Source organism: Pinus tabuliformis, chromosome 4_2, assembly GCF_031772625.1.
Source record: "Pinus tabuliformis cultivar Carrire ecotype Pingquan chromosome 4_2, CPIR1, whole genome shotgun sequence".
NCBI classification, from domain to species: Eukaryota; Viridiplantae; Streptophyta; class Pinopsida; order Pinales; family Pinaceae; genus Pinus; species Pinus tabuliformis.
Genome location: NC_142304.1, coordinates 803,144,750 through 803,216,838, shown reverse-complemented (window position 1 = coordinate 803,216,838; position 72,089 = coordinate 803,144,750). Strand labels below are relative to the sequence as shown.

General features: G+C 38.7%; 2 long non-coding RNA genes across 2 annotated transcripts; both read left to right on the top strand.

Moving 5' to 3' along the window:
* Positions 1-13,291: 13,291 nt before the first annotated feature.
* On the top strand, positions 13,292-51,547 carry LOC149172111 (uncharacterized). The gene is made up of 3 exons (XR_016259605.1): positions 13,292-13,590; positions 13,677-13,767; positions 50,351-51,547. It is a non-coding gene; the product is annotated as an uncharacterized LOC149172111 (long non-coding RNA).
* Positions 51,548-52,662: 1,115 nt separating this feature from the next.
* Positions 52,663-56,387, top strand: LOC149172110 (uncharacterized). The gene is made up of 2 exons (XR_016259069.1): positions 52,663-54,823; positions 55,452-56,387. It is a non-coding gene; the product is annotated as an uncharacterized LOC149172110 (long non-coding RNA).
* Positions 56,388-72,089: the final 15,702 nt, after the last annotated feature.

The window sequence follows — 72,089 nt, the reverse complement described above, 5'->3', positions numbered from 1 at the left end:
ATGTGTTTACTCTGTCATCGTGATGTGTTTGTGGAGCGCCCTCAGTGATGTATTTGTGTTTGTTAATGTGATGTGTTTGTGTTTGTGTAGCGTAGTGTGTCAATGTGATGTGTTTGTGATTGTGATGTTCATGTCTGTGAGTCTGAGAGAGAGAGCAGACTCTGTGGCAGAGAAGAATATGGAGTGACTGTTGATGGTTAAATGATGCCTTTATAGTGAGTGTTAAACACATGTCTTCCATTATTTTTAATTCATCCCCTTTTTGTCATGTTTTTTGATGGTTTAAATTTTTGTAAACAGGAAGGAACAGCTAAATCTACCGCCCCGGGAGCTATCATCCAATGAATTTCAGAGCTGCTGCAAGGAGGACTTTTCATACGTTCGCCGGAAGGTATCTACATACTGGTTTTTTGGTCTTCTACTATAAGGAAGTTAAGTTAGATTGAATGAAAAACAAACTTGTTTGTGTTTAGAGTTTTATAGGAAATTTAACTTGAATTTTGATCTTTAGGACCTAAATTCTGAAATATTCCCCTTACTCTAATTTTAGAATCTTTTCAGTGCAGTTCCATAACTATATTATATCTAGAAATAGAGACCCAACTCGTACTTAGAAGAAATGACCAGATGACCTAGTGGTTTGTTTTCCAGCCCTGTGATAGTGTTCGGATGACCCTGTGGTTTGTTTTCTAGGGCTGGGTTAGTGGTTACGATCCCATTGTATCTGCGGAGTAACAAATTTGTGATCTGTATTTTATTGATTGCACGGTCTGTCTTCGTTAATGATGCAGGTTGTTTAATTACGGAACATGCATTTATGCATTCATCTTTTGCAATTTGCAGACACAAAGGAAACTGAAATCAGTCCAAGAGATAATCATAGATAATCACATTTCCTTTCAGGTATATTATTAGTTATTCAAATGTGTCGCCTCGGTACATTCACATATAGTTGCAGCTTCAGATTTATTTATAACCACATTGTGGTTATAAATGGTACTGATCATGTATATAATGTTGATGTTTTCCACTTGTTGGGAATTGCAGTGCGATGATGATTGGGTCAACTATTGGGTTCTAGCAGAGAATGCTACAAGAGAGGCTCTCTCTTTCATTACTCTGTTATTGTGATGTGTTTACTCTGTCATCGTGATGTGTTTGTGGAGCGCGCTCAGTGATGTATTTGTGTTTGTTAATGTGATGTGTTTGTGTTTGTCTAGCGTAGTGTGTCAATGTGATGTGCTTGTGATTGTGATGTTCATGTCTGTGAGTCTGAGAGAGAGAGAAGACTCTGTGGCAGAGAAGAATATGGAGTGACTGTTGATGGTTAAGTGATGCCTTTACAGTGAGTGTTAAACACATGTCTTCCATTATTTTTAATTCATACGCTTTTTGTTATGTTTTTTGATGGTTTAAATTTTTGTAAACAGGAAGGAACAGCCAAATCTACTGCCCCGGGAGCTATCATCCAATGAATTTCAAGGCTGCTGCAACGAGGAGTTTCCATACGTTCGGCAGCAAGGTATTTACATACTGGTTTATGTATTTACATACTGATTTTTTGGATTTCTACTACAAGGAAGTTAAGTTAGATTGAATGAAAAACAAACTTGTTTGTGTTTAGAGTTTTGTAAGAAATTCGACTTGAATTTTGATACTTAGGACCTAAATTTTGAAATATTCTCCTTACTCTAATTTTAAAATCTTTTCAGTGCAGTTCCATAACTATATTGCATCTAGAAATAGAGACCCAAATCGTACTTACAACAAATGAGCAGATGACCTAGCGGTTTGTTTTCCAGCCCTGTGATAGTGATAAGATGAGCTTGCGGTTTGTTTTCCAGGGCTGGGTTAGTGATTACGATCCCATTGTATCTGCGGAGTAACAAATTTGGAGTAACAAATCTGTGATCCATTTTTAGTTGAATTTAATTGATTGCATGGTTTGTCTTTGTTAACGATGCAGTTGTTTAATTACGAAAGATGCATTTATGCACTCATCTTTTGCAATTTGCAGACACAAAGGAAATTGAAATCAGTCCAAGAGATAATCATATATAGTTGCAGCTTCAGATGTATTTATAACCACATTGTGGCTATAAATGGTACTGATCATGTATATAATGCTTATGTTTTCCACTTGTTTGGAATTGCAGTGCGATGATGATTGGTTCAACTATTGGGTTCTAGCAGAGAATGCTACAAGAGAGGCTCTCTCTTTCACTACTCGGTTATTGTGATGTGTTTACTCTGTCATTGTGATGTGTTTGTGGAGGGCGCTCAGTGATATATTTGTGTTTGTTAATGTGATGTGATTGTATTTGTGTAGTGTAGTGTGTCAATGTGATGTGTTTGTGATGTGATGTTCATGTCTGTGAGTCTGAGAGAGAGAGCAGATTCTGTGGCAGAGAAGAATATGGAGTGACTGTTAATGGTTAAATGATGCCTTTACAGTGAGTGCTAAACACATGTCTTCCATTATTTTTAATTCATCCCCTTTTTGTAATGCTTTTTGATGGTTTAAATTTTTGTAAACAGGAAGGAACAGCCAAATCTATCGGCCCAGGAGCTATCATCCAATGAATTTCAGGGCTGCTGCAACGAGGACTTTCCATACGTTCGGCAGCAAGGTATTTACATATTGTTTTTTTGGTCTTCTACTATAAGGAAGTTAAGTTAGATTGAATGAAAAACAAACTTGTTTGTGTTTAGAGTTTTATAGGAAATTCGACTTGAATTTTGATATTTAGGACCTAAATTATGAAATTTTCTCCTTACTCTAATTTTAAAATCTTTTCAGTGCAATTCCATAACTATATTACATCTAGAAATAGAGACCCAACTCGTACTTAGAACAAATGACTAGATGATCTAGCGGTTTGTTTTCCAGCCCTGTGATAGTGTTTAGATGACCCTTTGGTTTGTTTTCCAGGGCTGTTTAGTGGTTACGATCCCATTATATATGCGGAGTAACAAATTTGTGATCCATATTTAATTGATTGCACGGTCTGTCTTCGTTAACGATGCATGTTGTAGGTTTGCTTTCCAGCCCTGTGATAGTGTTTAGATGACCCTGTGGTTTGTTTTCCACGGCTGGGTTAGTGGTTACGATCCCATTGTATCTGTAGAGTAACAAATTTGTGATCCATATTTAATTGAATTTAATTGATTGCACGGTCTCTCTTGGTTAACGATGCAGGTTGTTTAATTACGGAACAGGCATTTATGCATTCATCTTTTGCAATCTGCAGACACAAAGGAAACTGAAATCAGTCCAAGAGAAATCACAGATAATCACATCTCCTTTCAGGTATATTATTAGTTATTCAAATGTGTCCCATCGGTCACATTCATATATAGTTGTAGCTTCAGATGTATTTATAACCACATTGTGGTTATAAGTGGTACTGATCATGTATATAATGCTGATGTTTTCTAATTGTTTGGAATTGCAGTGCGATGACGATTGGTTCAACTATTGGGTTCTACCAGAGAATGCTACAAGCGAGGCTCTCTCTTTCACTACTCTGTTATTGTGATGTGTTTACTTTGTCATCGTGATGTGTTTGTGGAGCGCGCTCAGTGATGTATTTGTGTTTGTTAATGTGATGTGTTTGTGTTTGTGTAGCGTAGTGTGTCAATGTGATGTGTTTGTGATTGTTATGTTCATGTCTGTGAGTCTGAGAGAGAGAGCAGACTCTGTGGCAGAGAAGAATATGGAGTGACTGTTGATGGTTAAATGATGCCTTTACAGTGAGTGTTAAACACATGTCTTCCATTATTTTTAATTCATGCCCTTTTTGTAATGTTTTTTGATGGTTTAAATTTTTGTAAACAGGAAGGAACTGCCAAATCTACCGCCCCGGGAGCTATCATCCAATGAATTTCAAGGCTGCTGCAACGAGGACTTTCCATACGTTCGGCAGCTATCATCCAGTGAATTTCAGGGCTGCTGCAACGAGGACTTTCCATACGTTCGGCAGAAAGGTATTGACATACTAGTTTTTTGGTCTTCTACTATAATGAAGTTAAGTTAGATTGAATGAAAAACAAGCTTGTTTGTGTTTAGAGTTTTATAGGAAATTCGACTTGAGTTTTGATATTTAGGACCTAAATTCTAAAATATACTCCTTACTGTAATTTAAAAATCTTTTTAGTGCAGTTCCATAACTATATTGCATCTAGAAATAGAGCCCAACTCGTACTTAGAGCAAGTGAGCAGATGACCTAGCGGTTTGTTTTCCAGCCCTGTGATAGTGTTCAGATGACCCTGCGGTTTGTTTTCCAGGGTTGGGTTAGTGATTACGATCCCATTGTATCTGCGGAGTAACAAATTTGGAGTAACAAATCTGTGATCCATATTTAATTGAATTTAATTGATTGCACGGTCTGTCTTTGTTAACGATGCAGGTTGTTTAATTACGGAACAGGCATTTATGCATTCATCTTTTGCGATCTGCAGACACAAAGGAAACTGAAATCAGTCCAAGAGATAATCACAGATAATCACATCTCCTTTCATGTATATTATTAGTTATTCGAATGTGTCCCATTGGTCACGTTCATATATAGTTGCAGCTTCAGATGTATTTATAACCACATTGTGGTTATAAATGGTACTGATCATGTATATAATGCTGATGTTTTCCACTTGTTTGGAATTGCAGTGTGATGACGATTGGTTCAACTATTGGGTTGTAGTAGAGAATGCTACAAGAGGGGCTCTGTCTTTCACTACTTTGTTATTGTGATTTGTTTACTTTGTCATTGTGATGTGTTTATGGAGCGCGCTTAGTGATATATTTGTTTTTGATGTATTTCTGTTTGTTAATGTGATGTGTTTGTGCTTGTGTAGCGTAGTGTGTCAATGTGATGTGTTTGTGATTGTGATGTTCATGTCTGTGAGTCTGAGAGAGAGATCAGATTCTGTGGTAGAGAAGAATATGGAGTCACTGTTGATGGTAAATGATGCATTTACAGTGAGTTTTAAACACTTGTCTTCCATTATTTTTAATTCATCCCCTTTTTGTAATGTTTTTTAATGGTTTAAATTTTTGTAAACAGGAAGGAACAGTGAAATCTACCGCCCTGGGAGCTATCATCCAATGAATTTCACGGCTGCTGCAACGAGGACTTTCGATATGTACGACAACTATCATCCAATGAATTTCAGGGCTGCTGCAACGAGGACTTTCCATACTTTCGACAGCAAGGTATTTACATACTGGTTTTTTGGTCTTATACTATAAGGAAGTTTAGTTAGATTGAATGGAAAACAAACTTGTTTGTGCTTAGAGTTTTATAGGAAATTCGAGTTGAATTTTGATATTTAGGACCTAAATTCTGAAATATTCTCCTTTCTCTAATTCTAAAATCTTTTCAGTGAAGTTCCATAACTATATTGCATCTAGAAATAGAGACCCAACTCGTACTTAGAGCAAATGACCAGATGACCTAGCGGTTTGTTTTCTAGCCCTGTGATAGTGTTTAGATGACCCTGTGGTTTGTTTTCCAAGGCTATTTAGTGGTTACGATCCCATTATATCTGCGGAGTAACAAATTTGTGATCCATATTTAATTGATTGCACTGTCTGTCTTCGTTAACGATGCAGGTTGTAGGTTTGTTTTCCAGCCTTGTGATAGTGTTTAGATGACCCTGTGGTTTGTTTTCCAGAGCTGGGTTAGTGGTTATGATCCCATTGTATTTGTAGAGTAACAAATTTGTGATCCATATTTAATTGAATTTAGTTGATTGCACGGTCTGTCTTCATTAACGATGCAGGTTGTTTAATTACGGAACGGGCATTTATGCATTCATCTTTTGCAATCTGCAGACACAAAGGAAACTGAAATCAGTCCAAGAGATAATCACAGATAATCACATCTCCTTTCAGGTATATTATTAGTTATTCAAATGTGTCCCATTGGTCACATTCATATATAGTTGCAGCCTCAGATATATTTATAACCACATTGTGGTTATAAATGGTACTGATCATGTATATAATGCTGATGTTTTCCACTTGTTTGGAATTGCAGTGCGATGACGATTGGTTCAACTATTGGGTTCTAGTAGAGAATGCTACAAGAGAGGCTCTCTCTTTCACTACTCTGTTATTGTGATGTGTTTACTCTGTCATCGTGATGTGTTTGTGGAGCGCGCTCAGTGATTGATTTGTGTTTGTTAATGTGATGTGTTTGTGTTTGTGTAGCGTAGTGTGTCAATGTGATGTGTTTGTGATTGTGATGTTCATGTCTGTGAGTCTGAGAGAGAGAGCAGACTCTGTGGCAGAGAAGAATATGGAGTGACTGTTGATGGTTAAATGATGCCTTTATAGTGAGTTTTAAACACATGTCTTCCATTATTTTTAATTCATCCCCTTTTTGTCATGTTTTTTGATGGTTTAAATTTTTGTAAATAGGAAGGAACAGCTAAATCTACCGCCCCGGGAGCTATCATCCAATGAATTTCAGCACTGCTGCAAGGATGATTTTTCATACGTTCGCCGGCAAGGTATCTACATACTGGTTTTTTGGTCTTCTACATAAATTGAATGAAAAACAAACTTGTTTGTGTTTAGAGTTTTATAGGAAATTCAACTTGAATTTTGATCTTTAGGACCTAAATTCTGAAATATTCCACTTACTCTAATTTTAGAATCTTTTCAGTGCAGTTCCATAACTATATTGTATTTAGAAATAGAGACCCAACTCGTGCTTAGAAGAAATGATTAGATGACCTAGTGGTGTGTTTTCCAGCCCTGTGATAGTGTTCGGATGACCCTGTGGTTTGTTTTCTAGGGCTGGGTTAGTGGTTACGATTCCATTATATCTGCGGAGTAACAAATTTGTGATCTGTATTTTATTGATTGCACGGTCTGTCTTCGTTAATGATGTAGGTTGTTTAATTACGGAACATGCATTTATGCATTCATCTTTTGCAATATGCAGACACAGGGAACTGAAATCAGTTCAAGAGATAATCACAAATAATCACATTTCCTTTCAGGTATATTATTAGTTATTCAAATGTGTTGCCTCGGTCACATTCACATATAGTTGGAGCTTCAGATGTATTTATAACCACATTGTGGTTATAAATGGTATTGATCATGTATATAATGCTGATGTTTTCCACTTGTTTGGAATTGCAGTGCGATGACGATTGGTTCACCTATTGGGTTCTAGCAGAGAATGCTACAAGAGAGGCTCTCTCTTTCACTACTCTGTTATTGTGATGTGTTTACTCTGTCATCGTGATGTGTTTGTGGAGCGCGCTCAGTGATGTATTTGTGTTTGTTAATGTGATGTATTTGTGTTTGTTAATGTGATGGTCTTTTCAGTGAAGTTCCATAACTATATTGCATCTAGAAATAGAGACCCAACTCGTACTTAGAACAAATGACCAGATAACCTAGCGGTTTGTTTTCTAGCCCTGTGATAGTGTTTAGATGACCCTGTGGTTTGTTTCCAAGGCTGTTTAGTGGTTACGATCCCATTATATCTGCGGAGTAACAAATTTGTGATCCATATTTAATTGATTGCACGGTCTGTCTTCGTTAACAATGGTTGTTGTAGGTTTGTTTTCCAGCCCTGTGATAGTGTTTAGATGACCCTGTGGTTTGTTTTCCATGGCTGGGTTAGTGGTTACGTTCCCATTGTATCTGTAGAGTAACAAATTTGTGATCCATATTTAATTGAATTTAATTGATTGCACGGTCTGTCTTCGTTAACAATGTAGGTTGTTTAATTACGGAACAGGCATTTATGCATTCATCTTTTGCAATCTGCGGACACAAAGGAAACTGAAATCAGTCCAAGAGATAATCACAGATAATCACATCTCCTTTTAGGTATATTATTAGTTATTCAAATGTGTCCCATCGGTCACATTCATATATAGTTGTAGCTTCAGATGTATTTATAACCACATTGTGGTTATAAATGGTACTGATCATGTATATAATGATGATGTTTTCCACTTGTTAACCACATTGTGGTTATAAATGGTATTGATCATGTATATAATGCTGATGTTTTCCACTTGTTTGGAATTGCAGTGCGATGACAATTGGTTCAAATATTGGGTTCTAGCAGAGAATGCTACAAGAGAGGCTCTCTCTTTCACTACTCTGTTATTGTGATGTGTTTACTCTGTCATCGTGATGTGTTTGTGGAGCGCGCTCAGTGATGTATTTGTGTTTGTTAATGTGATGTGTTTGTGTTTGTGTAGCGTAGTGTGTCAATGTGATGTGTTTGTGATTGTGATGTTCATGTCTGTGAGTCTCAGAGAGAGAGCAGACTCTGTGGCAGAGAAGAATATGGAGTGACTGTTGATGGTTAAATGATGCCTTTATAGTGAGTGTTAACACATGGTTTCCATTATTTTTAATTCATGCCCTTTTTGTAATGTTTTTTTGATGGTTTAAATTTTTGTAAACAGGAAGGAACATCCAAATCTACCGCCCCGGGAGCTATCATCCAATGAATTTTAGGGCTGCTGCAACGAGGACTTTCCATACGTTCGACATCTATCATCCAATGAATTTCAGGGCTGCTGCAACGAGGACTTTCCATACGTTCGGCAGCAAGGTATTGACATACTAGTTTCTTGGTCTTCTACTATAGGGAAGTTAAGTTAGATTGAATGAAAAACAAGCTTGTTTGTGTTTAGAGTTTTATAGGAAATTCGAGTTGAATTTTGATATTTAGGACCTAAATTCTGAAATATTCTCCTTACTCTAATTTTAAAATCTTTTCTGTGCAGTTCCATAACTATATTGCATCTAGAAATAGAGACCCAACTCGTACTTAGAGCAAGTGACCAGATGACCTAGCGGTTTGTTTTCCAGCCCTGTGATAGTGTTTAGATGACCCTGCGGTTTGTTTTCCAAGGCTTGGTTAGTGATTACGATCCCATTGTATCTGCGGAGTAACAAATTTGGAGTAACAAATCTGTGATCCATATTTAATTGAATTTAATTGATTGCACGGTTTGTCTTTGTTAACGATGGAGGTTGTTTAATTACGGAACAGGCATTTATGCATTCATCTTTTGCAATCTGCAGACACAAAGGAAACTGAAATTAGTCCAAGAGATAATCATAGATAATCACATCTCCTTTCATGTATATTATTAGTTATTCAAAGGGTGTCCCATTGGTCACGTTCATATATAGTTGCAGCTTCAGATGTATTTATAACCACATTGTGGTTATAAATGGTACTGATCATGTATATAATGCTGATGTTTTCCACTTGTTTGGAATTGCAGTGTGATGACGATTGGTTCAAATATTGGGTTCTAGCAGAGAATGCTACAAGAGGGGCTCTGTCTTTCACTACTCTGTTATTGTGATGTGTTTACTCTGTCATTGTTGTGTTTGTGGAGCGCGCTCAGTGATATATTTGTGTTTGTTAATGTGATGTGTTTGTGTTTGTGTAGCGTAGTGTGTCAATGTGATGTGTTTGTGATTGTGATGTTCATGTCTGTGAGTCTGAGAGAGAGAGCAGATTCTGTGGTAGAGAAGAATATGGAGTGACTATTGATGGTTAAATGATGCCTTTACAGTGAGTTTTAAACACATGTCTTCCATTATTTTCAATTCATCCCCTTTTTGTAATGTTTTTTGATGGTTTAAATTTTTGTAAACAGGAAGGAACAACCAATTCTACCGCCCCAAGAGCTATCATCCAATGAATTTCAGGGATGCTGCAACGACGACTTTCCATACGTACGACAGCTATCATCCAATGAATTTCAGGGCTGCTGCAACGAGGACTTTCCATACGTTCGACAGCAAGGTATTTACATGCCTTTACAGTGAGTGTTAAACACATGGCTTCCATTATTTTTAATTCATGCCCTTTTTGTAATGTTTTTTGATGGTTTAAATTTTTGTAAACAGGAAGGAACATCCAAATCTACCGCCCCGGGAGCTATCATCCAATGAATTTCAGGGCTGCTGCAACGAGGACTTTCCATACGTTCGACAACTATCATCCAATGAATTTCAGGGCTGCTGCAATGAGGACTTTCCATACGTTCGACATCTATCATCCAATGAATTTCAGGGCTGTTGCAACGAGGACTTTCCATACGTTCGGCAACAAGGTATTGACATACTAGTTTCTTGGTCTTCTACTATAAGGAAGTTAAGTTAGATTTAATGAAAAACAAGCTTGTTTGTGTTTAGAGTTTTATAGGAAATTCGACTTGAATTTTGATATTTAGGACCTAAATTCTGAAATATTCTCCTTACTCTAATTTTAAAATCTTTTCAGTGCAGTTCCATAACTATATCGCATCTAGAAATAGAGACCCAACTCGTACTTAGAGCAAGTGACCAGATGACCTAGCGGTTTGTTTTCCAGCCCTGTAATAGTGTTCAGATGACGCTGTGGTTTGTTTTCCAGGGCTGGGTTAGTGATTACGATCCCATTGTATATGCGGAGTAACAAATTTGGAGTAACAAATCTGTGATCCATATTTAATGGAATTTAATTGATTGCACGATCTATCTTTGTTAACGATGCAGGTTGTTTAATTACGGAACAGGCATTTATGCATTCATCTTTTGCAATCTGCAGACACAAAGGAAACTGAAATCAGTCCAAGAGATAATCACAGATAATCACATCTCCTTTCATGTATATTATTAGTTATTCAAATGTGTCCCATTGGTCACGTTCATATATAGTTGTAGCTTCAGATGTATTTATAACCACATTGTGGTTATAAATGGTACTGATCATGTATATAATGCTGATGTTTTCCACTTGTTTGGAATTGCAGTGCGATGACGATTGGTTCAACTATTGGGTTCTAGCAGAGAATGCTACAAGAGGGGCTCTGTCTTTCACTACTCTGTTATTTTGATGTGTTTAGTCTGTCATTGTGATGTGTTTGTGGAGCGCGCTCAGTGATATATTTGTGTTTGTTAATGTGATGTGTTTGTGTTTGTGTAGCGTAGTCTGTCAATGTGATGTGTTTGTGATTGTGATGTTCATGTCTGTGAGTTTGAGAGAGAGAGCAGATTCTGTGGTAGAGAAGAATATGGAGTGACTGTTGATGGTTAAATGATGCCTTTACAGTGAGTTTTAAACACATGTCTTCCATTATTTTCAATTCATCCCCGTTTTGTAATGTTTTTTGATGGTTTAAATTTTTGTAAGCAAGAAGGAACAGCCAAATCTGCCGCCCCGGAGCTATCATCCAATGAATTTCAGGGCTGTTGCGATGACGACTTTCCATTCGTACGACAGCTATCATCCAATGAATTTCAGGGCTGTTGCAACGAGGACTTTCCATACGTTCGACAACAAGGTATTTACATACTGGTTTTTTGGTCTTATACTATAAGGAAGTTAAGTTAGATTGAATGAAAAACAAACTTGTTTGTGTTTAGAGTTTTATAGGAAATTCGAGTTGAATTTTGATATTTAGGACCTAAATTCTGAAATATTCTCCTTTCTATAATTTTAAAATCTTTTCAGTGCAGTTCCATAACTATATTGCATCTAGAAATAGAGACCCAACTTGTACTTAGAACAAATGACTAGATGACCTAGCGGTTTGTTTTCTAGCCCTGTGATAGTGTTTAGATGACCCTGTGGTTTGTTTTCCAGTGTTGTTTAGTGGTTACGATCCCATTGTATCTGCGGAGTAACAAATTTGTGTTCCATATTTAATTGATTGAACTGTCTGTCTTCGTTAACGATGTAGGTTGTAGGTTTGTTTTCCAGCCTTGTGATAGTGTTTAGATGACCTTGTGGTTTGTTTTCCAGGGCTGGGTTAGTGGTTACGATCCCATTGTATCTGTAGAGTAACAAATTTGTGATCCATATTTAATTGAATTTAGTTGATTGCACGGTCTGTCTTCGTTAACGATGCAGGTTGTTTAATTACGGAACGGGCATTTATGCATTCATCTTTTGCAATCTGTAGACACAAAGGAAACTGAAATCAGTCCAAGAGATAATCACAGATAATCACATCTCCTTTCAGGTATATTATTAGTTATTCAAATGTGTCCGATCAGTCACATTCATATATAGTTGCAGCCTCCGATATATGTACTGATCATGTATATATTGTTGATGTTTTCCACTTGTTTGAAATTGCAGTGCAATGACGATTGGTTCAACTATTGGGTTCTAGTAGAGAATGCTACAAGAGAGGCTCTCTTTCACTACTCTGTTATTGTGATGTGTTTACTCCGTCATTGTGATGTGTTTGTGGAGTGCGCTCAGTGATGTATTTGTGTTTGTTAATGTGATGTGTTTGTGTTGGTGTAGCGTAGTGTGTCAATGTGATGTGTTTGTGATTGTGATGTTCATGTCTGTGAGTCTGAGAGAGAGAGAGTAGACTCTGTGGCAGAGAAGAATATGGAGTGACTATTGATGGTTAAATGATGCCTTTACAGTGAGTGTTAAACACATGTCTTCCATTATTTTTAATTCATGCCCTTTTTGTAATGTTTTTTGATGGATTAAATTTTTGTAAACAGGAAGGAACAACTAAATCTACCGCCTCGGGAGCTATCATCCAATGAATTTCAGGGCTGCTGCAAGGAGGACTTTTCATACGTTCGGCGGCAAGGTATCTACATACTGGTTTTTTGGTCTTCTACTTTAAGGAAGTTAAGTTAGATTGAATGAAAAACAAACTTGTTTGTGTTTAGAGTTTTATAGGAAATTCAACTTGAATTTTGATCTTTAGGACCTAAATTCTGAAATATTCCCCTTACTCTAATTTTAGAATCTTTTCAGTGCAGTTCCATAACTATATTGTATCTAGAAATAGAGACCCAACTCGTACTTAGAAGAAATGACCAGATGACCTAGTGGTTTGTTTTCCAGCCCTGTGATAGTGTTCGGATGACCCTGTGGTTTGTTTTCTAGGGCTGGGTTAGTGGTCACGATCCCATTGTATCTGTGGAGTAACAAATTTGTGTTCCATATTTAATTGATTGAACTGTCTGTCTTCGTTAATGATGCAGGTTGTTTAATTACGGAACATGCATTTATGCATTCATCTTTTGCAATCTGCAGACACAAAGGAAACTGAAATCAGTCCAAGAGATAATCACAGATAATCACATTTCCTTTCAGGTATATTATTAGTTATTCAAATGTGTCGCCTCGGTCACATTCACATATAGTTGCAGCTTCACATGTATTTATAACCGCATTGTGGTTATAAATGGTACTGATCATGTATATAATGCTGATGTTTTCCACTTGTTTGGAATTGCAGTGTGATGATGATTGGTTCAACTATTGGTTCTAGCAGAGAATGCTATAAGAGAGAGTCTCTCTTTCACTACTCTGTTATTGTGATGTGTTTACTCTGTCATTGTGATGTGTTTGTGGAGCGCCCTCAGTGATGTATTTGTGTTTGTTAATGTGATGTGTTTGTGTTTGTGTAGCGTAGTGTGTCAATGTGATGTGTTTGTGATTGTGATGTTTGTGTCTGTGAGTCTGGGAGAGAGAGCAGACTCTGCGGCAGAGGAGAATATGGAGTGACTGTTGATGGTTAAATGATGCCAGTTATGGAGTGACTGTTGATGGTTAAATGATGCCTTTACAGTGAGTGTTAAACACATGTCTTCCATTATTTTTTAATTCATCCCCTTTTTGTAATATTTTTTGATGGTTTAAATTTTTGTAAATAGGAAGGAACAACCAATATTCCTCCCCGGCAGCTATCATGCAATGAATTTCAGGGCTACTGCAACAAGGACTTTCCATACATTTGGCAGCAAGGTATTTACATACTGGTTTTTTTGGTCTTCGACTATAAGGAAGTTAAGTTAGATTGAATGAAAAGGAACCTTGTTTGTGTTTAGAGTTTTATAGGAAATTCGACTTGAATTTTGATATTTAGGACCTAAATTTTGAAATATTCTCCTTACTCTAATTTTAAAATCTTTTCAGTGCAGTTCCATAAGTATATTGCATCTAGAAATAGAGACCCAACTCGGACTTAGAACAAATGACCAGATGACCTAGCGGTTTGTTTTCCATCCTTGTGATAGTGTTCAGATGACCCTGCGGTGTTCAGATCTTGTGCAGTGTCTCGACTCTCTCTTATCCTTGTAAGAAGGTTAGGTATAGTTAACATTCACCCCCTACTCGGAACTAGCTTCTTTATTCATATGTAGATCCACAAATGACAGTTGCACAAGGGAGGCTTGGTAATGCAAGGAACCTCCAGGAACAAATTTATGCTAAGTTGCAGACATATCATATGACAACATAGCTAATACAGGGAAATACCAGGAACTGGGCTATAATAGACCGCAGTTATTAGTATGTATCAATTTGTGCATAACACAAGTGGAGTCACTTTAGATGGCTTGGAAGCAATAAATTACGTTTGAAGCAACTAGGGAAGCTTCACCCTGACATTGCGAGGTCTTTCAAAGTGCTAGACACCTAGAGATCCAGTCTTAAGGAGGCCTTCCCTGCCTATTGAAAAGGCAGTATCTTGTAGCAACTTTTGATTAATGTTATGAGTGGTTCATGACAGTCATACCCGGCTCAGGATCTATTATGCCCATGTCCTATGGCGATATTAAAGCATGACAACACCTACATCACCCTCGAGGAAAGGGCAGCTCCTAAAGCGTTGACCATTTTAAGCATTTTAAAATCAGGTTAATTGAGCTGAGCAGTGTCACTTTAGATGGCTTGGAAGCAATACATTATGTTTGAAGCAACTAGGGAAGCTTCACCCGGACATTGCGAGGTCTTTCAAAGTGCTAGACACCTAGAGATCCGGTCCTTGGAAGCAATAAAGTATGTCTGAAGCAACCAGGGAAGCTTCACCCTGACATTGCGAGGTTTTTCAAAGTGCTAGACACTTAGAGATCCGGTCTTAAGGAGGTCTTGCCTGCCTATTGAAAAGGCAGTAGCTTGTAGCAACTTTTGATTAATGTTATGAGTGGTTCATGACAGTCATACCTGGCTCAGGATCTATTATGCCCATGTCCTATGGCAATATTAGAGCATGACAGCACCTACATCACCCTCGAGGAAAGGGCAGCTTCTAAAGCGTTGACCATTTTAAGCATTTTAAAATCAGGTTAATTGAGCTGTCATACGAATTTATCCTAATCAACAGGAAACCAACATTGGTACAGATTGATATTAACTTCACAGCCTTGCACTCACCATCATATATTTGTGGGCTTAGGAAAGTTGGGGAAACTATGCTAGGGTTTGTACTTCACCATCTTAAAGTGAAGGAAGAAGTGAAGGAAGAAGTACCTGAGCAGCAATGGTGATTCTTCCTAATTCCACTTGGCATTTTACCTAGTGGAGAACTTGCACACACTGTGAGAGATCCAGTGGCTATACTTCCAACCTGCTGTTTCCTGCAAATCTGAGTCAAAGCCTCTAACCGTTCTGGGTGCTTAAACTGGTACAACGTGGAGTATTACTGCAAGGTCTTCATGGTCCAAACTCTCTCTGTTTCATAAGGGTTCGTTGATCTTGGAGTCTAGAACTGCTTCTGCCTCTAACATCTAACCTTTTGGGGGTTACTTGACATTCTCCAGCATCACCTCACCAGTTTCTATCCACCCAAACCATAATCCATGTAATGTCCATAGGGACATGTTTGGAGATCATTTCTAGGTCTCTACAGTAAACCCTACTTCTGTTGTTGAGGTCTACTAGAACCTTTTGGTCCTTGATCTCTAAGTCACATTCCAGATTTGAGAGAAGATGGCTGAAATTCAGAAGCCAGTGTGGTCATCCAATTACTCCAATGATTGTACCTTTATGTTTGGACAATTAGTAGAGTTTCCAGAGAGCTGCAATGGGGTAGCACTCTTCACATTAACTCAACTTTGTGGTCTTCTGGAAAGAAGGTTTATTACCTTTGTGGATGAACTCTACAACCACTATTGTTGCCTTATATGAATTGCAGCTTCATCTATTAATGATCTATTTCTGGGAGCAAATGAAGGAACACTAATACTTGGAGAACTTTTAGTTTTCAGAGACATCGCACATTTAGAGGCTTTCTTCAACATGAAGAAGCATGGCAGCCAGCACATATTTCAAGAGCCATTTTTTTTTGGAGATATTTAAGGATTTAAGGATGTCAAAGGGTCACTAGTCCAAGACGAGGACTCCCAATTTTCTTTGATTTGATCCTCCCTCAATTTATGGATTTTTAAATTGCCAGGCATATTTTATTATTATTAATTGCAGCAGAAAGTATATCTAAATCTACTTTTGTCTGTTTCTGGGAAAATTAGTTGAGGAGATTGAGGAGTGATATATTTAATTGCTTTACCTTGGTGCAAATTGTGGATATGGAAGTCAACATGAAGAAGCATAGCAGTCAGCACAAGCTCAGAAAGAAAGCTTGCTCAAATAGCAATTAATGCCACCATAGTGTGCATCTTGTCTTTCAAGAAGCTATGAATATTTACACAAGATGCCACATGTTTTTGTGTCCATGAAACCATATGAACAATCCGTTTAGATTAACTTAATTCAAACAGCTGTTTAAGGTGAAGTCATTGTAGAGTGTAATGACATTGGAAATTTTTGTTTTTCCTTAATTTAATGAGCCTATTTTAAACACGTACCAGGTTCTCAAGATTCATGGAGATAAGGGACTTTACCCTTATTTCTGACTCAACCTACAACTGCTATTTGCATATGCAATATTTTGATAACGCATTGGACATATTTCTCCATAGCTTGTCAAAACTGGAATAAGATGTATCTTGGCATTGGACCTATTTCTCCATAGCTTGTCAAAACTGGAATAAGATGTATCTTGGTATTGGCATTGCATGCTACCAACCAGGGAAAATTGTAATGATCAAGCCGCACTATCCAAAGGCAATGGTATGGATCCTTTGAAATACAAGGTTGTGGCTTCTTATACACTGGTTGGTTTAGCCACCAAGAGGACATGTGAAGTCTGTATTGCATTGGACCTATTTCTCCATAGCTTGTCAAAACTGGAATAAGATGTATCTTGGTATTGGCATTGCATGCTACCAACCAGGGAAAATTGTAATGATCAAGCCGCACTATCCAAAGGCAATGGTATGGATCCTTTGAAATACAAGGTTGTGGCTTCTTATACACTGGTTGGTTTAGCCACCAAGAGGACATGTGAAGTCTGTATTACATTCCAGCATGCATTGAAGACTTATGCCAGCTAGTACTTAAAGGATTTACAATTCCTCTGCACCAAAGGGGTGATGTAAGACCCCTCTCATTTCCTTCCATCCTGAGTTATCACTTTCTGATTGCAGTCCTGCTTGATTGATGATACATAAACACACCCAGTCATATTGACATATGTGTTTGAGTGTTCTTAGAGTTCTACCCGTGGTACTATCTTTTCGTTTCGGTTCCATACCTTTCCTACATAAGTTATTTCTCAGCTTATATCATTGCCCTTGAGAAATATTTCTCTCTTTAACAGAAATGCACAAAGAAGCCAAACCACCAAATCTTGGCAGCGTTTCACATGCAGGGCTGAATGTTAGTTTTGTGACTAGTTCCTCACATGGATTTTGTCTCACACACATCATTTTACATGACATCATCTAGGTATTACAAAAGCATAATACTGATGGCCATGTCTCAACTGTAAGAGCAACCCCATTGCATACCATACCTCATTAGCATCAATTCAACTCCAATAGAACAGACATGAAATTCATTATACATGTCAATGTAGGGCTAAGGATGTCATACTTAGTGACTCCAACTTGGATAAATCCCTGAAGCTCCTTTACATCTCTTTATTCAGTTTGAAATTTGTAATCTATCATTGGTGACTCAGACCATGATGATTATTCACCTAATTGTATTCCATGCTTCTCCATATTTGAGAGTTTGTCAAAGATGGACATCTCTTGATTCTAGGGTTACACCTTTAGTTGTCATTCCTTTCGCAATAGAACCCATGCCTCAGAAAATTTTCATTTTTTGTTCTATATATATATATATATGAGAGTATTAAATGGCTTGATTCCCTTCTTCAAGTAGTTCCCCTTCTATCCCTGAGGTGCTCATCTGGTACCATCATTCCTTGAGGGACTAGGTACGTTACCCATTCTAGGTCTGTGGAGACCGAGCCAATGGATCAATTTCATGGTACTGACATACCATGTTGATAAGAGGAGATTTTGATATGAGAAGGTTCTAGTCGTTATGCCTGCAATTTGTTTTATAAGATCTCATCGAGACTGCCCCCATTCTATGGTGATGGCTCTATTTGCTAAGAGTAGAATCCTTTTTGTGGCAGCCTGGCTTTAGAAGCTCGATTAGGGCGGTAGCGGAGTTAGTTAGTATGTAAGTTTCTAATATCCACATTGTGGCTTGACTAATGATCAACCCACTTCCTTTATAAGATCTCATCGAGACAACCCCCATTCTATGGTGATGGCTCTATTTGCTAAGAGTAGAATCCTTTTTGTGGCAGCCTGGCTTTAGAAGCTCGATTAGGGCAGTAGTGGAGTTAGTTAGTTTGTAAGTTTCTAACATCCACATTGTGGCCTGACAAATGATCAACCCACTTCCTTTATCGGAAGAGAGTATGCTTCAAATTTTACTTTAAATACATTATTGATATAAGCTCTGGATTGATGCAGACATCGTTATTCAATTGCCTTACCTCGTCCTTAGGAACTGCATACACAATATTAGTGCACCAGATTTTGGACTTCATGAGATTTCTGTGGTCTTTAGACTGTTGAATGTAGTAGCCAATAGTCTCCTTTGGGCTCCAGTGCACCCCGTGCAAATTCTTCCTGTCATAATTTATTTGCTGGCCTAATTCCACCTTTAACCGTATCCAAAATCTAGAATCTGATGCACCCAAGGGGTTGCAGACTACTCACACATATATCAGTTCTTTAGATTGTTGAATGTAGTAGCCAATCGTCTCCTTTGGGCTCCAGTGCACCCCGTGCAAATTCTTCCTGTCATAATTAATTTGCTGGCATAATTCTACCTTTAACCGTATCCAAAATCTAGAATCTCATGCACCCAAGGGGTTGCAGACAACTCATACATATGTCAGTTTCATTTCAAGATGTAGTTACAACCTTCATAATTGAACTAGGACTGTAACAATGGCTGAAATTCATATAACCAAACACGAGTAGCAGGCAGTTCATATGTACTTCAGATTCACTCATTATCAATGTGTAAACATAATGCATCCCACGGATAGGCAAGAATAAGCATTCAAATGTAAATGGGGGCATAGAGAAGGAGAACTTAACTGGAGGATAGGATTGGTGGTGCAATACGTGTTACATTATTTGATTTCTACCCAACTAAGCCTCTCATATGTCCATTCCAGACATACAACGCACAGTTTTCAGATACCACTATTAAGATTAATGTGTTTAGATTAGCGTTACAAGGATCCATGATCATTAATCATAACTCGTAATGACCAATTCATCATGTTCTCGTTGTATCAGGAAAAGTGTGTCTCGATACATTCCCCATGAAAATTAGCCATAATAATCAATTTCTCGCTCATTGCCACAAGGGCATTGTCTGGAATATAAAGCTATTGAATGTGACTCATCTCCCATGAGCATTGGGTATCAGGAAAAGTGTGTCTCGATACATTCCCCACGAAAATTAGCCATAATAATCAATTTCTCGCTCATTGCCACAAGGGCATTGTCTGGAATATAAAGCTATTGAATGTGACTCATCTCCCATGAGCATTGGCCATAATGACCAACTACATATGTGCTCGTTGCATGAGGTGAGAGGTGAAGAAGTGGCATTGCATACCATGAAATAAAATCACATGGTATCAATTGTCACCTATGAGACTTATACCTAGTAACCAGGATATCACAGTAGGGCCATGCCACCGATTTAAAGCTTCTTGGCTCAAGGCACACTTACACATGCAGTTTTTTAAATTATTTATTCTTTTATTTTTTGATTTTTTTAAAATCCATAGTCAAGCCTACTTGGTATTCTGTTCCAATCCCACTTGCAAAAATGGTAGCAAGTGTTGTGCATTAGGAACTATTGATTCAGAGCTCCCTCTTTATTTAAGTTAATATTTGTTTATTGCTCAGCATCAGTAGGTGGCAATAACAACAGTATCCAGTAGGTACTGGCAAGTGTATTCAGTCGGAAAGTGAAGTTGGAATTCCATCAATTAGTTCGACATTGAAAGGTATTGTGTACATGCTAAGAGTGGTGGAAGGCTGGTCCTTAGCTAACACGCAAGGGTTGATTCTTAAAGGTCTTACACAGTCTATGTAAAAACAATTCTCCCATATGACATCATACCCAACTAGCCTTAAACACGGTGTCCTGTCAAGATTAAAGTAATGACTATGAGTCTGCAACAATATTCTGTGACAAACAACTGGCCCCAAATATTATAGAGGGACAACATCTGTTAGAGTTTTGGGCCAACTGCTTATGTGCTCATTGCATGAGGTGAGAGGTGAAGAAGTGGCATTGCATACAGTGAAATAAAATCACATAGTACCAATTTCCACCTATGAGACTTGTTCCTAGTAACCAGGATTTCATTCACAGCAGGGTCAGGCCACCCTTCCTTAATGCTTCTTGGCTCAAGGCACACTTAACCATGCAATTTTTTTGTTTTGTTTTTTGTTTTATCCATAGTCATACCTACTTGGTATTCTGTTCCAATCCCACTTGCAAAAATGGTAGCAAGTGTTGTGCATTAGGAACTATTCATTCAGAGCTCCCTCCTCTTTATTTAAGTTAATATTTGTTTATTGCTCTGCATCGGTAGGTGGCAATAACAACAGTATCCAGTAGGTACGGGCAAGTGTATTCAGTTTGAAAGTGAAGTTGGAATTCCATCAATTAGTTCTACATTAAAAGGTATTGTGTACATGCTAAGAGTGGTGGAAAGCTGGTCCTTATCTAAGATAGAAGGGTTGGTTCTTAAAGGTCTTACACAATCTATTTAACAACAATTCAGCCCCCATATGACATCATACCCTACCAGCATTAAATACTGTGTCCTGTCCAAGATTAAAGTAATGACTTTGAGTCTGCAACAATATTCCGTGACAAACAACTGGCCCCAAATATTATAGAGGGATAACATCTGTTAGACTTTTGGGCCATCATATCTAGGACAGGGCCGTGCAATTTGATAATTACAGGAATTGTGCAGTGTCTCTCTTATCCTTGTAAGAAGGTTAGGTATAGTTACCATCCACCCCTTACTCGGAACTAGCTTCTTTATTCATATGTAGACCCACAAATGACAGTTGCACAAGGGAGACTTGGTAATGCAAGGAACCTGTAGGAACAAATTTACGGTAAGTTACAGACATATCATATGACAACATAGCTAATACAGGTAAATACTAGGAACTGGGCTATAACAGACCACAGTTATTAGTATTTATCAATTTGTGCATAAAACAAGTGGTGTCTCTTTAGATGGCTTGGAAGCAATAAATTATGTTTGAAGCAACTAGGGAAGTTTCACCCTGACATTGCGTGGTCTTTCAAAGTGCTAGACACATAGAGATCCTGTCTTAAGGAGGTTTGCTTGTCATTTGGTAAGGCATGTATGCCATCCAACATTTATAGCATACCACATTTTGTGATCAGACATTTTTGATTAACAGGAGTGCCTATACAACAATGTAATCTTGTGTCTTGGAAAAATTTAGGTATATTAGGAACATACCACATTTGGTTTGATCAGACATTTTTGATTAACAGGAGTGCCTATACAACAATGTAATCTTGTGTCTTGGAAAAATTTAGGTATATTAGGAACAACACGGGAGCACTTGGGGCAATCGAATAAATAAAAGCACTCACCAAGGTGTGACCTGGACTGGGCATTGGGATCAGGTTCATGATTTTCCTGCCAACCATTGGCAAGCTGCTAATAATGCAGCTGCCACCCCTAGCATCTGAAACCTGTCCCCATGTAAAAACCTCTAGGGGTTTTAGAGGTCTAATTCGAACTCCCTCCCTTCTAGCAAAATGTATTCCATTGCAGTTTGGTCTAGGGACTCCAGAGGTAGCCACCTCCACCCCCCAGCCAGTGAGGGGTTCCAGAGGTGAGAATCTCCACCCTCACTTAGTTCAGGGACTCTAGAAGTAATCCACCTCCACCCAATAACTAGTGAGGGGCTCCAGAGGTGAGAACCTCCACCCTCACTCAGGTTTGGTATTCCAGAGGCTTACCTCCACCCTATGTTTGGTTCTTCAGTAGCTCTACCCAATGTAGGGAATCCAAAGTCTACTTTAGTTTCAGTATATAATAATGAGCACCAGCTACATTCACATTATCAGGGGTGGCCTGTAATAACTAGTATTTTTCTAGTCTTAATTTCTTATTGGCCTGGATGGTTCTATATCCGTGGCTTGGAAACTCCTGGCTTAAATCTTGTAGGAGGTGGCTTCGGCTAACACTTATTACTATTATCCGGAACCTCATTCAAAGTAGTGGATGTTGGAAAGGAAGATGCTACTATAGATATGGCGAAGCTTCCAATGAATGAGGTGCTACTAACTCGGCCTGCGGTTCATAAATCTTGGTTGAGAAGCAACCTCTATGCTTGGAAGTTCATGGCCTTTCGCGCTTCATTGCGTGCTCCCATGTTCCGGGTTAAGCCCTGCTTTTCGTACCTCATTCTTGGCTTGGTACATCTAAGTTTGTACTAAAGCCTCTAGTTGGACCCGTAAATGAAGGTGGGTGATTTACTACGTGTCTTATATACACAAATATGACCGCCCGGACATGTCATCGCAAGGTTAATGAATCATCGAGGAGACTAGTCCAGGGTAGCCAAAGGTCACCAATCTCCACCCACTAGCCATTAAGGGATTTCAAAGGCAAAATCCTCCACCCACTTTTGCAACAGTGAGCAAGTACTACTTTCTAGTGCCCTTTAAGTAATGCTCTTTCAATGATGCATATACACCTATTGTGATCAGAGACCAAATCTTCCATGAGGTTTAAGTCTCATCCCTGGTTTGAAGTCTCTTGCAACTTTCACAATCGTTTCCAGAACACTGTTAAAGTCTTAGGCATTCTATATGTTTGTAATAAGTCCATATATTACACAAGTTTAGAAGTACACAAAGCATTCTATAAATTAGGGCACAGGCATTCCTGATGGTTTTAATAAATCCAGGTATTAACAAGTTAAGTTGTTTTAGCCCAACCAACTATCAATTCAATGAACCCCTTTCTTGTAAGCAACATAAACTGAACATTCCACAAGAATCATGCAAAACAACAAGTTGAAACGAGTCACACCCTTTTCAATATGAGAATATTTCAATAAGAGGAAAGAGGAATAGCACGATGAAGCTAGGTGACCACAATCTGGGAATCTAGATAATGTTGTGGTTATAGTAAGGATGGAGTGACATCTAGAGTACAAACCATTGTCGCAACTATTGGGCAGAAGGGTGAGATGACTGCACAATTAAGTAGCTTGTGCGTTTAACCCGTTGTTGTAAATTGCACATTCCATCGCATGCTTTCTGTTGTAGCACATTTTACCTTCTGCTGTGAATCCCTTCCCCTCCTTCTCTACTGCATTCTACCTCTCTCACTGCACACCTTTGCTTCTGTCTTTTTGTGCATCCTCCCGATTCCTTGCTTTTCTACTATTTAAATCCCACTCCTGGTAGTTACGGTCCAGCCCCGCTAAACCAGCGAGAGGTGTCCCCTTGTCCCCCTTTAGCCCTATCACTATTGATGGGTTTTGCCAGGCAATTTTTTGCAATCTGGTCTCCCTCCCTTTCCATGCTTGTTATTTGCCCTTTTATCCAGGCTCGTTCTCGGCTCGACAATATGTGAAGGAAAATCTCCTCCAACAGTTGCTAATAATCCTGTAATATTTGTCGGTGGTTGGAGAGTCCTTGTTAACTGCACAATGAACCTCATGCTTGCGAGGGTATCAAATTTTTTTCGGTCTTGCTTGTTGAATTATATGCACTGGCTCGACAATATGTGAAGGAAAATCTCCTCCAACAGTTGCTAATAATCCTGTAATATTTGCCGGTGGTTGGAGAGTCCTCGTTAAGTGCACAATGAACCTCATGCCTGCGAGGGTATCAAAGTTTTTTCGGTTTTGCTTGTTGAATTATATGCACTATATCCTATTGGTGTTGAATGATATGTGCTATATTCAGCCCTAATAATAAGATTAGGCTTATAACCTTAATGTGCACCTCATACAAAGAATTGTTTATTGATAAATAGTGTCACTCTCTACCGTTGTTCCTTTTCCCTAATTGGTGTCGTGAATGGGTTAGTTTAGTTGTTAAGAATTATTTTCAGGGTCATGTATACCAAGATAACTAACAAGGTGTTCACAATAGCCATACGAATGTAACCTTTCATGTACATACCAAGATAATAAAGATATTTATAATATCCATACAAATACAAGGTGACCATGACCTCATTCACACTATATACATGCGTGTACTAGAACCAGAATCATTAGCACAATGTCTACCTACTTGGAAAGATAACCGAGGTCATTACATGTGTGTTGAGGTGCGAAAATGAGGACATATGTTATATTTATAATGGTTGACGTGGGGTGAAAAGACATGTCTATTCATCACAGGGTCGACTTGAAGAGGGGCAAACCTAATGATCCAGTTGGATATTGGTGGCCACCCACCTATTCCACCTAGACCTCTAGTCGATTTCATTTGTTTCCTTGTTTATTAAAGCATTTACTATTTTTAGCAGTTTTTCAGGTCTTGAACTTTCGGAGCAGTTTTGACCCCCTAGACAACTTTTTTTGAGGTTCGCTACAGGCCCATAACTGTAGGCAGGGGCTTGCCGCAAATCCTGTAGTACTAGGAGAGAGCTTTCCAACAAGGTATCGTATGTGCCAAATGGAGATAATATGACTAACTTACGACCTTGGGAAGTTGGCTGCCCAACTAATCCCAACGGGGCCCACATACACTTGGCGTTACATCTCTTGGAGTTAGGGTTTTGGTTGTTTAAGGTTTAATCTTGTTGCTCAATATTAAATAGGCCCTTGAGCCTCATTGTAAAACAGTTCAAAAGGCATGTAGCCACCACATCTCTTCTCAGAGATAAGCTACCATTGCCCGAGCTAGTTTATTTCCATTTTGTTTGTAAGCATATTTAAGTATTTTTCTATTAATGAAATGAAGTGTTTTTTCGTTGCATCTCTGTATTTATGATTATATTTGTAATTTGTTACGTTTTTGTTTAAGTTTGGAGAGAAAGCAAAGTTTTTATGGTTCGGAACTGTTAAAATTGGACAACTAGGTCCAAACTCCATGTTCTGATGCTCAGATTAAGAGGCTAATATTTTTGTTGGATTCCTCTTTCTGAGAGGTGTAAAATCCATATAAAAATAGTCTTAATCCGATGAGCAGAACTTATATTTTGAATTTATTATTCTTAATAAATTATATGTGCAAGGTCAGCCAGTTTTGTAATGTAGGCTCACATGCCCAACAGATGTGTCACACACCCTCATTGATGTATATATATACAGGAAAAGTTGGAGAGAATTTGATCACAACACAACTCACATCTTCCTCTCTCATCCTAAAAGTACGAGCTACCTGGAGGACGAATTTCAGCCACACGTAGGAAGGACGAAGAGGATCTTTCTGCTGCTAGGGTTTCTGCTGCTAGGGTTTCGCAGAAGTTTGACTTGGGTTGACTCATCTACTGGTTGGAGGGTTGTTGTGACACATGCTGGGCTGGCTGACCAAAGGAGACTTTGCTGGTTGAAGCATCCTGTTGACCGCCGAAACGAACACATACATTTTTCTTGTTTCTGATTTGTCTTCTGTAAGATCTGCTTATATGTTCTATCTGCATTTTGCTTATCTACTTGTATGATTGCTGTGAGAAAAGTGAAATTGCTCTTAGCATAGAACATCTACAAAACTTTACATGGTATCAGAGCTGAGGTGAAGACAAACTCACTTCAAGTGATCTCCTCTCCACGTCTTGGGTTTTGGAGAAGGAGATACACTATGGATTAAGCTGGTCTAGTATGATGATGCCCTAATGGAGAACGCAGTCATGGATCCGCAGGCAATGGAGATGTATTCATTTATGAATTAAGAAGCGGGTATATGAAGCCGCAGGGATAAAAGTAGCCACAGCAAAGTATATGGAACCACAGTCAATCAATACGCTGTTCATGAAGAAATATAATACGCTGTTCATGGAGACCTAGCCGCAGTCATAACCACAGTCTAGTATGGAAGAAACCGTGGTTATCTAAAGTCCTAGCCACAGTCTTAATAATACTCTAGACGCAGTCAATGGATGCCCTAATTTGCTGTCAAAGTGAGGCCTCAATATGCTGTCCAGGAAACCTTATATGCTGATGACTGATGCACAGGTCCTGGAGATACTTACATGCAGATAATGGAGACACATTTATATGGTGTTCATGGTTACGTTCATATTCTGGGTATACATGATATTTATACGGTCAACGTGATGCCCTAACACAGGGCAGAGTTCTACACGCAGTTAGACTATACATGAACGCAACATTATCATATGTTCTGGGCTCTCGGCATACTTGAAGGGATGTAGCTGCAGTGGAAGAGACGTATTATACGCATTCATGGATGTACGCAGTCATGGAAAGGTCCCAGGATCTAGCTGCTGTCATAATAGTGTCTAGCCACAGTCGAAGAGTTCTGGCCGCAAAGGAAACCTGTAGCTGCCAAGAGGATGGCACCTTAAGAATACGCTGGCCCAAGGGTGATGCCCTAGCCGCAGTGAAAAACGCAGCAAAGGAAAAGTACGCAGCCACTATACGCAAAATGAAAAGATACGTTGTCATCTATACACACAGCAATCTCTAATCCGTTGGCAATGGAGACCTATACGCACATAAAATACTCTATACGTTGTCATGCATATACGTAAGATCAGGAAGATTTATACGCTGGAGACTTACACGCTAAAGAATTACACGCTAGAGACTTACATGCTGTAAAGGTAAACTCAGTCATGGTTGCATATACGCTGGGCATTATATATACGTTGTTCAATACGTTGTGTATGAGTTCATATGTATACGCAGCAAATAGTAATACAGTCATACGCATAGCATCTGAACACATCAAATGACAATACAGTCATACGTTTTCATGTCATTTGAACACAGTCGTATACATGGAACGCAGTCACTGGAATGCATACATGTAAACGCAGTCATATAAGAACATGTTCATATATACACGCAGTCATATGAGGGATATGGAACCACGTTCATATGATCTATATAGTATAAGGAACACAGCGTAATGAATGCAGTCAAGGCAGCTAGGTAAGGAACACGCTGTAGTGAACACATAACATAAAGGGTCTATACACACCTTGAAGAATCATACACGTTGTTCACATGCTGAGAAACCCTATAGACCTGTCAACGCTGTAATAGAAGAGACCTGTTAACACAGAAAAGAAGTAGAGAAAAGCTCGGATGAGGGTACAATATTGTCTTGGTATATAAATCTCGGTGGCATACCTATAGCAGCCCAATCACAATGAACAGCAGTGATAGAACTGTAACTCTCGGCATACTATCTCAGCAGAACCGTGTTGATGGAATGAGTTTCCATGATGCATAGTATTTAGATATATGATCTTAATTTGAATATATACATGCAGGTGGACTTCAGGAATGTACATATGTAGGTGGATTCATATAGATGCAGGTGGACTTCAGGAATGTACATACGTAGGTGGATTCATATACATGCAGGTGGACTTCATGTATATTTATACGCAGGTAGGTGACTTCATGAATATATATATACACAGGTGGACTTCATGACTGTATATACGTTGAGCAGTCACGCTGGGCAATCATGGGTATATATTCGCTGAGCAGTGTTGATATGATGCATGGGCAACATGAAGCTTGATATGATGCATGGGCAACATAAAGCTTGATTTGATGCATGGGTAACATGAAGCAATAAGATCATGGACATGGGCAGCATGAGATTATGGAAATGAAGGGCAGCATGATGATGGATAAGATCATGGACATGAGCAACGTGATTAGTGAAGTATGGTGCAGTACTGCTGTGTACATTCAAAACCGATGCCCTCATTCCGCTTTGGACTCCAAAACTCCCGAAGAGGTTTTCTCTGGTAAGAAACCTGATGTCTCACATTTTAGAATTTTTGGATGTCCTGTCTATTTTCATGTGCCGAAAGAAAAGAGAAGTAAGCTGGATGCTACTGGGAAGAAAGGAATGTTTGTGGGCTACAGTGAGACTTCTAAGGCATATAGAGTCTATGTACCTGGTCAAAGGGAAGTAGAGATAAGCCATGATGTCACTTTTGACGAAGATGCTTCCCTGAAGAAAGTAGTAGATCTTCCTAGATCTGAAGAAAACCATGAAGAAAGACCTGGAAATCTGGAAGAACCCCAGGATGAGACTATGCTTGATGTTGAAGGGCCAATGGACCGTATTGATCCTTCCCCTTCTCTAGGAAAGAGGCCATCATGGCTCAGGGACACCCTCGAAGATGCTGAGGGTCATGCTGCCCCAAGGGGAACATTCCGAGAAAGCAAGAAGCCGTGTAGATACCAAGGGTATCTAGCTGCCATAAGTACTATTATACAATCTGAACCTGGATCTTTTGAGGAAGCCATCAAGCATCAAGTTTGGAAGGATGCTATGCATGAAGAATATGAGGCTATTATGAAGAATGATGTCTGGGATGTGGTCCCGAGACCGAAGGACAAATCTGTTGTCACCGCTAAATGGCTCTACAAGATTAAACATGGATCTGATGGGAGTGCTGAAAAGTTTAAGGCAAGATTTGTTGCCCGTGGCTTCTCTCAAAAGGAAGGAATTGACTATGACGATATATTTGCACCTGTGGCTCGATATACCACCATCCGATCCATCATAGCCCTTGCTGCTACGCAAGGATGGAGTCTTCATCAGATGGATGTCAAGACCGCTTTTCTGCATGGTGCAATAAAGGAAGAGGTGTATGTAGAACAACCTCTGGGATTTGAAGTTCAAGATCAAGACATTTATGTCTGCAGGTTGAAGAAAGCCCTCTATGGGTTAAAGCAAGCACCCAGAGCTTGGTATGAGAGGATGGATAGTTACTTGATGAAGCTGGGCTTCACTCGAAGCAATGCTGATCCAAACCTTTAATTGAGGAAGGAAAGCCTCTCATTCTAGTGCTGTATGTGGACGACCTCTTCCTGACAGGTGATGACCCTCTCATTCATCAATGTAAGAGGGAGCTTGCTGCTGAGTTCGAGATGAAAGACCTAGGACTGATGCACTATTTCCTAGGCCTGGAGGTCTGGTAGAGACCTGGAGAGATTTTCCTTTCTCAAGGAAAGTATATTGTGAAGCTTCTGGAAAGATTTGGGATGGTGGACTGTAAGTCCGTGTCGACACCAATGGAACTCAACTTTAAGAAGTTGAGTGGCAGCGCTGCAGGGCCTATCTTGGCCAATCCTACTGAGTATTGTCAACTCATAGGAGCTTTGATGTTCTTAGTGAACACCCGTCCGGACATATGTTTTGCAGTGAATACTTTGAGTCAATAGATGGTTGAGCCTCATCATTTTCACTGGGTTGGTGCCAAGAATCTTTTGAGATATCTTCGGGGCACGATAAACCATGGGCTGAGATACACTGCAGGGAGTGTGATACTCCGGGGATATACTGATGCCGATTGGGCTGGCAGTGTGGTGGATCGTAAGAGCACATCTGGATGCTCTTTCAATCTTGGTTCTGCTTCGATCTCATGGATGAGCAGGAAGCAGAAGTCGGTGGCTTTGAGCACCGCGGAGGCCGAATACATTGCTGCTAGTATGCCCTGTTGTGAAGCAGTTTGGTTGAGGAAGCTCTTTAGTGAGCTGTTCCAACATGTGCTAGATACCACTGTAATACTCTGTGATAATCAGAGTGGGATTCGTATGACTGAGAATCCTGTGTTCCACGACCGATCCAAGCATATTGATATCAGGTACCACTTTATCCGGGATATGGTACAGCGAGGCGCCGTAAGGCTCGATCATATAGGAACTGATGAGCAGGTCGCAGATATTCTCACTAAGTCCCTGGGGAAGGTCAAGTTCCTAACCTTCCGTGAGAGTCTTGGTGTCGTGGAAAGACCCTATGATGTGGGTCCTGTTGGACGATGAGCTCTGGGAGCTCTGGGGGGCTTTGGGGATAGCTTCTCGGAGCTATAAGCACTCATAATGCTTCTGCCCCACCCTTGTGATTATTGAGCTGGTTCGCCACTCATTTAATCTGTGCCCCGTATGCATCCTACCCATTGAGTTCAGGGCTCATGGGAAGTACCTCTCATTTGGCCAATGAGGTGTGGAAAAGCTAGAGACTATTAGCAAAGACTGATGGACGCATCAGAGATTGCCGTACTCTCTATCTAGGATGGCATGGTCCAACCACTTGATCTGGGATCAAGATTTGTGAGGTCTGGGACCTCTGGACTGATTATGTCAGTCGGGGAATGATGTCTTTGTGACTGACCCACTTCTGTTCTGAAATAAAGAAGCCAGCAAAGCAAGTTTCGGCGGGATGACTCACGATGTTAATTGCACTAATAGATGGAGTTCTCCCTAGTTGAGAGGGAGTGTTAAAATTGGACAACTAGGTCCAAACTCCATGTTCTGATGCTCAGATTAAGAGGCTAATATTTTTGTTGGATTCCTCTTTCTGAGAGGTGTAAAATCCATATAAAAATAGTCTTAATCCGATGAGCAGAACTTATATTTTGAATTTATTATTCTTAATAAATTATATGTGCAAGGTCAGCCAGTTTTGTAATGTAGGCTCACATGCCCAACAGATGTGTCACACACCCTCATTGATGTATATATATACAGGAAAAGTTGGAGAGAATTTGATCACAACACAACTCACATCTTCCTCTCTCATCCTAAAAGTACGAGCTACCTGGAGGACGAATTTCAGCCACACGTAGGAAGGACGAAGAGGATCTTTCTGCTACTAGGGTTTCTGCTGCTAGGGTTTCGCAGAAGTTTGACTTGGGTTGACTCATCTATTGGTTGGAGGGTTGTTGTGACACATGCTGGGCTGGCTGACCAAAGGAGACTTTGCTGGTTGAAGCATCCTGTTGACCGCCGAAACGAACACATACATTTTTCTTGTTTCTGATTTGTCTTCTGTAAGATCTGCTTATATGTTCTATCTGCATTTTGCTTATCTACTTGTATGATTGCTGTGAGAAAAGTGAAATTGCTCTTAGCATAGAACATCTACAAAACTTTACAGAAACCCAACAACAGGAGTTTTCCGAAATGAATCATCGCCTCTACTCTGCACCAATTCTCACATTACCAGACTTGCAACAACCATTTGAGATTGAGACAGACGTCTCCGACTATGCTATTGGTGTGGTTCTTACTCAACAGGGGCATCTAGTGGCTTGCCACAATGAGACACTTTCAGACACAACCCGAAAGTATCCCACTTACGACAAAGAAATGTATTCCATTGTGCAGGCATGTCGTCAATGGAAGCATTACATTATGGGGAAGGAAACGGTCATCCACACAGACCACCGATCCCTACAGCTCATATAGACACAAGGGAAGTTGCAGAACGATCGCCATCAGAAATGGTCCACCTACTTGCAACAATTCCATTTGAACATTAAGTATAAGAAGCACAACACCAATAATGTCGTTGAGTGCCTCAGCTGACCACCAGTCATGGTGCTGATTACTATGCTCGAATCTTGTGGGCATGAGACTTCGGGGTGGCCGCATCTTTAGCAGAGCGATCCAGAATTCAACAACACATACCAGGCACTTCTGGAAGGGAAGCAAGTTCTAAATTTTCACCTTAAGGATGCACTGTTATGCCACTTGGGACACATCTTTGTTCCTTTAAGCGAGTGTGCCAAGATGATTTGGGAGGCGCACTGTAGTTGGGTCTTTGGACACTTTGGAGTAGAGAAAACAGTGGCGGTAATGTAGAAGTATTTTTATTGGCCGAAACTTCGCCAGGATGTTGGGAAGTACATTAGATCCTGCACCGCCTGTGCCATTGCCAAAACAACCATCAAGAAGCAAGGATTATATACTCCTCTACCTAGTGCTAGTTGGCCTTGGGAATCTATCTCCATGGATTACATATCGAGCCTTCCTTCTACTAAGCACGACAATGATTGTGTTTTTGTGGTCGTCGACATATTATCTAAGATGGCCATCATGGTAGCCAGCGAGAAGAGTATCACAACAAATGCCACTGCTAAGCTCTTCTTTGAGCGAGTGTGGGTACACTTTGGGCTCCCAAAGTCCATTGTCTCAGATCGGGATAGCATATTCGTAAGTGCATTTTGTTCAAGTCTCTGGTTGATGCTGGATACAAAACTTACCAAGTCCATGACTTTCCATCCCCAAACTGATGGCCAAACAGAGGTTGTCAACAGGATGATCGTACACATTTTGCGCATGTACAACTCAAAGCATGGCCAAGCAGAGGTTGTCGACCGGATGATCGTACACATTCTGTGCATGTACAACTCAAAGCATCCATGCACATGGGATGAAAGTCTACCCTATGTCTAGCACAACTACAACAGAGCTCTCCATAGCTCAACGGGCCACAACCACTTTCATGTAGGGTTGGAATTTCAGCCATTACATCCCATTGATGTGGCCATACCATTTGCAACCACTCAGGTAGATTCGGCTCACGTCCAGTCCGAAGCTGACAGGGCTAACAACTTCATAGAGTGCATTTAACACATCCGCCAGCAGGTCCATGATATATTGGATAGAGCCAATGCTAAGTATAAGTAGTGCCATGATCAACATCGAGAGTTGCACAAGTTCCAGGTGGGCGACAAAGTTTGGCTACATTTGCGGAAGGAATGTTTCGATGGACCCCACCGCAAGCTTCGCCCACTCCGATATGGGCCTTACACCATCACCAAGGCTGTCGGTGACAATGCCTTCGAGCTCAGCATGTCACTGTTGCTTGGTTTGCACCTAGTGTTCAAGCCATACTTTCCACCATTGTTGGACACATCCGACATTGCAGAACAACTCACACCAACAGAGCTCAACCCAGACTGCATGGAACAAGCAACAACTAATCAACTCATGGATACGTAGATCAAGAACACTTGCCAACAGAGGATCCAGCTATATCGAGTTATCAAAACAGGCAAACTCCTTCACCAGGGCAATTGGTTCACCAGGGACCAGGTTCAATAGAAATTTCCTCACCTCATGGAGGCTCTGCATGCAATGGGGACCATTGCTTCCTAAGGGGGGAGGAATGATCCAGGTGGATATTGGTGGCCACCTGTCTATTCCACCTAGACCTCTAGTCGGTTTCATTTGTTTCCATGTTTATTTAAGCATTTACTATTTTTAGCAGTTTTTCAGGTCTTGAACTTTCAGAGTAGTTTTGACCCCCTAAACAACTTTTTTTGAGGTCTGCTGCAGGCCCGTAGCCATAGGCAGGGGCCCACCATAAATCCTGTAGTACTCGGAGAGACCTTTCCAACAAGGTATCGTATGTGCCAAACAGAGATAATATGACCAAGTTACGATCCTGGGAAGTTGGCTGCCCAACTAACCCCAACGGGGCCCACAAACTCTTGGCATTATATCTCTTGGGGTTAGGGTTTTCGTTTTTTAGGGTTTTATCTTGTTGCTCAATAATAAATAGGCCCTTGAGACTCATTGTAACACAATTCAGAAGGCATGTAGTTGCCACATCTCTTCTCAAAGATAAGCTACCATCGCTCGAGCTAGTTTATTTCCATTTTGTTTGTAAGCATAGTTCAATATTTTTCTATTAATGGAATGAAATGTTTTCTGTTGCATCTCTGTATTTATGATTATATTTGTAATTTGTTGCTTTCCTGTTTAAGTTCGGATCACCTAAGCCAACTTGAAAATGAGGCACTTATAGGTGAGCAAAAATTCTAATTTTTGAGGTGAAGAAGAATGCCATCAAGGGTGATCCAATGGAGGGATGATCCATCAAAGGAGGGGCTTTTAGGATGGGGAATTAGCTCCTAGTTGCACTCTTTAACACCTTGCGAAAGGCCTCACAAGGCAAGAGCCAAAGTAGGACACAACAATGAGGTCGATGCCACTGTCACCTTAACATTCCATCTCTTGCTCTTTTGTGGAATTTCAGCACATGAGAGGCTTCCCGTATAGATCAACGAAGGGTATTCTAGGTTGATATGATCATAAGAGGCGTGATCAACATACTTCTCACTTGGAACAAGGCACACGTCCTTGTAATAAGGAACCATGTACTTGTGAAGAAGCCTAGGAGGGCTTGTAGTGTAGGGTTTCAAAGTGTAGCTTAATAATGGTACATCTAGGGATACAAGCATAGGGAAAAGGTTTGCTTTACGACATATGATCAACCAATGGAGTGACAAAACTTCAAATCGCCGTAAGTTGAAGCCTTTGTGTAGGATTAGGGTTTTATAAGGCCTTAAATAACTTAGGGTTGATGACGTAAGCCGTATCTTGATTCTTTACCATGCAATGTGCTGGATTTTGAGTTTGTTAGGTATAGCAAGGTAGGAGAGTGCTAAATCAACTCCAACATTTCAATACTTCAAACCCTAGTTGAATTTGTCTTAAGCCCTAGCCCTAGAGGCTTGCCTTGAAGGGCTAAAAATTGAGAAAAAGAGGGAAAGATAAGGTTTTAGAGTTTTTGATCATCAAGAGTGTTGCAAGTGCTTTATCCCTACTTTGGTGGTGGAGTCTTAGGGACTTTAACGGTGATATCAAATTTTTGAAGGGAGTAAGGGAGAAAACCCTAGTTCACTTCCTAACCCTAGCTATCATTTATGATAGGAGAAATTCACTAGCAAAAGGCTCTCTAGTAGGTTTTTGAGGGAGCTCAAGGATACGAGATTAAGCTTGCAATAATTACCAAGAATTTCATGTAAACATATGCATTTAGAGAAGGAAAATAGAAACCCTAGCAATATTCCATTACATGCATAACCATAAAAGATATTCAAGAAAGATACTCAACATATCCAAAACATATCCAAAGAATACTGTTTATTTTTTGTAAATCGAAAATATTTTCATTATGGCAAAAAGTTCCATTGCGGTTTACAACTTCTCAAAATTTGGCCAACCTCACTTGCACCAGATTCATTGGCTGGCAGTTGAGTCGCCAAGATTTTTAGAGTAGCCAAAGTAAGAGTGAGTGCTCAGTGAGGTTATGTTCCTATACGCAATCGCGACCTCTTGGGCCTAAATCTCAACTCGTGACTTTTGGGCTAAATTGCTCATATCCCCCCCTCCCTTAGCGACTATGGCCTTGTTGCCTAGGCATTCTGAGCCATTTAGTTGACTCAATTTGATAACTAGCCGGGGGGTTCTCGCGATACTACCTCAGACCATCCCCCACAACCCATCTGTTAGAATTTTGGGCCATCATACCTAGGACAGGGCCCCTTCGGAAGCGCGAATTGGGAGAGGGTTCGTGGGGGGAGAGGGGGCGCTCCCCCGCAACCCTGGGGACAACATCTGTTAGAATTTTGGGCCATCATACCTAAGACAAGTCCATGCAATTTGATAATTACAGGAATTGTGCAGTGTCTCTCTTATCCCTGTAAGAAGGTTAGGTATAGTTACCATCCACCCCCTACTTGGAACTAGCTTCTTTATTCATATGTAGACCCACAAATGACAGTTGCACAAGGGATGCTTGGTAATGCAAGCAACCTCCAGGAACAAATTTATGCTAAGTCACAGACCTATCATATGAACACATAGCTAATATAGGGAAATATCAGGAACTGGGCTATAACAGACCATAGTTATTAGTATATATCAATTAGTGCATAAAACAAGCGATGTCACTTTAGATGGCTTGGAAGAAATACATTATGTCTGAAGCAACTAGGGAAGCTTCACCCAGACATTATGAGTTCTTTCTAAGTGCTAGATACCTGGAGATCCAGTCTTAAGGAGGTTTGCCTATTATTTATGAAGGCATGTACGACATCCAACATTTATAACATACCACATCTGGTTTGATCAAACATTCCTGATTAACAGGAGTGCCTATACAACAATGTAATCTAGTGTCCTGGAACAATTAGGTATATTAGGAACAACACAGGAGCATTTGGGGAAACCCAATTAATAAAAACACTGACCAAGGTGTGACTTGGACTGTGCATTGGGATTAGGTTCATGATTTTCCTCCCAACCATTGGTAGGCTATTAATAATCCGGCTGCCATCCCCTGGCATGTGAAACTTGTCCCCATGTTTAGATCTCCAGGGGTTTCAAAGGTCTAATTCGACCTCCACCCTTCTGGCAAAAGGTACTCCATTGCAGGTTGGTCTAGGGACTCCAGAGGCGACTACCTCTACCCACCAGCTAGTGAGGGGTTCCAAAGGTGAGAATCTCCACCCTCACTTAGTTCACGGACTCCAAAAGGAATCCACCTCCACCCAACAGCCAGTGAAGGGCTCCAAAGGTGAGAACCTCCACCCTCACTCATTTCTGGGATTCCAGAATCCAGAGCCTTACTTCCACCTTGTGTTTGTTGCTTCAGTAGCTCCACCTCAATGTAGGGAATCCAGAGTCTACTGCAGTTTGAGTAACTATCGAGGAGACAAGTCCAGGGTAGCCAAAGGTCTATAATCTCCATGCACTAGTCATTAAGGGATTTCAAATGCAAAAACCTCCAACCACTCTTGCAGCAATGACCAAATATTCCATGAGGTTTAATTCTCTTCCCTGGTTTCAAGTTTCTTGCAACTTTCACAATTGTTTCCAGAATACTGTTAAAGTCCCAGACATTCTATATGTTTGTAATAAGTCCAGATATTACACAAGTTCATAAGTACATAGAGCATCGTATAAATTAGGGCATAGGCATTCTTGATGGTTTTAATAAATCCAGGTATTAACAAGTTCAGTCATTTTAGCTCAACCAACTATCAATTCAATGAAATCCTTATCTTGTTAGTAGCAGGAATTGAACATTCCACAAGAATCGTGCAAACAAGCTAAGAGAAATGAGTCACACCCTTTTCAGTATGACAACATTTCAATAAAAGGAATAGTATGGTGAAGCTAGGTGACCATAATCTAGGAATCGAGAGCATATCATGGTTGTAATAAGGATGGAGGGACATCTAGAGTACAAACCATGGCTGCAACTATTGGGTGGAATGGTGAGATGACTACACAATTAAGTAGGCCGTGCGTTTAACCTTTTGTTGTAAACTGCACATTCCATCGCATGCCTTTTGTTGTAGCACATTTTACCTTTTGTTGCGAACCCTTTCCCCTTCTTCTCTACTGCCTTCTACCTCGCTCACTGCCCACCTTTGCTTTTGGTCATTTGTGCCTCCTCCCGATTCCCTCCTTTTCTACTATACTCCTACCCTCGGTAGTTAGGGCCCAGATCTGCTGAACCAGCCAGAGGTGCCCCCCTGTCATTGCTTAGCCCTGTCACCGTTGATGGGTTTGCAGGCTTGTAAATTTTCTGCCATTTGGCCTCCTTCCTTGCTTGCCATTCGCCTTTTTATCTAGGCTTGTTCTCGGTTCGACAATATGTGAAGGAAAATCTCCTCCACCAGTTCTTGTAATATCTGTTTGTGGGTGGAGAATCCTTAACTGCACAATGGACCTTATGCCTGCGAGCGTATCAAAGTTTATTCGGTCTAGCTTGTTAAATTATATGCACTATATCATGATGGTATTGAATCATATGTGCTATACCTAGTTCTAATAATAAAATTAGGTTTATAACCTTAATGTGCACCTCATACAAAGAATTGTTTATTGATAAATAATGTCACACTCTACCGTTGTTGCTTTTCCATAATTGGTGTCTTGAATTGGGTTAGTTTAGTTGTTAAGAATAATTTTCAGGGTCATGTATACCAAGATAACTAATAAGGTGTTCACAATAGGAATACAAATGTAACCTTCCACGTGTATTTATAATATCCATACAAATACAAGGTTACCAAGACCTCATTCATACTATACATGTATGTGTCAAAACCAGGATCATTAGCCCAATGTCTACCTACTTGGCAAGATAACCGGAGTCATTACAAATTTACAACCCCTCCCCCTTGAGGGGAACACTGTCCACGGTGTTCTATGACCATAAACAAAATATGATAAAAACAAACCGGGATCATTAGCACAATGTCTACCTACTTGGCAAGATAACTGGGGTCATTACAGCCCCTCCCCCTTGAAGGGAACACTGTCCTTGGTGTTCTATGATCATAAACAAAATATGATAAAAACAAACCCGTTACCTCACCATTAGATTCATCTTGTCGAGATGATTCTGGTAATACAAAAAATCGCCTCAAGCGGGTTCCATAACCATACTATATGGTAAGTAACAAGCACTCATTATTGGGATTGTCAAGAAGGCAATGCTTAAATTGGTCTTTAAGACAAAGGTGAGATGATCATGCATGTGTCCTGCACGGACTGTAAAAGACTGGACCATAACAGGCATATTTGAATTGGAAGGGAATGCTTAGAGCTTCCTGACATCACCGTATACTGTTACATGGAAACTTCCAATGTATCTCCAATTGGGCAAGCGTCACACATTTTCTATGTCTGGTCATCTGACTCCAGTTCTCTGTAGATATAGACAAGTATGTCTAGTATCTGTCCAGATTGCACTGCGAGCGATGAATCCATGAAAGTATACCTTTGCATATGTTCTACTGATGGATGGATACACTCAATTACACAAACTCATGTCAGTCCCTTTGATTGAGTTTTATGTATTAATTTGGCTGTTGGATATCTTGCCTGCCTATTGAAAAGACAGTAGCTTGTAGCAACTTTTGATTAATGTTATGAGTGGTTCATGACAGTCATACCTGGCTCATGATCTATTATGCCCATGTCCTATGGCAATATTAAAACATGACAGCACCGACATCACCCTCGAGGAAAGGGCAGCTTCTAAAGAGTTTGACCATTTTAAGCATTTTAAGATCAGGTTAATTGAGCTGTCATACGAATCTGTCCTAATCAACAAGAAACCAACGTTGGTACAGAATCCAGATTGATATTAACTTCACAGCCTTGCACTTACCATCATATATTTATGGGCTTAGGAAAGTTGGGGAAACTATGCTAGAGTTTGTACTTCGCCATATTAAAGTGAAGGAAGAATTACCTGAGCAGCAATGGTGATTCTTCCTAATTCCATTGGCATTTTACCTGGTGGAGAACTTGCACTCACTGAGAGATCCAGTAGCTATACTTCCAACCTGCTGTTTCCTGCAAATCTGAGTCAAAGCTTCTAACCGTTCTGGGTGCTCGTACCTACACTCACACTCCAAAAACTGGTGCAACGTGAAGTATTACTGCGAGGTCTTCATGTTCCAAACTGTCTCTGTTTCATAAGGGTTCTTTGATCTTGGAGTCTAGAACTGCTTCCTCCTCTAACGTCTAACCTTTTTTTGGGGTTACTTGACAGTCTCCAGCGTCACCTCACCGGTTTCTATCCACCCAAACCATAATCCATGTAACGTTCATAGGGACATATTTGGAGATCATTTGTAGGTCTCTACGGTAGACCCTACTACTGTTGTTGACGTGTACTATACCCTTTTGGTCTTTGATGTCTAAGTCACATTCCAGATTTGAGAGAAGATGGCTGAAATTCAGAAGCCAGTGTGGTCATCTAATTACTCCAACGATTGTACCTTTATGTTTGGACTGTTATTAGAGTTTCCAGAGAGCTGCAATGGGGTAGCACTCTTCACATTAACTCAACTTTGTGGTCTTCTGGAAAGAACGTTTATTACCTTTGTGGATGAACTCTACAACCACTATTGTTGCCTCATATGTATTGCAGCTTCATCTATTAATGATATATTTCTGGGAGCAGATGAAGGAACGCTATAACTTGGAGAACTTTTAGTTTTCAAAGGATACATCCCACATTTAGAGGCTTTCTTCAACATGAAGAAGCATGGCAGCCAGCACATATTTCAAGAGCCTTTTTTGTTGGAGAGATTTAAGGATGTCAAAGGGTCACTAGTCCAAGACGAGGACTCCCAGTTTTGATCCTCCCTCAAATTATGGATTTTTAAATTGCCAGGCATATTTTATTATTATTAATTGGAGGAGAAAGTGTATCTAAATCTACTTTTGTCTGTTTCTGGGAAAACTAGTTGAGGAGATTGAGGAGTGATATATTTAATTGCTTTACCTTGGTGCAAATTGTGGATCTGGAAGTCAACATGAAGAAGCATAGCGGTCACCACAAACTCAGAAAGAAAGCTTGCTCAAATAGCAATTAATGCCACCATAGTGTGCATCTTGTCTTTCAATAACCTATGAATATTTACACAAGATGCCACATGTTTTTGTGTCCATGAAACCATATGAACAATCCGTTTAGATTAACTTAATTCAAACAGCTGTTTAAGGTGAAGTCATTGCAGAGTGTAATGACATTGGAAATGTTTGTGTTTCCTTAATGAGTCTATTTTAAACACGTACCAGGTTCTCAAGATTCATGAAGATAAGGGACTTCACCCTTATTTCTGACTCAACCTACAACTGCTATTTGCATATGCAATATTTTGATAACGCATTGGACCTATTTCTCCATAGCTTGTCAAAACTGGAATAAGATGTATCTTGGTATTGGCATTGCATGCTACCAACCAGGGAAAATTGTAATGATCAAGCCGCACTATCCAAAGGCAATGGTGTGGATCCTTTGAAATACAAGGTTGTGGCTTTTTATACACTGGCTCGTTTAGCCACCAAGAGGACATGTGAAGTCTGTATTGCATTCCAGCGTGCATTGCTGACTTATGTCAGCTAGTCCTTAAAGGATTTACAATTCCTCTGCACCAAAGGGTTGATATATGTCTCCCTCTCATTTCCTGCCATCCTGAGTTATCACTTTCTGATTACAGTCCTATTTGATTGATGATACATAAACACACCCAGTCATATGGACAGGATGTGTTTGAGTGTTATTAGAGTTCTACCCGGAGTACTATCTCTCAATTCCTGCCATCCTGAGTTATCACTTTCTGATTACAGTCCTATTTGATTGATGATAAATAAACACACTCAGTCATATGGACAGGGTGTTATTAGAGTTCTACCCGTAGTACTATCTTTTCCTTTTGGTTCCATACCTTTCCTACAGAAGTTATTTCTCAGCTTATATCACTGCCCTTGAGAAATATTTCTCTCTTTAACAGAAATGCATAAAGAAGCCAAACCACCAAATCTTGGCAGTGTTTCAAATGCAGGGCTGAATGTTAGTTTTGTGACTAGTTCCTCACATGGATTTTGTCACACACATCATTTTACATGACATCATCTAGGCATTACAAAAGCGTAATACTGATGGCCATGTCTCAACTGTAGGAGCAACCCCACCGCATATCATACCTCATTAGCATTCATTCAACTCCTATAGAACAGACATGAAATTCATTATACACATCAATGTAGGGCTAAGGATGTCATACGTAGTGACTGCAACTTGGAGAAATCTGTGAACCTCCTTTACATCACTTTAATTCGTTTGTAATTTGTAATTTATCATTGGTGACTCAGGCCATGATGATTATTCACCTAATTGTATTCCATGTTTCTCCATCTTGAGATTTAGTCAAAGATGGTCATCTCTTGATTCTAGGGTTACACCTTTAGTTGTCATTGCTTTCGAAATAGAGTCCATTTGGTTGAACCTAGGAGCTCTGATACCACTTGTAACATACCCCCTTGAGGTGTAACATGCCTCCTTAGAAAATTTTCATTTTTTGTTCTATATATATATATATAAAAGAGTATTAAATGGTTTGATTCCCTTCTTCAAGTAGGTCCCCTTCTATCCGTGGGGTGCTCATCTGGTACCACCATTCCTTGAGGGACATTCCTTGAGGGACTAGGTACGTTACCTATTCTAGGTCTGTGGAGACCGAGCTAATGGATCAATTTCACGGTACTAACAGACCATGTTGATAAGAGGAAATTTTGATATGAGAAGGTTCTAGTCGTTATACCTGCAATTTGTTTTATAAGATCTCATCGAGACTGCCCCCATTCTATGGTGATGGCTCTATTTGCTAAGTGTAGAATCCTTTTTGTGGCAGCCTGGCTTTGGAAGCTTGATTAGGGCGGTAGTGGAGTTAGTTTGTTTGTAAGTTTCTAACATCCACATTGTGGCTTGACTAATGAACAACCCACTTCCTTTATCGGAAGAGAGTATGCTTCAGATTTTACTTTAAATACATTACTGATATAAGCTCTGGATTGATGCAGACATCATTATTCAATTGCCTTACCTCGTCCTTAGGAACTGCATACACAATATTAGTGCACCATATTTTGGGCTTCACGAGATTTCTATGGTCTTTAGACTGTTGAATTTAGTAGCCAATCGTCTCCTTTGGACTCCAGTGCACCCCGTGCAAATTCCTCCCGTCATAATTAATTTGCTGGGCTAATTCTACGTTTAACCGTATCCAAAATCTAGAATCTCATGCACCCAAGGGGTTGCAGACAGCTCACACATATGTGAGTTTCATTTCAAGATGTAGTTACAACCTTCATAATCGGACTAGGACTGTAACAAGGGCTGAAATTCATATAACCAAACAAGAGTTGCAGGCAGTTCATATGTACTTCAGATTCACTCATTATCAATGTGTAAACATAATGCATCCCACGGATAGGCAAGTATAAACTTTTAAATGTAACTGAGGGCATAGAGAAGTAGAACTTAACTGGAGGCTAGGATTGGTGGTGCAATACATGTTACATTATTTGATTTCTACCCAACTAAGCCTCTCATATGTCCGTTGCAGACATACAATGCACAGTATTCAGATACCACTATTAAGCTTAATGTGTTCAGATTAGCGTTACAAGGACCCATGAGCATTAATCATAATACATGTTACATTATTTGATTTCTACCCAACTAAGCCTCTCATATGTCCATTCCAAACATACAATGCACAGTATTCAGATAGCACTATTAAGCTTAATGTGTTCAGATTAGCGTTACAAGGACTCATGAGCATTAATCATAACTTGTAACGACCAATTCATCATGTACTCGTTGTATCAGGAAAAGTGTCTCTCGATACATTCCCCACGACAATTAGCCATAATAATCAATTTCTCGCTCATTGCCACAAGGGAATTGTCTGGAATATAAAGCTATTGAATGTGACTCATCTCCCATGAGCATTGGTCATAATGCCTAACTGCTTATGTGCTCATTGCATGAGGTGAGACGTGAAGAAGTGGCATTGCATACAGTGAATTAAAATCACATGGTATCAATTCTCACCTATGAGACTTATACCTAGTAACCAGGATTTCACAGCAGGCTCACGCCACCCTTTTAAAGCTTCTTGGCTCAAGGCACACTTAACCATGCAGTTTTGTTTGTTTTTAAATCCAATCCCACTTGTAAAAGTGGTAGCAATTGTTGTGCATTAGGAACTATTCATTCAGAGCTCCCTCTTTATTTAAATTAATATTTGTTTATTGCTTAGCATCGGTAGGTGGCAATAACAACAGTATCCAGTGGGCACAGGCAAGTGTATTCAGTTTGAAAGTGATGTTGGAATTCCATCAATTAGTTCTACATTGAAAGGTATTGTGTACATGCTAAGAGTGGTGCATTGAAAGGTATTGTGTACATGCTAAGAGTGGTGGAAGGCTGGTCCTTATCTAAGATGCACGGGTTGGTTCTTAAAGGTCTTACACAATCTATGTAACAACAATTATGCCCCGATATCACATCATACCCAACCAGCCTTAAACGCTGTGTCCTGTTTAAGATTAAAGTAATGACTATGAGTCTGCAACAATATTCCGTGACAAACAACTGGCCCCAAATATTATAGAGGGACAACATCTCTTAGAATTGCTAAGAGTGGTGGAAGGCTGGTCCTTATCTAAGATGCAAGGGTTGGTTCTTAAAGGTCTTACACAATCTATGTAACAACAATTCAGCCCCCATATGACATCATACCCAACCAGCCTTAAACGCTGTGTCCTGTTTAAGATTAAAGTAATGACTATGAGTCTGCAACAATATTTCGTGACAAACAACTGGCCCCAAATATTATAGAGGGACAACATCTGTTAGAATTTTGGGCCAACTGCTTATGTGCTCATTGCATGAGGTGAGAGGTGAAGAAGTGGCATTGCATACAGTGAAATAAAATCACATGGTACCAATTTCCACCTATGAGACTTGTACCTAGTAACCAGGATTTCACAACAGGGTCATGCCACCCTTTTAATGCTTCTTGGCTCAAGGCACACTTAACCATGCAGTTTTTTTTTTTGTTTTTTGTTTTATCCAGTCATGCCTACTTGGTCTTTTGTCCCAATCCCACTTGCAAAAATGGTACCAAGTGCTGTGCATTAGGAACTATTCATTCAGAGCTCCCTCTTTATTTAAGTTTATTTGTTTATTGCTCAACATCGGTATGTGGCAATAACAACAGTATCCAGTAGTTATGGTCAAGTGTATTCAGTTTGAAAGTGAAGTTGGAATTCCATCAATTAGTTCTACCTTGAAAGGTATTGTGTACATGCTAAGAGTGGTGAAAAGCTGGTCCTTATCTAAGATAGAAGGGTTGGTTCTTAGAGGTCTTACACAATCTATGTAATAACAATTCAGCGCCCATATGACATCATACCCTACCAGCCTTAAACAGTGTCCTATCCAAAATTAAAGTAATGACTATGAGTCTGCAACAATATTCCGTGACAAAGGAGCCTGCAACAATATCCCGTGACGAACAACTGGCCCCAAATATTATAGAGGGACATCTGTTAGAATTTTTGGGCATCATATCTAGGACAAGGCCATGCAATTTGATAATTACGGGAATTGTGCAGTGTCTCTCTTATCCTTGTAAGAGGGTTAGGTATAGTTACCATCCACCCCCTACTCGGAACTAGCTTCTTTATGCATATGTAGACCCACAAATGACAGTTGCACAAGGGGTGCTTGGTAATGCAAGCAACCTCCAGGAACAAATTTATGCTAAGTCACAGATATATCATATGACAAGATAGCTAATACAGGGAAATACCAGGAACTGGGCTATACCAGACAACAATTATTAGTACGTATCAATTTGCGCATAAAACAAGCGGTGTCACTTTAGATGGCTTGGAAGCAATAAATTATGTCTGAAGCAACCAGGGAAGCTTCACCCTGACATTGCGAGGTCTTTCAAAGTGCTAGACACCTAGAGATCCAGTCTTAAAGAGGTCTGCCTTTTCATTTGGTAAGGTATGTATGCCATCCAACATTTATAGTGATCAAACATTCCTGATTAACAGGAGTGCCTATACAACAATGTAATCTTACCTATCATTTGGTAAGACATGTATGCCATCCAACATTTATAGCATACCACATTTGGTTTGATCAGAGATTCCCGATTAACAGGAGTGCCTATACAACAATTTAATCTTGCGTCTTGGAAAAATTTAGGTATATTACGAACAACACAAGAGCACTTGGGGCAACCCAATTAATAAAAACACTCACCAAGGTGCGAATTGGATTGGGCATTCAGATTAGGTTCATGATTTTCCTCCCAACCATTGGCAGGCTGCTAATAATGCAGCTTCCACCCCCTAGCATGTGAAACTTGTCCCCAAGTCCAAACCTCTAGGGGTTTTAGAGGTCTAATTTGACCTCCCCACTTCTGGAAAAATGTATTCCATTGCAGTTTGGTTCAAGGACCCCAGAGGTGGCCACCTCCACCCACTAGCTAGTGAGGGGTTCCAGAGGTGAGAATCTCCACCCTCAGTTTAGGGACACCAAAAGTAATCCACCTCCAGAGTCCACCCAATAGCTAGCGAGGGCCTCTAGAGGTGAGAACCTCCACCCTCACTCAGTTTTGGGATTCTAGAGGCTTATCTCCACCCTATGTTTGTTGCTTCCCTAGCTCCACCCAATGTAGGGAATCCAAAGTCTACTTCAGTTTTAGTACCTATTGAGGAGATTAGTCCAGGGTAGCCAAAGGTTTGCGATAGCCACCCACTAGTCATTAAGGGATTTCAAAGGCAAAATCCTCCACCCACTTCTGCAACAATGACCAAGAACTACTCTCTAATGCCCTTAAGTAATGCTCTTTCAATGATGCATCTACACCTATTGTGATCGGAGACCAAATCTTCCATGAGGTTTAAGTCTCATACCTGGTTTGAAGTCTCTTGCAACTTTAACCATAGTTTCCAGAATACTGTTAAAGTCTCAGGCATTCTATATGTTTGTAATAACTCCAGATATTACACAAGTTCAGAAGTACACAACACATCCTATAAATTAGGGCATAGGCATTCCTGATAGTTTTAATAAATACAGGTATTAACAAGTTAAGTTGTTTTAGCTCAACCAACTATCAATTCAATGAACCCTTTTCTTGTAAGCAACAGGAATGAACATTCCACAAGAATCATGCAAAACAAGCTGAAACGGGTCACACTCTTTTTAGTATGACAATATTTCAATAAGAGGTCAGAGGAATAGCACGATGAAGCTAGGCTACCACAATCTAGGAATCGAGAGCATACCATGGTTGCAGTAAGGATGTAGTGGCATCTAGAGTACAAACCATGGTTGCAACTATTGGGCGGAAGGGTGAGATGACTACACAATTAAGTAGCCCGTGCGTTTAACCTTTTGTTGTAAACTGCACATTCCATCACATGCCTTCTGTTGTAGCACATTTTAGTATGACAATATTTCAATAAGAGGTCAGAGGAATAGCACGATGAAGCTAGGCTACCACAATCTATGAATCGAGAGCATATCGTGGTTGCAGTAAGGATGGAGTGACATCTAGAGTACAAACCATGGTCGCAACTATTGGGCGGAAGGGTGAGATGACTACACAATTAAGTAGCCCATGCGTTTAACCTTTTGTTGTAAACTGCACATTCCATCGCATGCCTTCTGTTGTAGCACATTTTACCTTCTGCTGCGAACCCCTTCCAATATGCTTGATTTTGAGTTTGTTAGGCATAACAAAGTAGGAGAGTGCTAAATCAGCTACAACTTTTTAATACTTCAAACCCTCGTTGAATTTGTCTTAAGTCGTAGTTAAGTCGTAGCCCTAGAGGCTTGCCTTGAAGGGCTGAAAATTGAGAAAAAGGCTGAAAAGATAAGGTTTTAGAGTTTTTTGCCTTATCCCTACTTGGGTGATGGAGTCTTAGGGACTTTAACTGTGATATCAAATTTTTGAAGGGAGTAAAGGAGAAAACCCTTGTTCACTTCCTTACCATAGCTATCATTTGATGATGGGAGAAATTCACTAGAAAAAGGCTCTTTAGTAGGTTTTCGAGGGAACTCAAAGATACGAGATTAAGCTTGCAATAATTGCCAAAAATTTCATGTAAACATATGCATTAAGAGAAGGAAAATAGAAACCCTAGCAATATTTCATTACGTGCATAACCATAAAATATATTCAAGAAAAATACTCAACATATCCAAATCCAAAGAATACTGTTTATTTTTCGTAAATTGGAAAATTTTCATTATGGCAAAAAGTTCCATTGCGGTTTACAATTTTTCAAAATTTGGTCATCCTCACTCGTATCGGATTTATTGGCTTTACAATTTTTCAAAATTTGGTCAACCTCACTCGTATCGGATTTATTGGCTTTATTGGTTACAGTGGAGTCACCAAGATTTTTAGAGTAGCCAAAAAAGACTAAAAAAGCCAAAACAAGAGAGTTCTCAGGAGCCAAAAAACCGAGCCTCCAATCGTGCCAAGCTGTCCTGCATCCTCCATTGGTTCCCCTGTAAACCGAGCCTCCAATCGTGCCAAGCTGTCCTGCATCCTCCATTGGTTACCCTGTAAATCATTGAGGAAGGAAATAATCTTGTTGTGATCATTGTGTTTTCCTTGAGGACATGCCCCAACAATGTTTTAACTTGCTCATGTAGGGTAATCAAATGGATATATTAGGTTCTCCTCCCCTTGGTGTTTCCTAGATTAGGGAGCCATTGAGAGACTTCGCTGCTAAACTCATAATTTGAAAAATACTGGTGCTCTTGGTGCACATTCCTCTCCAAATTTCTAATGTAAGATTGAGTGCTCATTGAGGTTATGTTCCTATACGCAATGGTGGCCTCTTGGGCCTGAATCTTAACTCGTGACTTTTGGGCTAAATTGCCCATATCCCCCTCCCTTGGTGACTATGGTCTCATTATCTAGGCATTTTGAGCCATGTAGTTGACTTAATTCGACAACTATCTGGGAGGTCCTCGCGATACTACCTTAGATCGTCCCACCACTCGAGCTCTGTAGGAGCTACCCAAGGATGGTTGGAAAAACGATTAGGGCAACTATCATGTCCCTTCTCAAACACATGTGTAACAGGGTGTTGCTACACAATTTTGGCTAAGGAAGAGAACCCATCATTTTCGACTTAGGGACTTGGGAGGCAATTCGACTTAATTTGGTTGCTAGTGGAATGTGGGGGCCACCCACATGGGAATTCGAATTGGCCCATTTGAATAGCTTGGATGGAAAGTCGAATAGGTGGATGGAGGGACCCACATGAGGGAAGGGAGACCCAAGGAGTTATAAGGAGGGGGTAACTCTCATTTTGGGATTCATTCATACATCTTGCAAACTAAATCACTTGATTGTTCACTCTGTTGTTTAGCTGAGTCAATTGGCTGTTTAGCCACGAATCTCTCAAGTGGAAGATTCAACCTCTACTTCGGGGGACCATCCATGCCCGCCCTAGAGAGGCAGTTCTACAAGGATTTCAGGAGTTCCGGAGCAGTGACATAGCACCACCAACCAACGCAGAGCAAGGAGTGCGTATTTCTGGGCAGCCAGGAAACACGCAGAGGGAGATTGAGGCAAGCAAAGATCTGATTGCTTGCCCGGGAGTTGGGGAGATCAGGTTGCAACATTAGACCAACGTTCTTGCTAGGTTTTACAGTCAGCTGAGCCTACATTCCAACAATTCAAACTGCGGGGCTGGGGGACAACGTAGAGGCCACATAGCAGATTTTCGTGGTACTTGGGAGCAACTGAGTTGGGCCAAGAGATCATCCGTCAGGGACTGGATAGCACGAGTGAACTCAACGTTTTGGAGAAGTTTTCAGGTGGATTTACAGGCAGTTTCCAGCATGTCAAAATTGGCCGCTAGAGCTGATGTGAGGCTCCAAGGGGGTCGAAAATTAGAACCAGCCAAAATCTTTTTTGGGTTTTTGACAAGGATCCCAAATATAAAGTTTCATAATTTTCTGAGCACCGGACGTGGGGTTTTAAGTCGCATCTTTGCAGTAGACTGTGTAGAATTGTTACGGTTTGAATAGTGCCTTTGGGGGTCGATTTTGGGAAGCCCAAATCGGGCCAAACTATTTTTGGGTTTTGGCCAAGGAGTTCGAGGTTAAAAGCATATAAATTTTTGGGCAGTTTCAGTGCACCGTCTAGCCATTCGAACTTCAGCAAAGTAGTAGTTTCTGGGCAGCACAATGTAGATTGGTGCAACAGTTGGGAAGCCTTCAGCTCAACCATTTTCCTACCTGGGTTTGGTCCTGCTTGTCCTTTTAGACAAGCCCAGGTGCACCATTTCATCATCTATTGTATTTGACTTGCATAAATATAATAAAATGGCTCAGAAGTTCTCCATTTGCAGCGTTTATATGGGTGTTTGCTGAATATTTCGTTTTTGTAATTTGCTGCATGTATTATTTGCTTGTTATCACTTGTATTCCTATTAAGGATCATTATAGTGGTATCAGAGCATGATCTTGGCCTAGCGGTGAGAAATTAGCCATAAGATCATGGAAGCTTTGGGTATGATTAAAGTTTTAGCTTTGGATAACTTTTCCTTTTAGTTTATGCGAAGAGTTATTTTTTTGGCAATTGCTTAAAGTTTTGGTCTGGGAGAGCTTTTCCGTTTAGTTTATGAATTACATCTGTCATCCTTGGGCGGCAATGGTTTCTCATTTTCTTATGGAATTTGGTACTGTTTTTTCATAGTATGTTGATAAATAAACAATTGGTTTCTCATTTTCTTATGGAATTTGGTACTGTTTTTTCATAGTATGTTGATAAATAAACAATTTTGACCAAAACAATTGCTTGGTTTCTCATTTTCTTATGGAAATCATAGTATGTTGATAAATAAACAATTTTGACCAAAACAATTGCTTGGTTTCTCATTTTCTTATGGAATTTGGTACTGTTTTTTCATAGTATGTTGATAAATAAACAATGTTGACCAAAACAATTGCTTGTGATGATTTACAGGTATATCTGTTAGTTATATTCCAGTTTCAAGAAGCAGATATTTGTCAAAACTCTTATTAAGATCATAACTCTCGAGGTTGAGAGCTTTTACACCGTTAAAGATGTCAAAGACCATAACTCTCGAGGTTGAAAGCTTATACACCGTTAAAGATGTCAAAGAAAACCCAGGCCAAAGAAGAGATTCCCTCCGACCAGCAGTGTTTGATCTTCGCAGGAAAGCATCTTGTTGATGGACGAACCCTTGTTACAACAATCGGGAGGAATCTAGCCTCTACCTTTTTCCCTTTTTGAAGGGCGGTATTGAGATCAAGCTTATAAAAAACAGACGCTCTAAAATGGTGTCAGAGCTTCAGCAAAATAGTTGAAGAAGTGCGTTCTCCTTTTTAACGGTATTTGCATCACGCTAAGGGTTTATAAGAATTTCCCCTTTATCATGGATTACTGTCTACCCGAATACCTTCAGTGGTTTAGTAGACTACGACACCACCACATCTATCCCCTGTAAAGAGGTGCAGATGGGTGCTTATATCCGTTGGTTCCTCCGGGGCTTATACCAGGAATATTTTGAATAATGAAAATAGGACATGGGTGCCTTATTATATCCTTGAAAGAGTTTCGAAGATTTTCAAAATTAATCTTTTAGAAAAAAAGACAGCATTATCTGATGCAATAGAGAATGATACAAGGGAGTGCACCAAGTCACAGAGTTAGTGACTATAATCTACCATATGGGAATGGCATTTCAACCACCAAATGTCATCAATTCCATGGGAATGATACAAGGGAGTGCACCAAGTCACACAGTTAGTGATTATAATCTACCATATGGGAATGGCATTTCAACCACCAAATAGTTCCATGAGCCTTTCAGCCTTTCATCCAAAAGATGGGATTCGAACTATGACAGAAGATGCGTGCTGATTATCGATTTCAACAAAATAGCCGAAGGTCAGTTGAGCATTCCACTGCTAATCCAGTGCATGTCTTTTTTTTTTTCTGAGTAAAGTCTAAGTCTATATTAAGTAGGAAAATATTTACAAAATGTTACATCATCTGAGGGGGCTCGGCCGACCCTCTAGCATAAACATCTGAGACAGATTGCCTTTCTGAAGAGACCTGTTTACAAAATTTTGTCCATGTGGTACCTTTGGACAGCTAATAGACAAAACACAGGCTTTGTAGATCCTTTGGACAGCTAATAGACAAAATACAGGCTTTGTAGAGCCTATAGACATAGTGATGACCTGAGAAAAACCGCCAAGAGGAGGCATAGAAGAGTAGCTAAGATCGACCTGACTTAAAACCAGCAGAAACAAAGAAGACTGTAAACAAAACCTGGAGAAGAAGAACTAAAAAGACTCAGGAAGGGTGGCTGGGCGAATCTAGCCAAATTACCAGCTCCTCGTCACAGCAAAGCTGATCCACTGAGCCTTGCTGAACCGAATCATGTCCCTCACGCCTGTCCTGAATAGCATTGCCTGGGGGCGGAATTTCCTGAATTGATGGGCCTGGAGTCGAATTCGTCTGGACCGGGGCCTGCGGAGACTGTGCGTCAGGAGCTACTGCATTCAGAGGCTGAGGGATTCGATACACCCTCCCTTGCATATCTCCTAGTAGAATTTCACTGCCCAGGCGGTTCGCAGAGGCCTGGGGAGACTCAGAGAGATCTACAGGAGCCGCTTCAGTGAGATAAACCGAGAAGTGAAGAATAACATCTGAACGCAGAAGCCTACCAGGGATACGGAGGCGAATTGTTTGATAAGAGTCCGGGAGAAGCAGATATTCCTCCTCGGAGATGGAGGACGAAGGGTCCCTGGACGCCATGGGCGACGCCGTCAGCTGCTCATCCTCCTCAGGCTCAATACGAATCCCGGACCTCCCGCCTCGACGAGGCACTCCCCTGCCACGAACCATGTTGCCTAAGGCGAGGGCAATGAGTTTCTTCTCCAGCACCCTAAAGCAACCTTCCAGAGAAGTCTCTTGCCGAATACAGACATCAATTTGCTGGTTTAATCCCTGGCTTGACGGGATCCGCCTCTTAAATAACCATTGCCTGACCCCCATAGCCGGCGGAGGACCATAAAACCTCATCCTCGCACAATTCAATCTCTGAGCACACGCATTCGGCTTCAAGGCGTCGTCCTACTTGTTCTGCGATGAATTAAATTCCATTGACATGTTATAAGGTGGAGCCCTGTTCTCCCTTGCCTCGATACGCATACCCATCACATCGGCGCGTCCCAAGAATTAAGACCAGCGCCTGCATTGAAGGCACCTGGTACACCCGCATCCGGGTCTAATCCAGAGCATGTCATGTGAGTGTTCATCTCAGTAATATTTTCCAAGACTTGATCTCAAATGTCTTTTATGGCCAGCCTTATTCTGCCAAGGAGGATGAAGATATTGGAGTAGTCGTTAGCAGTTGTTTTATAGCCAGCTTCCTTATTTTGCCAAGCAGAATGAATATATTGGAGTATTTTCAGCAGTGGTATCGTGGCTTCTTGTTCTTTGGATTTGGCTCTTGGGAGATTTTGTAGAACAACTGCTTCGGTGAGATCGTTGGAGATGACAACTTGGAGATGCCTTTATGGGTTGCCTGTACGAGTATTGATCCTTCTCGGCCAATGTACTGAACTGCCTGTTGGCTATGTCCAGATTCATGACTGTTCTGAGGTTCTTCAGCGCTCGCGCGGTTGCTGCTTAGCTATGATCTCTTTGGAAGTACTCTTAATGCATGGCCAAAATACTTGAATGGTTAAACATTTAACTATTGGTATGCTTCACTTGCACAGTCACACTTACGTTTATTGTCGACAACAGTTTGGGGTTTCAGTTTCATTCGTTGCTGCGCTCATCTCTGATTTGTAGATGGTGATAATCTACCCTAAATACATGGTATATGTCCTTTGAGAACTGTTATACTTCCTTGTGAGTCAGGCAACTGTATATTAGCATAGTTCATATGGATCTACTTTGAGAACACTGTGGTATCATGCTATCAATATAGTTATATGATCACTGCCCTTGTTGGCTATAATTCACTTTGAATATATGATGGCAAATGCAACTTGAAGCTCTCCAAAATTGTTTATGTGAAGAGTTATATTTTGGCTTTGAATAGCTTTTCCTTTAAGTTTATGAATTACATTTCCCATCCTTGGGAGGCAACGGTTTCTAATCTTCTTATGGAATTTGGTAGTATTTTTTCATAATATGTTGATAAATAAACAATTTTGACAAAAAAATAGCTTGTGATGATTTACAAGTATATCTGTTAGTTATATCCCAGTTTCAAGAAGCAGATTTGTCAAAACTATTATTAAGACCATAACTGTCGAGGTTGAGAGCTTTTACACCGTTAAAGATGTCAAAGAAGATCCAGGCCAAAGAAGAGATTCCCTCCTACCAGCAGCGTTTGATCTTCGCAGGAAAGCATCTTGTTGGGAATCTAGGCTCCACCTTTATCCCTTTTTAAAGGGCGGTATTTACATCAAAGCTTAAAAATAGCAGACGCTCTAAAATGGTGCCAGAGCTTCCGCAAAATAGTTGAAGAAGTGCGTTCTCCTTTTTAACGGTATTGGCTTCATGCTAAGGGTTTATAAGAATTTCCCCTTTATCATGCATCACTGTCTACCCGAATACCTTCAGCGGTTCAGTAGACTGTGACACCACCACATCTACCCCCTGTAAAGAGGTGCAGAATCTGCAGATCAGTGCTTATATCCATTGGTTCCTTCGGGGCTTATACCAGGAATATTTTGAATAATGAAAATAGGACATGGGTGCCTCATTATATCCTTGAAAGAGTTTCAAAGATTTTCAAAATTAATCTTTTAGAAAGGCAAACAGCATTATCTGATGCAATAGAGAATAATACAAGGGAGTGAACCAAGTCACACAGGTAGTGATTATAATCTACCATATGGGAATGGCATTTCAACCACCAAATGTCATCAATTCCATGAACCTTTCATCCAAAAGATTGGATTCGAACTATGACAGAAGGTGCATGCTGATTATCGATTTCAACAAAAATACCCGAAGGTCAGTTGAGCATTCCATTGCAAATCCAGAGCCAACATTATTCTGCCAATAATGTTGAAGATATTGGAGTAGTCGTTAGCAGTTGTTTTATAGCCAGCTTTCTTATTCTTCCAAGCAGGATGAGCATATTGGAGTATTTTTAGCAGTGGTATCGTGGCTTCTTGTTCTCTGGAGTTGTCTCTTGGGCGACATTGCTGAACAGCTGCTTCGGTGATATCGTTGGAGATGACAACTTGGAGATGCCTTTATGGGTTGCCTTTACGAGTATTGATCCTTCTCTGCCAATATTCTGAACTGCCTGTTGGCTATGTCCAAATTCATGACTGTTTTGAGGTTCTTCAGCGTTCAGTTACTGCTTAGTTATGATCTCTTTGGCAGTACTCTTAATGCATGGGCTAAATACTTGAATAGTTAAATATTTAACCACTGGTAAGCTTCACTTGCACAGTCACACTTCCGTTAATTGTTGAGAACAGTTTGGGTTTCAATTTCATTCGTTGCTGCACTCATCTCTGATTTGTAGATGGCGATAATCTACCCTAAATACATGGTATATTGCTTTGAGGACTGTTATATTTGTGTATCAATTAATTGTTTATTAGCATAGTTCATATGGATCTACTTTGAGAACACTGCGGCATCATGCTATCAATATAGTTATATGGATCTACTTTGAGAACACTGTGGCATCATGCTATCAATATGGTTATATGATTACTGTCCTTGTTGGTTATAATTCACTTTGAATATATGATGGAAAATGCATCTTGAAGATCTCCAAAATTGTTTATGCGAAGAGTTATTTTTTGGCTACCACTTAAAGTGGAAAATGCATCTTGAAGATCTCCAAAATTGTTTATGCGAAGAGTTATTTTTTTTGGCAACTGCTTAAAGTTTTCGTCTGGGAGAGCTTTTCCGTTTAGTTTATGAATTACATCTGTCATCCTTGGGAGGCAATGGTTTCTCATTTTCTTATGGAATTTGGTACTGTTTTTTCATAGTGTGTTGATAAATAAACAATTTTGACCAAAAGAAACTTGCTTGCTTGTGATGACAGGTATATCTGATAGTTATATTCCAGTTTCATCTTTGTCAAAACTCTTGTTAAGACCATAACTCTCGAGGTTGAGAGCTTTTACACCGTTAAAGATGTCAAAATATAATATCACCTCTCGAGGTTGAGAGCTTTTACACCGTTAAAGATGTCAAAAGATAATATCCAGGCCAAATAATGGGTTCTCTCCGACCAACAGCGTCTGATCTTCGTGGGAAAGCATCTTGATGTCGGACAAACCCTTGCTTATTACAACAATCAGAAATCCTCCACCATTTTCTCTGTTTGAAGGGCGGTATTGATATCAAGCCTAAAAAAGGCAGACACTCCAAAATGAGTGCCAGAGCTTATTCAAGATAGTTGAAAAAACGTATTTTTGTTTTTACTGGTATTTGCATAATGCTAAGGGTTTATAGGATTTTCCCTTTTATCATGTATTTTTGTCTACCCTAATCCCTTCAGCGGCTCAGTAGACTGCGACACCACCACATCTATACCCTGTAAGAGGTGCAGATCGGTGCTATATCCATTGGCTCCTCCGCGGCTTATACCAGGAATATTTTGGATAATGAAAATATGACGTGGGTGCCTCACACCCCACCTTGAGCACTCTGGATACCTGATGATTCCACTTCTCATTATATCCTTATATCCTTGAAAGAGTTGCAAAGATTTTCAAAATTAATCTTTTAGAAAGTCAGACAGCATTATCTGATGCAATAGAGAATGATAAAAGGGAGTGCACCAAGTCACACAGGTAGTGATTATCTTCTACCATATGGGAATAGCATTTCAACCACCAAATGTTATCATTTCCATGAGCCTTTCAGCCTTTATTAAGATGGGATTCGAACTATGACAGAAGAGGCGTGGTTATTATCGATTTCAACAAAATAAGCGGAAGGTCAGTTGAAACATGAACATTCCACTGCAAATCCAGAGCATGTAATGTGATTGTTCATCTCAGTACTATTTTCCAAGACTTGATCTCAAATGTCTTTTATGGCCACCCTTATTCTGCCAAGGAGGATGAAGATATTGGAGTAGTCGTTATCAGTGGTTTGATAGCCACCTTTCTTATTCTGCCAAGCAGGATTAATATATTGGAGTATTTTTAGCAGCTGTATCGTGGCTTCTTGTTCTCTGGAGTTGGCTCTTGGGCAATATTGCAGAACAGCTGCTTCGGTGAGAAGGTCGTTGGAGATGACAACTTGGAGTTGCCTTTATGGGTCGTTTGGTATTGGTCCTTCTCGGCCAATATTCTGAACTGCCTGTTGGCTATGTCCAGACTCCAAATTCATGACTGTTCTGAGGTTCTTCAGTTAGTTATGATCTCTTTGGCAGTACTTTTAATGCATGGCCAGTTAAACATTTAACTATTTGTATGCTTCACTTGCACAGTCACGCTACCGCAACAGTTTGGGGTTCATTTTCATTCGTTGCTGCGCTCATCTCTGATGTGTAGATAGTGATAATCTACTCTAAAAACGTGGTCTATGTGCTTTGAGGACTGTTATACTTCCTTGTGGACCAAACAACTGTTTATTAGCATAATTCATATGGATCTACTTTGAGAACACTGAGGACACTGTGGTATCATGCTATGTATAACTTATATGGATCTACTTTGAGAACACTGCGAACACTGTGGTATCATGCTACGCATAACTTATATGGATCACTTTGAGAACACTGTGGTATCATGCTATGAATATAGTTATACAATCACTGCTTTTTGTTGGTTATACTTCAGTTTGAATATATGACGGCAAAGGTATCTTGAATGTTGGCTTTTCATGGTCTTTCTGAGCATTCTAGAGAGTTGAATTTCACATGGATTTCATGATTAAAAAAATACTTTGACTTATTTTGATTTCATGATTAAGAAAATACTTTGACATATTGGATGGCATTATTTTTCTCTCCGAAACGCATCTAGAATGTTGTTTTTTTCTATGATGGCAAATGCATCCTGAATGTTGCCTTTTTCAGGGTGTTCATGAACACTGGATTTCATGATTAGGAAAATAAATTTAAATGTTCACTTTTTCATGGTGTTTCTGAGCATTGTAGACAGTTGATTTGAATTTCACATCATGAACACTGTGTTTCAGAAAATATATCTTGAATGTTGTTTTTTTTATGATGGCAAATGCATCTTGAATGTTGGCTTTTTCAGGGTGTTCATGAACACTGGATTTCATTATTAAGAAAATACATTTAAATGTTCACTTTTTCATGGTGTTTCTGAGCATTGTAGACAGTTGATTTGAATTTCACATCATGAACACTGGGTTTCAGAAAATACTGATATATTGGATGGCATTATTTTTCTCTCCTAAACGGTTGTGTCTTTATCAGCACTAACAGTTGGTCGAGCAACCTGACCTAATTAACTACTATTATCAGCTCAACTGTCCATGAGCTCTACTGACAGTTGATGTCAGTTGGTCGAGCAACATGACATAATTAACTACTATTTCCTTACACTTAGTCAATATTATTAATAATAAACAATATTAATAATAATAAACATGCAATATTGTTGAAATATTGATCAATATTGATCACTATGGTAAATAGTTACATGATATCACTACTATTTAGGATTGTTAAATGATATCAGTAAACATGATATCATTACTGTGTGGTTACTATTTACCCTTGTTACATTACTATTTACCTTTGTTACATTACTATTTACCCTTGTTATATCATTACTTAAAAAGTGTTTTGATATTCACTATTTTGCAGTTACAGTCTGCGATGAAGCACACTAATAACAAGTGAATATCACACTAATAACAAGTGAATATAGATATTTACTGCTTTGTAGGTACAATCTGCGCTAAAACACATTGATAACAAGTGTTTTAATATGCACTGTTTTTAATATGCACTGTTTTACAGTTACAATTCATGTTTAAGCACACTAATAATGAGTGTTTAGATATTGGTGTTTTGATCACTATTTACCTGACATGAACTATATTCACTGCTTTGTAGTTATAAACTGCGCTAAAACACATTGATAACAAGTGTTTTGACCTGCACTGCTTTACAGTTACAATCCATGTTTAATCACACTGATCATGAATGTTTAGATATTAGTGTCTATTAGGCCTTTGTTGATCACTATGTTATGTTTAGATATTGGTGTCTATTAGGCCTTTGTTGATCACTATTTAACTGACATGAACTTTGGAGTGCTTAGAAATATTAATTTTTTTGTTGATCATTATTGTATTTACATACCTCATTAATATTTATATCTAATGTTAGAGATATAGTGGTGGGTGTATGCATTTTAGAAAACAATATTGATCATCATAATCAACATTGTAGATCATCATAATAACATTTCATAATAACATTGTTTTAGGATGTAATTTCACATTCTAAAATTCTAATTTCACACTATAAATTCTAGAAATGCTTTTCGAATTAATGTTTCCCCGGGTTACAAAATGCTAAATTCAATATTTAATGTTACAACTACTCTATTTTAGTTAAACTACTTTAATCATTGTAAACATAATTGAAGATCTATTTTCAAAGAGTTATTTTGCCAGACACATGTTTTGTTAACATCACATTTTGTATGTTGAATTGATGGTTAAATTTGGTAGGACATTTGAACATAGTTTATAATTCATGTTAACATCACATTTTGTAGGTTGAATTGATGGTTAAATTTGGTAGGACATTTGAACATAATTTATAATTCATGGTTTATTGAATTATATTTCTTTCATTTTCGAGGATAAACATATAATGAGCTCCCTTATTTGAAGTTAATGTCCTTTAAGTTTTCATTTCTAAGAATACTTATTTGAAGTTAATGTCATTTAAGTTTTCATTTTCTAAGAATAAACATATAATGAGTTTTTCTATCTAGAGTTAATGTCATTTAAGCTTGTCCTTAATTGCAATTTTGATCTACTATTTGCAAATTCAAATTGCAATTTTGATCTACTATTTGCAAACACAATTAATAAAGACAAGGGTGACATGTAGTGGTGCCTATATTTTGATCTACTATTTGCAAACACAATTAATAATGACAAGGGTGACATGTAGTGGTGCCTCTTTGAAAGGGAAATTATGGAGAAGGGAAACCTAGTAAAAGAACTAAAGAGCATTTAAGTTGAAATTTGGATTAGAAAGAAAACATAAAAAAAAAATGTATGGAGAATTGCCCAATTTATACTTAATAAGATTTAGATTAGTAAAACTCGGCAACCCAGACATGCTTGATTTCATAATTTTTTGAGCTATTATGTATATATTTATTTTTAGACATGTAATTATGTAAATACTACTAATATATCCTACAGGGTTTTTGTATGAGAACATTTGAAGGTGGTACACCACAACTTACAACATATGCTTCTTTAACCATCTACAATATGTAAATTTCAACATATTAATGGAAATTATGATTTTTCCTTTTCCTTGGAAAAAAAAAACTTGGAAACCCACAAATAAAGGGAAGTTGGTTATAAGAATTGTATCCCCCTCAAAGCAGGGGAATTGGGGAGTGTGTCACCATTAACTCAAGATAAGTGGATCCATTGTTTGGTAGCTCTATGAATTGGCATCAAAACTATGTCAATTAGAATGTTGATCACAATACAAAAATGTGCAATTGTAAAAGAGCAATAAATAGGGTGCAATGTGGCCATTTTGACAATTTATATAATAATTCAAACCAAATATAGAAGGTGCTCTTTTCCCCAAAAAAATCTCTAACCACCCATGGCACTAATTGGTGCCAAAATGAAAGTGATTTCCAAAAATGATTAAGGTAGTTAGAAAATAGCCCAAATGAGTGCATAAGTGATGAAAAACTTACAAAATAAAAAAGGTAAGATCAAAAGAAAGAGATAAAAAGTCATCCAACTCTTGAGACAAATAGGGGAACTCAAAAGAGACTTCAACACCTACGACCTCACCTCAATGCTTTGCAATGAAGAGACAAATTTCATGCACTATAATTTTCCTTGTGGAAAGAAGAAAGATCAAACCCAATACAAATATTATGACTCATCATGAATAGTAAAGCATATCTCCATCACTATTACCCATGAATATTAAATCATCTCTCTATTAATGAGCATGAATACTAAATCATCTCTCTCTATCGATGGACATGCAAACTAAATCATAGCTCTCATGTTGAAAACTCATTATGACAATGCAACCTTGCTATTCACAATGAGAACAATATTTCATATAGCATTAATTCTAACAACTAACTTTCAAAACTCCTATGATAAAATTCAAAATAATAAAAAATGCAATAATAAAAAAATTAATGCAATAGGCAATATAGAGCCTTTACCAAAATAATTACCAAAATAATACAATGTCTTTACAAATTAACACAACCACATGAGTAAATATGTGGATCGTGATCATTTTCCCCTTCTAAAATAGATGTCGTTTGCAATTTGTGATGTGATGCCATTTGCTATTTGTTATTTTACCATAATACCATTTATTATCTATTTAATACTCTATATGATAAACTCATAACTATATTAAATAAATATAAATATAATTAATATTTATAATTTCATTTATTATTAATGTAAATGAAACAACAAAAATATACCATCATCTTTTATAACCAACAAAAATATACCATCATCTTTTATAACCATAAGATTTGAATTTAAATTGAAAAATAATAATATATTTAACAACCAAAACTAACAGAGCTATGGCCCTTTATTTTACTCCCTAACATTCAACTCTCAACTTCTATAGCATTCAACTCTAAATCCTCAAAATTGTATTACCATGGACATTCATAGTTTCTAAAGAGAAAACACTCATGCATTGATTACCGGCCAGCTTCTCTTCTGACCCCTCTGAAACCCTACAGCAAAGCATTGAAGCAGAGTTCCGAAACAGGTGAGTCTTCATGCACCCCATCTTCTATTCTCACAAACTAGTTGAGAATTTCATTGAAATTGGCCATCCACTCCAAAAAGTTAATAAGGGGTGTACATGAACAAATCTGCAACCCAAAGGTTTGTTTACGGATTTCGCTGCTTCATTCACAACTTTTAAACACAAGTTTTAAAAGATTGGCAGTGAAGGAGGAGATTTAGAAAGTGGAAGGCAGGGGAGATTTGACGCTTGCCTCCTAACAGACGGTAACCCTAATTGGGATTCAAGTATAGGTAAATGAACATGAACTGACTTTCTAATATTTCTATAGCAATGGCGGAGAAGCTAAGTCTCTTCGAAGCCCTATTACGAATATAGCAACTCCCCTGCAGAGTCCAGAGCACCCAGTCTGCAGCAAAGGCAAGGAAGCAGTTACTGAATCTGTCATCAACGACAATTTGCTGCTTTACAGCGTCGCTAAGATTCAACGAATTCAGGGTTTCGAATAGCGGGGTTCGTGACAATGAACGCTGCGCAGACAATTAAATCCCTCGGTAGTAATGGTGCTCGTTATGTATTTCAATGGCTGCCCCATTCCAATGTTAAAATCTCAGTGACATTAACGAATAGGAAGCCATCCACAAGGAAGAATATTAAAACGCGTTCTGCCTCCCATTACCTCTGCTGAAACGAATTCGCCTCTGGGAGGCTGCCACTTGTCCCGATCTGGACGGCCGAGATCTGGCCTCTGAGATGCGGCCACTTGTCGCGATCTGGACGGCCCAGATCTGGCCTCTGAGATGCTGCCACTTGTCCCGATCTGGACGGCCCAGATCTGGCCTCTGAGATGCTGCCACTTGTCACGATCTGGACGATCCAGATCTGGCCTCTGAGAAGCTGCCACTTGTCCCGATCTGGACGGCCCAGATCTGGCCTCTGAGATGCTGCCACTTGTCGCGATCTGGACGGCCCAGATCTGGCCTCTGAGAGGCTGCCACTTGTCGCGATCTGGACGGCCCAGATCTGGCCTCTGAGATGCTGCCACTTGTCACGATCTGGACGATCCAGATCTGGCCTCTGAGAGGCTGCCACTTGTCCCGATCTGGACGGCCCAGATCTGGCCTCTGAGAGGCTGCCACTTGTCGCGATCTGGACCGCCCAGATCTGGCCTCTGAGAGGCTGCCACTTGTCGTGATCTGGACGGCCCAGATCTGACCTCTGAGATGCTGCCACTTGTCACGATCTGGACGATCCAGATCTGGCCTCTGAGAGGCTGCCACTTGTCCCGATCTGGACGGCCAGATCTGGCCTCGTAGATGCTGCCACTTGTCGCGATCTGGACGGCCCAGATCTGGCCTCTGAGAGGCTGCCACTTGTCGCGCTCTGGACGGCCCAGATCTGGCCTCTGAGATGCTGCCACTTGTCACGATCTGGACGATCCAGATCTGGCCTGTGAGAGGCTGCCACTTGTCCCGATCTGGACGGCCCAGATCTGGCCTCTGAGATGCTGCCACTTGTCGCGATATGGACGGCCCAGATCTGGCCTCTGAGATGCTGCCACTTTTCGCGATCTGGACGGCCCAGATCTGGCCTCTGAGAGGATGCCACTTGTCGCGATCTGGACGGCCCAGATCTGGCCTCTGAGAGGCTGCCACTTGTCGCGATCTGGACGGCCCAGATCTGACCTCTGAGATGCTGCCACTTGTCACGATCGGGACGATCCAGATCTGGCCTCGAGAGGCTGCCACATGTCCGGATCTGGACGGCCAGATCTGGCCTCTGAGATGCTGCCACTTGTCGCGATCTGGACGGCCCAGATCTGGCCTCTGAGAGGCTGCCACTTTTCGCGATCTGGACGGCCCAGATCTGGCCTCTGAGATTCTGCCACTTTTCACGTTCTGGATGATCCAGATCTGGCCTCTGAGAGGCTGCCACTTGTCCCGATCTGGACGGCCCAGATCTGGCCTCTGAGATACTGCCACTTGTCGCGATCTGGACGGCCCAGACCTGGCCTCTGAGATGCTGCCACTTTTCGCGATCTGGACGGCCTAGATCTGGCCTCTGAGAGGCTGCCACTTGTCACGATCTGGACGGCCCAGATCTGGCCTCTGAGATGCTGCCACTTGTCACGATCTGGACGATCCAGATCTGGCCTCTGAGAGGCTGCCACTTGTCCCGATCTGGACGGCCCAGATCTGGCCTCTGAGATGCTGCCACTTGTCGCGATCTGGACGGCCCAGATCTGGCCTCTGAGAGGCTGCCACTTGTCGTGATCTGGACGGTCCAGATGTGGCCTCTGAGAAGCTGCCATTTGTTCTGATCTGGACGGATGAGATCTATGAAGATCCGACCGCCGAAATATGTCAGATCTGATGACCCAGATTTGGCGAAAACGTACGGCCTAGATCTAACAAGATCTGACGTTCCAGATTGCCCAGATCGGACGGCACACATTTTTCTGATCCAACGGCTCAAATGTAGATGATCGAATGGCTCAGATCTGTCAAGATCTGACGGCTCATATTTTCCCGATCGGACGGCCCATATCGCTTGATATTGGACGGCCCAGATCTACTTAGATCCAACAGCCCAGATCAGCCAGATCGGACGGCACAAATTTTCCAGATCCGACGGTTCATATTTACGCGATCTGATGGTTCAGATCTGTCTATTGATAACTTATCGATAGATAAGTCCTCTACGATAACTCACGGCTTATTGTTAATAACTTATGTTTCTATACGAGTTATCTGTGATCAGTTATACATAAAAACTTATCCGTTGATAACTTCTCTTTTATAAGTGATCTGATAAGTTATCCCTCATACGTTATCATCTGATAAGTAATCTTTGATAGGTTATGCATTGATAGGTCATCTCATAAGTTACTTCTGATAAGTAATTTTTGATAGAGTATCCTGATAAGCTATACACTGATAAGTTCTCATTGACAAGTTATCTCTGATACGTCATTGTTTGATAAGTTTTCAGATAAGCTATCATTGATAAGTTCTCCACTGATAAGTTCTTTATGATATGATAGGTCATATTAGATAACTTATCGAAGATAAGTTATAACAGATAACTTATCTGAAGATAAGTCACTACAGGTATCGTATCTGAAGATAAGTTATTACAGATAACTTATTAGAAAAGGTTATCAGTGATAACTTATTATAAGATAAGTTATCAGCGAGAACGTATGAGGAGATAAGTTCTCATATATAACTTATCCACTAATAAGTTATTATGATAACCTATCAGCGTATAAGTTCTCCACCAATACGTTATCGCAATAATTTATCAGTGGATAAGTCCTCTGATAAGTTCTAAGAAGATGGCTTATCTGCTGATATCTATCAGATAACTTATCCTCAGAGAGCTTATTCGCCAAAAAATCCTCACTTATAATTCGCCGGATAACGGTTCGAGCTTCCCTGAATTCGACGAATCTAAGCGACGCAGCGGCGACGATGTCTGAGTTTCTGGCGTCGAAGGCGGTGGGTGTGGCGTTTTATGAGATGCACCGAATTTATTTACAGACAGGAAGGGCTGGCATCGATCCAAGGTCAGACCACAATGAAAACATTTAAAACACAAATAAGAAATGAAAAATAAAAACGCAAATAAATCTGAATAAGAAATCATTAAAAATAAAAACGATTATTTAAATATCTTAATTATATTTAGTTCTACTATTAATATACAAAAACACAAATAAAATTGAATAAGAAACTATTAAAAATAACAACGATTATTTAAATATCTTACACAAATAAATTTGAATGAGAAATTATTAAAAATAAAAACGATTAATTAAATATCTTTATTATATTTAATTATATTATTAATATAATTTAAAAAATATACTTAATTTTCACGTATAAAATAAATTTTATTTTCAAGTGTTAGTTTAAGTTTTGACTATAGTAGGGATCGGAGTTAGGTCAACATATTCCAATATTATTTAATGTGACGAACAACATTAAATCTGCCCCAACATCATTGGTAATACCGTTGTGTCGTGGGTCCACGTAAATTATCTCATTTTAGGTAACCCTTTATTTATTTTTATAGTTATTCAATCTTTATTTTGAATACTGGTGGGTATTTATTTCGTACGAGTGGGTATTCAAAAATTTTTATTTATTTTCTCTCAATAGTTTTAGATTTTCCGATTTTCTCATGAGGATTTGATTAATTTAACATTTGGGTTTTAAGTAATTTTGGAATTGCTAGGATTTTGAGTAATTTATTATTTAAATTTATTTATTTATGAAGTTGTTTTTCATGTAATTTTTTTGGATTTTTTGGGTGGATTTTCGAACCAGAATCAGGGGGAAAAATCTGAGGTGAAATCTTGATTTTGTTATTTAAACGAGTTTTATTTATTGCATATATGGATTCAACACCCTGAAAAACCCCTAGGGCACTTCGATTATCCAGAGTTTACCCATCAAATTTGTGATTTCAATTAATTCCGACTGGATTTTAAACAAATTAAATCAGAAAAGTTTTCAAAAAGTCACATTAGAGACAACTCATTTATTTATAAGGTGATTGGTTGAAGTTTTATTAAGGGTTGTTTAGTAACTCCTATTTCTATTAGTTACTAATTTTTTGTTTTTAGTTTTATTTAATCTTTTTTTTACCTTATTATTATTATTATTTAATTTAAGATGAAAAACATATTTTAATCAATTTAATTTAATTTAATGTGTGTGTATTTTTTAATATAAACAATATTAGTTAATCATATTTCTTAATTTTTGGCTGACTTTTAACAATACAATATTTTATAGTTTTTATTTTTTATTTTTGGGATGAAATTTTTGTCTTTATTGTTGTTTAGCTTAATTAAGCTTTATTTAAGTTTAGTGGTAGGTACTAGCTATTATGTAGCCCTTGTTATAAATGTGTTAGATGTTAATTAAACAAAAAAATAATAAAGACATATTTCATCACAAAAATAAAATAACTAATAAATGTCATCAACAAAAATTAAAAATATGATTAACTAATATTGTTTATATTAACATACCTATAAATATGTATGTGTTCTATTTTTATTAATATATATAACTGTTTATAATTAAGTCTATTAAAATATGTTTTTAATATAATAATAAGTCATTTTAAGTTGAAATTATTGTGAAAAAAATATAATTCATGAAAATATAAATAATAGAAAAAAGAGAAAAATAAAATAAAAAAGAAATAAAACTAAATTTTTTTTTTCTAAACAATAGAAATGAAAGTTACTAAAAAAACCCCATAATAAGATCTCAACGAATCACCTTACAAATAATTAAATGTAAATAATAATTAAAAATATAAAAAATTGAATTCCTAATGTGAATCTATGCATTAGCGTCATAAATTTTTGGTCAAAGACAAACTAAACTAATACCTAGTCAAAAACAAAATTGAATGGGGCAGGTATAATAAAGATGAAGGAGTTAACCATCATCATCTCATATATATGAAATTGAAATTTGTAACTATATAGAAGAATTTAAGAAAAATTACATTACATTCTTTTAAAAATTACAAAGTAATAATTTTTTTTGTAAGTTAACATTCTATTCATTGAAAAAAGATATACATTAGATGCTTAAAAAAATGTGTAGTCTCAGCCCAATCAAGTTTGTTGACAAACTTGAGAGAAGATGGAAAGCATACAAAAAAGATGCTAGTGACAGTATCCACAATCGAGAGGGCCATAAGCTCAAATAGACAAATAAAACATAAAGAAAACCAGAGGACATACTAATATCTGAGGTGACAAAAGTTGGGTTATCGGAGCATTTCATGGAAGTTGGGTTATCGGAAGCATTTCATGGAAGAGGCGAGGACGAAAGTAAAAATTAGAAAGTAAAACTTAAAAAGCAATCTTACTTTAAGTTATTTATTTAATTTTAATTAAAAAATAATAATTATTTTATATTACATTTCAAGTTATTATAATTTTTTTAAAAAATTCAAAAATCTTAAATTACAATACATAATTAGTATATATATATATATATATTCAAACAAAATCATTTCTAAATAATATAAAAGAAAGACATTGAAGTGTATGTAATTTAATCATATATTATGGTGTTTTCCTAGTAATTAATAAGATAGAGTTTTCTTCCCTCCACTTAATAATTATATTTTATTGAATTAAAGAAGCATTTGTATATTTATTTATTTTTATTTGTTAAAAGTGGTTCGTATTTGTGTTTACGAGACAAATTTGCATCTATGTGATAAATGTTATTTATGTATTTTTGCAACTGAGGGGACAAATACTCGTGATATAATTACTTGTTATATATAACAAAAATGTGCGGTCACATGAAAAAATTGTCATATAGACAATATTATTATTATCCAATTTTAAGATCAAGGCCAAGCCAGACACCAAATTGGTGTATGAGACCCCCTTGTTTGTAGGATAAGGGATCCACCACCTTTGCGCAAAAAAAAATTGTCATGTAGACAATATTATTATTATTATCCAATTTTAAGGTCACGGCTAAGCCAGACACCAATTTGGTGTATGCGACCCCCTTGTTTGTGGGACAAGGGACCCACAAAGACCCCCTTCTTTATGGGACAAGGGACCCCCCTTGTTCAATTTGGTCTATGCGACCCCTTTGTTTGTGGGATAAGGGACCCAACTCCATGCAACGATTTGATTGCTAAGTCTACAAAGGCATACATACTCTACCCCTTTCTCGTTTTGAACCTGTGACCTCTTAGGAGGAAACACATGCTCTTAACTGTTAGGCCCACTCAAGCTGGTTAATGACCCACTCTTAATCATTAACATCATTGTATTTGAGTGCCAATATAAATACAAATAATACTTATAATAAATATTAATAATGATCTAATTTCAAGGTAAAATTAGACATCAAATTGGTTTATGGGACCTATTTATTTGTGATCATCAAATTTGTTTACGAGACCTATTTATTTGTGAGACAAGGGACCTCCCTTCTCCCAATGTTTTGACATACTTTATTGGAGGTGCAAATATTTTACCCCCTTTGAATTTGAACATGTGACCATAAACATAATAAAAACTAAAAATATCTTCATACAAAGTTAAAAAAAAATGGATGCCTACAATGTAAAAATTGAGAGAGAGAGAGAGAGAGAGAGAGAGAGAGAGACCAATTTTGCACATAAACACATATAGAAATATTATAGTTATACTATTTTGATAATTTTATTTTTACAATAGAAACATCAATATCTTTAAAATAATTAAATTAGTAATTTTTACATATTTGAGGGAAACTAAAATAATTTTAATTGCCATTTTTTTTTTCAATCACTTGCCTTGCATTTATGACAATGCCCTAGCTGGAAGCTGGAACCTTCATCTTTCTTTTCAATCATTTTGTTTCAATACAACATAGACAACACTCACATCTTGGTGGACATGGCACCATTTGATCTCTTCAATTGGGTCTCAACTTATGATATGCCCCCATCCTTGTAAAAAGAGGTGGGTTAGAGAACCTCTCTAAAAATCTCTCCTTTATCATTAATAAGTTGGTAGGCACTCAATGATTTGTGACCAACACCCAGAGATCTAACAAATTGGGGTTTTAGATTCTCAAGATTATTATAAATTAAAATTAAAGTGCCTAACATTTGATAATTCATCTCTAAATATCTCAATTTTATATCAATGCCATTGTATTATAGTGATTCAGATTTTTTTTAATCGAATGATAATTTCACCAAAATTGGTAACTTCAAAATATCAATTTCCACTATTACAACTGATACAACTATTTCATAAATGCCACAAATAAGCTAGTTACAACATGTCTTTGGAGAATTGTTCGCCAAACCACTCGAGCTAAGATCCTTTGACTACAATGATTTGGATTTTAACTAATAACTTTTTATAAATTGGTGTATTGATAAATTTAATAGTTTTTATGGAGCTTTTAATAGAAAATTTAAGTTTTTTATTAACATAGATTAAGAAAGAGAAGAGTTTGTAGCATTGGATATTAAATATGCTCTCAGGGATTTGTGAATACAACTTAAGAAGAATATGTTTATTGAGGTAATTAGTTTACATGGAATGTCAAGCATTGGAAATTGTTTCCCAAATTGATCTAGAACTTCTACCAAGTGAATACATTTTTAATGTTTTAACTTATCTTAGTCTCATTAAAAAAAATATATATAAGTTGTTAAATCATATTGTAAAGTTGTAGTGTCACATTGCAAAAATACTCAAATTAAAATTTTCCAACATCTATGCTCTCCATATCCAAAAGATGGAACTCTCTATCAATCTAATGAACAAGATATGAAGAAGTGTGATATTTAAGAGTAGAAATGCAGAAAATTAATAGATATATTTTATCTTTTATTTATTATTAATGGCTAAAATCAAAATCCAAAATGAAATATCCCTCATCAATGCTTTACATCACCATCATTGCCTAAACCCAACGAACGTCTCCATTTCAAAAAAAACATTAATATGTGAAATTCTTTTTTTTTTTACATAATAAAATGAGAAATCTTTGTAACACAATGAGATCTCTTCATACTTCAGATAATGTCTTGATCTTTGCGATAAATATAGTTGAATTCTATGATCTCGATATCCAAATGATGGAACTCTCTATCAATATAAAGAGTAAGATATTGTTAGGGTCCCACCCTAACCCCCTTATTTATGTCATGGGATCACGTCATAGTCAAGAGTCAATAAAGCCCATATTAATATTTGTAAGTGGTTAACCCGCAATTAATGACGGGACCATAGTTAGTTGCAAATGGGCGGTAATATTAGATAGATGGTAAATGGGCGGTAGTATTAGATAGATGGTATTAATAAAACCCACGGTATTGGCCCGTGGTATTGCATGTATGAGTCATATATAAAGGATAGAGACTCCCTGCGAGGAGATCGTGTCTTGTTTTGTAATCGAGCTCTGCTCTATTGGAGGTTGCCCCCTCGAAGAGGCCTGTGAACATTTCTCTCTGAGTAATAAAATCATTGCTATTCTGTGTTCTGGGTATATTTTCTTCGCATATTCTTTGTTTTGGGTATCTTTTTCTTCGCATATTCTATGTTCGGTATTACTTTGCAGGTTAAGAGCATAACAGATATGTAGAAGTGTGACATTTAAGAGTAAAAATGCAAAAAATTAATAGATGTTTTCTATTACTTACTTCTTATTAATCGTTAAATAAAAACTCAAAATTAAATATCCCTCATGAGTGCTTTACTTCATCTTCATTACCTAAAGCCATTGAATGTCTCCCTTTAAAAAAAACATTGATATTTGAAATTATTTTTTTACTTAATAAAAGGAGAAACCTATGTAACACAATGAGATCTCTTCATACTTTGACTAAGCTCTTGATCTTTGCAATAAATATAGTTGATTTTTTTTACTTAATAAAAGGAGAAATCTTGTAACACAATGAGATGTTCATACTTTGGCTAAGGCCTTGATATTTGCGATAAATATAGTTGACACAATATCTAATGCATTAATGTTATTTCATTTAATGTAAATGAAAGTTCACATATATTTATTTATAATTCACATATTATAATCTATAATTTTATTATTATTAAATGCATCATATTTTTAAGAACAACATGCTACAGTAATTTATGTAATCAAAAGATTCCCTCTCCACCATTAAAGATGACAACAAATAAGGTAAATAACTAAATAACTACATACATATTGGTCTCTAAAATTATCTTCCATATTTCCATAAATGGAGTACGCTTGTCTTATATTTTAGCATGTAAACTTTCTTTATTAATAACAAGTAGAAGCCTAGATATTTTAATCGCTAACTCCTTAAATAAGGAGTAAGGAGTTTTACAACAAACATAGTATTTGCAACCACAATACACTATAACATACCTGATATGTAATATAAAAGAATTTCATTCAACATTCATGGTAGTTGTAACATTAACAAATAAATATGTAAACCCCCTTATTACAATACATTTCATATGAGATATCATGTTCATTTTTTTGTAAGCCGACGAATATTTTGTCATTACTTTTGTAAAAAATAATACATAGTTTCCCAAAAGCTAGTTAAGGTGGCCTCAAGCTACCCGATTGGGAAACTAGGTCTATTGCCACCGAAACTTAGAATAAGAAGTCCAAAAACTAAAAGCTTTAAGCAATATCAATAGTACTACAATATCTAATACTTCAATAAAACATGACACTAACAAGAAACTTTATAACATAAACATGTATCACACATTCTAATATGTGGAGTCAACTGGTGTTGGGTCCTTGACGTTGGATCTTGGTGGATCTATAGGTGAGATGCAATGAATATGTTCCTCAATCTTAGCTAGTCTAGTGTCTATTTGGAACAATTGAATGTGGGAATTACGCTACTCACAATGAAGCTCTTCCAGTTGATCCAAGGAAGAATTTCTCTCTTCCCGCCCTTCATAAGAAAAATCAACATAATGAATTTCATCCACTGGTACAGGTGTAAGGTCCGCATGTATAGTCTCCTTCTGTTGCATGTATGACCCAGGTTAGGGGAAATTGGACCAAATTCTAAAATAAAAAATTCATTGGTGGATTGACCTTCTCCGACCACTAATGTAGTTTTCTCTAGGACTCACATTCTCTCTCTAGAATTGGCTGTGGTGGACTTCAGGTACATGGATTTCAGACCTTCTGTGCGTGTTGAAGTTCCTCCATGACCCCTACCTCTTCC